Raw genomic sequence first — 72,089 nt, forward strand, 5'->3', positions numbered from 1 at the left:
ATTATCTTCATATAGTGTCACTTGCTTCTTGTCGAATGATAATCCGCATGAGATTTGGATATGTTTGGTAATTGATTTTAGTCACATACATTCACGGCTTGCTTCATGTAGTACAATAATCTCGGCGTGATTTGATGAAATTGTTACGAGTGTTTGTTTCTGTGAACGCCAAGAAATTGAAGTGTCTCCACGAGTAAATACATATCCGGTTTGGAAGCGTGCCTTGTGTGGATCAGATAAAAATACTCAGCATCAGCATAACCAATAATGTTTTGATTTGTATCTTTTGAATACAAAAGTCCCAAGTATGTCGTTCCTCGTAGATAACGTAATATATGTTTAATTTCATTCCAGTGTCTCTTTATTGGATATGATCTAAATCTTGCCAATAGATTTACAACAAAAGATATATCAGGTCTTGTACAATTTGCAAGATACTTAAGGGCACTAATAGCACTTAGATATGGTACTTCTGGACCAAGAATAACTTCATCATCTTTACATGGACGGAATGGATCATTTTCTATGTTTAATGATCTAACAACCATTGGAGTACTTAAAGGATTTGATTTATCCATATTAAAACATTTAAGAACCTTTTCTATATAATTTGACTGGTGAACAAATATTCCACATTCTTTTTATTTAATTTGCAAACTCAGACAATACTTTGTTTTTCCAAGGTCCATCATTTCAAATTTTTCCTTCAAGTACAACACAACTTCTTGAATTTACTTATTCGTTCCAATGATGTTTAAATCATCAACATATACACAATAATTATGCATCCGAAATATGTTTTCTTAATGAAAACGCAAGGGCATATTGAATTATTTGCATATCTCTTTTTCATTAAGTGTTCATTTAGCCAATTATATCACATTCGACCGGATTGCTTTAACCCATATAATGGTCTTCATAATCAATTCCAGGCTTTTGAGAAAAACCTTGTGCAACAAGTCGAGCTTTATATCTTACTATTTCATTTTTCTCATTTCGCTTTCGAATAAAAACCCATTTGTACCCAACATGGTTTACACTTTCAGGTGTAAGGACTATGGGTCAAAAAACGTTACGTTTATTTAGCGAATCCAATTCAACCTGGATGGCGTCTTTCCATTTTATCCAGTCCAGTAAATTTTTACATTCACCAAAAGATTTTGGTTCATGATCTTCATTGTCATTTATGATGTCAAATGCCACATTGTAAGAACATATCTCATCAATTTCTTTTATCTTTTCGGTTCCATATTTTTCTAGTATTAATATAATGGATAGAGATTTTACGATTTTCATTAGTTTGTGGTCTAACAAAAAATTTTCATCATCGTGTATTTCTACCGGAATATCATTATCTATTTTGTGATCATCGTGTTTCTCTATACTTTTTCTTTTTCGAGAATTTTTATCCTTAGAACCGATTGGCCTTCCATGCTTCAAGCGTTTAATGACATCATGAGTGTCTTCAATTTGTTTTTTTGGAATTTCAATTCGAGCAGGGGCATTTACAACATGTATATATAATTCAGTTACCCCTTTTGTATGTGCAAATGCATCTGATATTTGATTTGTTATTATTTGTAAGTGCATAATTTGCTATACATCCTTTTCACATTGTTTAGTTCTTGAATCCAGATATAACAATGATTATGTATAACATGTAATTTTTTTTTCGATATGTTTCTTTTCTCCCCCTAACATTGGGAAGATTTCCTCATTAAAATGACAATAAGCAAAACGTGTTGTAAACACGTCGTCTTTCTGAGATTCAAGATATCGAATTATTGATGGACTATCATAAACAACATAAATTCTGATCTTTCTTTGAGATCCCATTTTTGTTCATTGAGGCGGTGCAATAGGCATGTATATCATACATCCAAAAATTCTTAGATGAGAAATGTCTGGTTCTTTACCAAAGACAAGCTGCAATGGGCATTATTTATAATATGCATTTGGTCTGATGCGAATTAATGCAATAGCATGTAAAATTGCATGTCTCCATATAGAAACATGGAGTTTTGTTTTCATAATTCTTGGTCTAGCAATCAATTGTAGACATTTAATCAATGATTCAGCTAATCCATTTTGTGTATGTACATGAGCAACATGATGGTCAACAGTGATTCCATTGACATGCAATAATCATTGAAAGTTTGGGAAGTAAATTCACTAGCATTATCAAGTCTAATTTTCTTGATTGTATGATCGAGAAATTGATTCCATAATTTTATTATTTGAGCAAGTAATCTTGCAAATGCCACATTCCGAGTTGATAATAAACATACATGTGACCATCTGCTGGAGGCATCGATCAATACCATAAAATATCTAACTGGCCCACATGGTGGATGAATTGGCCCACAAATATCACCCTGAATACGTTCAAAAACATGGGTGATTCAGTTTACATTTTAGCTGGTAATGGTCTTATAATAATTTTTCCAAGAGAACATGCTTTGCATTGAAACTTATTATTTTGAAAGATCTTCTGGTCCTTCAGCGAATGACCATGTGTATATTCTATAATTCATCGTATCATTGTTGAACCAGGATGTCCTAATCGATCATGTCAATTAATCAGTATTGAAGAATTATCAACTACCATGTTTGATTTAATTGGACTTATATGTGTATAATGCAATCCAATATGGAGCATTGGTAGTTTTTCAACTACATATTTCTTTCCTGATTTATATATGATAAGACATATATATTTCTCATTTCTTTCATTTATTGTCTGAGTATCATACCCATGGGAATATATGTCATTAAGATTCAAAAAATTTCTTTTCGATTGTGGTGAATACAAAGCATCATTTATCATAAATTTTGTATCATTAGGTAACAAAAAATGTGTTTTACCAAAATATTTAATCAAGTCTGCAGGACCTGATATTGTATTCTTCATTGTTTTTGTTGTTTTTAGTTCCAATAAATATATTTTATCTAGGAGAATAGTGTGTGTTGTACCACTATCAGGTATACAAACTTTCATGGGATTAGTTCGCTGTTTAGCATTGGTCATATCATTTTTCATGTTTGAACTTCAAAAAAATATGCAATAGAAAAAAATTACTAACAATGTATATGTAATTTATTGAAAAATATAACGCATATCATAATTATACAATAAAACATTAGCATATCAGCACATGAAAAATAAAATCTTTTACATTTCTATTCACCAATATATTGATCATTTTCAGGAAAATCATTCAGAAAATCTGCAACATCAAAATGAGTTGAATCACTCAAACGGTTACTGCATTCAGTGAAATTGGTCTCTTTTTCTTTTTCCTTTATCGATTCTTTATAGAGCTTACAAAGGTGCTCGGGAGCTCGACAAATACGAGAACAATGTCCTGGAGTGCCGCATCTAAAACAAAAACTATTAAATCTTTTGAGTGATTTTCATTAACACTCAAGATTTTTTTCACGTAATGTCGAGCGCAACAAATTCGAGCTTTACTAAATTTGATACGGTGATACTAGAAAAATAAAAATGCATTTTATTAGTTAAATTCTAAATCTATTAATATGGCAATAAAAAGTAACGGATAAATTATAAGTATAAGCATTCTTAAAATAAAGAAAAAATGCGATACAGATATTCTCCGATAAATACAAGACTAGTAAGTATAATAACCAAAATAATTATACAAAATAACCTTGAAAGAACCATCTTCTTCTTCTTCGAAAATTTTGATGAAGACAATTTTGATGGAGGAAGAGTAATTTGGAGTGATTGAATGTATTTGTAAAATCATATTTATATGGTAAAAACTAGTCGTTTATGACCGTTACAAAATCTTAAAAAAAGTAAATGAATATATATGTAAACTTTATGGTAATAATATGATGTATATAATGTTAATCATGTTTAAATAATTATGTATATCACATCACAATATTATAATGATGTGTCAGAGAATCTTTTTTATATAATACTATGACATTATACAAATATATATATATATAATTATTATATAACACAATAAAAATATATAAACAGTTAAATAATCACATCACGTTATTATAATGAGGTGTCATATACTTCTTTTATATAATAACATGATATTATTCAAATATATTTATACAATAAATAAACAGTAATACAATAAAATTATATAAAAAGTGTAATAATATAATCACATCATGTTATTATAATGAGGTGTCATAGTCTCCTTTTATATAATAACATGATATTATATATTAAATATATATACAATAAAAATAAATAAACAATAAAACAAATATTTTTAATTTTGAATATTGTTACATTTTTCTTGTGTTTTGGAGCTTGGAAAAATATGGAGATCCTTCGATTATCGTGCTGATAACGTATTAAAAGTAAAAATTTATGGTAAAAAGTAAAAATTTCAAATTCACAAAATATATTAAACTATACACTTTTATAAAATTTTCTCCACTCAATTGTGCTTTTCTTCACAATTTGAGAGATCTATTTATAGAATTTCTTTGAAAATAATCCAAAAATAAATATATCATTACATACATCATCACACACTAATTTTTAATATTTACAACTCTTATTTTAAACGCTCAATCTTTTATTTCAACAATATAAAGTAATTTTAAACATTGTTATAAAGTTAATTTTAATAATTGGTGTAGAAGTGTGTAGATTAGAATAGGCTCCAAAATCGATCAACTTTCCGGTTGACAGGAGAGGGGCTATATGTTCTTTGAAAGTGACTATTTAATTTGTTTCATGAGGTAAATTTAAGGGCAAATTTGTATTAACTCCCCATTTTCTTTCTCAACTTTCTTCTTACTCCCACTTCCCTTATTTCTTTGTTTAAACTCCTTATTTTTCTAAAATTTTCAAAAACATCCTTAATACTATGATTTTGGTACGTGGTATTGTTATACCTATCGAGCCTGTTCTTAAAGGCATATAGTCCCAAGACATACAGCTACGCAAGGTTTCCAGCCTATATATCATGCTCCAATGATCAATTTTTTTATTTTTATAAAAGGCTCATCATGCTTCCGTATAATAAATTGAACAATTTACCTTTTCGACCAGAATGCCGTCGGGTTTTATCAACCGAATTTTACATACTGCTCCTCACAGTCCAACCACACAATCGCAACTGATGGTTTCTGACGTAGATTCCTTCAGCAGCACTTAGCACAACCTTGTTTCGTTTCCTACCTCGGGGTGTATAGTAAAAGCTCAATTTGAAAATAATACAAGAGAGGGACAAACGCCTTGGTTCTTTTATTCAAACATACAAAATATTATTACATAGTAACCTCCTGTAGAGGAGGAGAAACTTGTTTAGCTATTAATAATAGCTGGACTTACAAAAACACATAAACTTGAAAGAGAAAATATTACAATATTTGAAGAAAAACGAAGAGGTTGAGTGATGCCTTCATCTTCCTTCTGCCTTCTTATTTATAGAAGCCCCTTTGCGGATTTGTTCTCCGGACTTCAAACTCTTGCTATAACTTGATGCCATACAGTTGTGGTTGGCCCTATCTGGTGTAGTGATTGGATGGTCCCTCCACTTTTCTTGATTTGTCTTCTTCTAGATCATTAATCTAGAAATTACTTGTTCTTCAGCTTTTATATCTTGGCAAAAATAATATATATGCGTCTGAATTATATCAGCTGAAATTTTTTTTCCTGTATTTTTTAGAAGTTGGTATAGATCTCTAAGATTTTTCAGCTTCTTTCTTTTTTCCCTGATGCGTCCTTTAGAAACCTTCAGATATGTGAAATACATTTTAGGTTCTAAATTTTTCTTGTACGTTTCTTTTACCCCGTTTTAACTTCTTTTTATAGATGAATTTTAGGGTTTAAAGTTTCTTATCTGTTTATTGGATTTCCTTTATCTTTAAAGATTGGGAATCCAATGGCCTCTTGTCCTTTACCACCGATTATTGGTGGTCCTTGTTTTCCACTCACATGATGGTCTTTCCTTTTGTTAGTGGGATAGTCACATGTCCACTTTATCTTTGTCGGTGAATCTTTGGCTTTCTGTGTCCCCAAGGAAAACGTGCTTGTGGTCCTTCCTCACTTGTACTGGTGTCGGTAAAGTGTTTCCGATCAGATCTCAGCTTGAATCCTTTCCCAAACTCTGGTTCTTTATGGTTTTGACATTCTGGACAGATGTTCTCCAACCATCTTCACACATGTGCCATATTACAGAATTTCCGACGAGTTTCTTTACTCCCCAGCAGCTTGCTATTCCACAGAAGATTTCTTTTCTTTTCGAATAGATCTTCTACAAAACTTGTGATTTTTCCTGTCATAGTATTTAACTCGGAATTATGATAAATTTAAACGAAAACTTGACTTTGTCCATCTTAGTAAGACAGACCCATAAACTCCATGCTCTTCTAGTGGAAATGTCGTCTTCATTTACTGAAGCAACAAGGGGTGTTTCTTCTGACGGAGGATCCTTGATATATTTCTGGACATTTGAATCTGGCCTCCTTAACTTGATAAAATGAAAGGCTTCGTGTGAGACTTTCTCTGCTGGTTCTGGGGCTGTACTAAAGAAGTATAGTTCCAGAATATCTCATCTGGACAAATTATCATTATTCGCCATGTCTCATGAACTGCTTCCTGAATCCAGTTAGGTAGTCTTGAAATTTCTGGGAAGCTTGGTGATGTGGTATAAACAGAGACAAGAGCCCCGAATTCATATCATGTTTTGACTTCCTTTGGATATGAATTCGGTTTCATCCATACCCTCGGATATTTCTCTGAAACATCAACCCTGATAGTAACTGGGTTAATGCCTACTCTTATTTTTAATTTCTCCCAATTTTGTTGATAAACCTGAAATGGAGAAATTGTAACTTCATTAGTATCAACCTTAGTTTCCCTTGTCCGTATTAGGTCTAAGGTTGATCTTTCCCTCTTCAATCCCTGAGGTGAAGGGTTGACTTGAGGACTCGAGATAAGGATCTGGAGTCTCAATTCTTGTTTCAGCCGACTCATCTGGAGATGATCCCGGCTTAACACTTGTGCTAAGGGTATTTGAATCATCTGCTCCAAGTATAGAGTCCTGTACTCGAAAACTCTCCATTTGGGAAAGCAGTGGCTTCTCAATGCCTTAGAGGAGAGGCTTTTGTATTACAGACCATAACTGAGTATATGTCTGTAAACATCCTGTGATTCGATCATAGACAATTTTTTTATCAGCTTGTTGTAGCCTTCCCGCAACTTCTGCGTTTAAGGCCAACTTGTTAAACTCGTTTTGAAGCATTTCAAGGTGTTCTCTCAAATGCTTCTACATCTTGATGATGGCATCGATATCACCGCTCTCCATTTCTTGTTAAAAAATATGCAAGAATATTTTCATGAGATTTAATTATCACAATATCAAAAATATAATTATGACACAGTGCTTGACATCTTAATAATCTGGCCTTCTCGGGTGTAGACTCAATTCTAAAGTAAATTTCTTTTCAAGTAAAAATAATGGCCATTTTTCAAAAGTCCTTTTTACTGCATAGAATTCCTTTTCGTTGATATGTCATCTTATGGCTTCTGCATCCGAGAAAAGTCCACTGCAATATCTGCATGGCTGTTCTCCTTCTAGTCTGACCTTGGTTAAAACTGCCGCCCACTAATGATCACTGACATCCGTATATAATATCAGATCATCTTCATCTTGAGAAATAGCCATTTTCGGAAGATTTTTACAAATCTCCTTTAGTTGACTAAGTCATTGTGTGTGTTCTTCCGTCCATATAAATTTTGCATCTTTTTTCAATAATGGAATGAACACTTTCCTATGTTTTTCTAGGTTTTTCATAAACATCCCTACAAAATTAACAATTACTAGAAAGCTTTGAAGTTGTTTCTTTGCTTTTAACTCGTTTGGAAAATTTCTCACATTTTCAACTATATGGTCTTGCAAAATTATTCCAGACTCATCGATTTCAATTCTGAGAAATTCAATATTTCTTGTGGCAATGACTGATTTCTTCTCTGATAGAACAAGTCCTTCCTTTTTACAAACATCAGAGAAAATCTCTAAATGCTTAATATGTTCTTCCATATTTTTAGATGTTATTAACACATCATCAATATAGACAAACATAAATTTGCAATAATCTTTAAATAGATTATCCATTTTTCTTTGAAATATCTAAAGTGAATTAGCTAGTCTCATTGGTAATACCTCCCAGATATAGTGTCCTTGTGGTGTGGAGAAAGCTGTGAATTTCTTGCTTTCTTCTTCCATCCGAATCTGATAAAAACCAGACTTACAATCAAACTTAGAGAATATATTTGCATTGCTTATGCAACTAATTATATGTTCTCTACTAGGTATGAAGTACCCATCAATGTAATGCCAATGTTCGACGAAGACCGTTGGTATTTGAGGCTGGAGACCGAGTATTCTTGAAGATTTCACCTTTCAGAGGAGTTGTCAGATTTGGCAAGAAAGGGAAGTTGTCTCCACGTTATGTTGGGCCGTATGAAATTCTCGAGAAGATAGGAGATCGTGCCTATCGACTCGCATTACCGCCTTCTCTATCTGGAATACATGCTGTCTTCCATGTATCTATGATGCGGAAGTATATTTCTGATGCTTCACATATTATTCATCCAGATGAGGCCGAGCTTGACGAGACACTGAGTTACTTCGAAAAGCCAATACAAAGTCTCAATCGTAAAGAAAAGCAGCTCAGAACGAAGACTATTCCACTTGTGAAAGTTCAGTGGAGTCGTCATGGCATCGAAGAAGCTACCTGGGAGACTGAACTAGATATGAGGCAAAGATTCCCAGAGTTATTTCGATGATGTGAGTTTCCTATTTAGCTTTTGTTATACATTTCTTTCTGATATGATTTGATTGCCTGTGATTTCGGGGACGAAATCGGATCTTGGGGGGGGAGAAATGTAATGCCCGAGATTTAATCACTATAATCAGACGTTGATTAATTGACAGAATTAAGATTTCAAGAGCCAGAGTAGGAACTTAAGTGGAGAAGCCGGGCGTCGGTGCATTATAAGTTAAGATGTTGGACAGAACATCTGGCGCCCGAGCGGTAGAAAAGAACCGCCCGAGAGCCAGTGCACCATAAGTTTATCACTCGGACAGAACGTCTGGCGCCCGAGCGGTAGAATATTACCGCCCGAGCGCCAGTGGATAACAATAGAAGGCTCGGACAGAAAGTGCCGCGGCCGAGCGGTAAATTTCAACCGCCCGAGCGCCGACAGAAATGTGTGGAGAGTGAGCCACGTATCTTAACCATGCATGCTATATATATAAGGTTATTTCTCAAAAATGAGAATCGAGGAATCGAGAAAAGTTTCAGAAAAAGCTTTTGAAATCCTTACGCCTTTTTATTTCGATCCGTCCGTCTGATTTTAAATCCGACTTCAGTACGTTGTTCCTATCGACGCGGGCTACAACTGGACGTAAGTTTTGTTATGTTTCGATATGTGTTGAAATTATGCTATTGTCAGAATTGAATAAAATTCATATATGATGTTCTTGACATGCTAGACATCATAGAATCGAAGTCAGGTTAAGAAACAGATTGATTACGGATTTGTTATGATTTTTCAGATTATATTGAGTGGTATTGGACAAATTTGGATTATGGTTGGATTATGGATTATATTGGATATTGGTTATGATTTGTAATTGATATCTATTGCTGTCTGAGTTGACGGGGATATTGAGATTGTACCGTTATGCCGTTGATTTTGAATTAAATTCAGATTGATCAGAGTCAGTATTGAATTGAGAATGGAAGGTTGATATTATTATTCTCGATATGTCCTTTTATATTTACAGAGACAATCTTGAGTTCAGAACTTCCGTTTCTTCCGACCAAGACTACAAACGAAAGGTATAAGTCAATATGGTATTGGGAGATCGACACAAGTAGGATATACTTGTGTTTCCCTAAATCACATACTAGTTGTTATTATTTGCATTAATTTGATTTGATATGCTTGTTCTATTGATGTATAGAGAGCATGTGTAGACGAATATTAGATGAGTGTTCTTGTGACAGAAGTACCTGATAGTGGCGGGATCGCCACGGGCACATTGCACGATGTCACAAGATAGTGTATTGGCGATAGTGCCATAGTCTGGGACGGATAGGTCAAGACATTGGAGGTTTGGTTATATCGACGTGGATAGAATCGGAATTTCTTCTATTACTGTTGGTCGATATAGGAATACCAACGTCTGAAAACCGGGATCCCTAGACTAGGATTGAGTCTAGTCTGAATTGTAAAGTTACGAGCATTGTCGACAGTCTGATATTGATTATGTTTCAGATTTTGATACATATTGTTGTTATCTGTTACATGCTTTATATTTGTTTATATGATTGCATGTTTCGTTGATTTATACTGGGATTTATTTTCACCGGAGTTATCCGGCTGTTGTCGTGTTTGTATGTGTGCATGACAACGGGTGGGACAGGTTCAGGGTCGAGGAGATGAAGAGAGAGATCGTGATTAGAGTGGAGACTACGGACTTGATCTGAGATAGGGTTGAACACTTGATATTTAGTAGTTGAACCTTAGTTTGTAAATGATTGTATATAGTACAAGACTTGTACTTTACTTTTATACTGATATGTATAGTAGAGTGATTCCATTACGTCCCGCATTTGATATTATATTTAAAAAAAAAATTTATACCCTGTTTATTATAATTGATTAATTAGTCCCAATGACGATTAAGAACATGATTGGCGTCCGGGTCCCCACAATCAAACTCCAGAAACTTATTAATTTCTTGATAATTAATAACTAGTCTGTGTTTGTTCCTTTTTATTTCACCATGATTTCTTACCAGGAATCCTAGGCTGTTGTATGGTGAAATTCCTGCTTTGATTAAACCAAGGTCCAAATGTTCCTTGATTATAATCTGCATATCCCTTTTATCAATTATATTCATTGGGATAGGCTTGTAACGGACAAATTCATACTCTTTGCCTTCCTTAATTTTAAGGCAAGCTTTGAGTTTATTTTTATCCCACCATGCCAAGGGATCTTCATTGTAATTTTCTTTGATCTTTTTCTTGACATCTTCTAATGATGCCTTAGATTCAAACTCTACTTCATTCTTGTGTAGAGCTATCTTAAGGCATTCTATTTCTTCTTGTTGGAGCTCTTTATCTGCTCCTAGTTGGAGCATTGTTTCTCCAAACAGTCTAGAATCCTTCATTTTTGGGCTCAGAAGTTTTCCTTCATCACCATGCTTGCTGCGAAATTGGATTGGAAATTTTCTATAAAATGCCTTTCTTAGTCTCTGGACTATGATTTTGTGATTACATGGTATTGTAAACACTAATCGTCTAGTCTCATTTTCTTGAGTATAGGACTTAAACATTTGGAGGAAATTATTTCATAACAAAAAGTCAGCTCATGTATCATGAAAATAAATAGTTGGTGTTTTTACCTTATACCAAGGCGTTTGTTCAGCACCGCCGATCATTAGTTCAGTCATCTTAATTCCTTTACATAAGATTAAGATCTTTCGACAGAAATCTCATCCAACAATCTTTGGTAGTTCTTCTTCCAAATTATTTGGAAAAACTCCCCTTTTTGCTATACAGATTCCAGAACCTGAATCAATATAAGCAGCAAAATATTCTGCTTTATAATATTCGTGCAACATTCCTACTTGAATGTATACCGAGAATTGCCTTGTGGTCATTGAATTTTCCACATCCTGTCGTCTGCCATAAACTTCATTCCATACTCTAGACGTTTCCAAGGTTTATGTTCCTCGAGAAACTCTAGTCTAAGAACCAATTTATCTGGTTCTTTTCCCGGGATTCCTGTTATATGAACTTCCGATTCTCCGATATTGATCATTCATTGGTAAGTTCCTATCGTGGGTTGTTCTAAATAGTATATGGTATTACAAAGAAATTGATTCCTTTTTTTTTGTAATATCAAATACTATTTATACTTCCTTCCACCCTTCAGGGCATCTAAGCTTTCATATTGTAAAAATACTTTTGAGCTCTTGTTAGGTTTCTCGAACAGGTGTCTTTCCTCACCTGTAACTTGTAATTCTATCTCCCTGAAAAGATAGTCTTCTTGATTCCAATCTAAGACTTTGATTTCTTTGGAGAATCGGCTTGTCTTGTATTTGGATATTTGTTTCCTGTATTAAAAAAAACTCAACTCTTTCTGGATAAATTGCCTGAGAAACTTTTCAAAATATCTCGGGTATTTCAATAAACTCATTTCTAATAAACAATTCTGAATTATGTGTATTAGATAGAGCATATGAAATCTGATATGTAATAGAATATGGTCTATTACCTTCTTTCATCAGCTTTTTTTCTTTGAAGTTTTGATGTAATGTCAAGGCTCGACTGAAATCTCGATCTGCTAGGTTATAGGCTATTCTAGGATAGATTACTCCTACAATCTTTCCTACGCAAAGATTTCCTGAGATTGTTCCTAGTACTTAATCTTGAAGGTTTTCCATTTATTTATCGCATATAGCAATATCAATGGGTGAATCTATTCCTTCTTTGAAAGTAGATTTTATCATAATCTTGATTGCTCCAATATGAATCCAGGACATGGTCAATTCTACTTATATCTTGAGTTTTTGTAATTCTTCCTTAATTTCGATAGAAAGAATTAATTGCATCTCCATTCTATTTCCTGTAAGTTCCATTGAGATTGCCATTTTCCTTCTAGAAACTTTATAGATTAGATGATGCTTTCTGTTTCTTAGACCAAGACTTCTTAAGAATTTTTTATCTGTCCTGCAGAGAATCTTTGATATCTCTGTAGACTAGGATTTTCTCTCATGATCCTTTGGACCATGTTATGAGATATTGTTGTCTGGCTAAAGAAACCAGACAAGTCCTCATGTGTTTCGTGTCAAAACACCTCATCCTCAGCCAGATTCCGATTCTGTTCCATCAGATTCTCCCTGACTTAAGATTTCTTCTTCATATATACTTTCATCTGAGACAATATCCTCAAATCGGTATACCTGAATAAGATCTTAGTAATAAACTGCTTCTTCAATATTCGGGGTTGGATCGAAGCGTTTAATACCTTTTTTTTCATTTTCTGGACAGTTAGTTGAGATATAACCTCTTGCTCCACATGTCCAGCAATTACAATCCTTGAAACTTTCATTAGCTTGAGTATGAGCTCTTCTGAAAGTTTTCTTCGTAGGTATTCTTCCTGTGCTTCGAGATGTACTCGATGCTTAGGATGATATCCTACTTCTTGATGGTCCACTTTTTTGTCCAAATTTGTAAGATCTGACTTTTTGACTAGACCAAACCGTTCTTGGTTTCCAAGAACTTCTTCTACTTCTTGCATAAGGACGAGTCCTATAACTTTTTCTCTTATGCTTCTGTGGTTTACTTCCAATTATTATTGGAAGATCATTCTCTTTACAACACAAAGGAGTACGTTTGTTAATACCCCTTAAGCGTTTGTAATTCTTTTGTAATGCTGTCAGATGACACCATTCTGTCAATTTTCTTTTAAGGAAAGAAGCTCTTCGTGCCAATGTATCTGGATTTCCAGGTACATATTCCCTTATGAGAATTTCTCTCCAGGGACTTGGCATCTTGGCGAAGAAGAGCTGCATTGCTATATCTTCTTTGACACCTGAATTCCATCTATATTTAGTGAATAACATAATTTATTCATCCACTAAACATATATCATGTAATTCAAAACTATACAGATCTTAAGTATATTTTTTTTCTTCTCTGTATCTTGACTGTTAAAATAGTATACCATTATAAACTGTGCTTTAAAGAGGGTAGCCATTCTTTCGGCTATCTCGCTAAAAGATTCTCTGGCTAGGACTGATTCTTTGGTTTCTACCGAAATCATGTCACAAGCAATTTTCACTGATCCAATAAGACTCATTTCCAGAAGTTTAATGAATCCTTCTCTATTGAGATCAAGTGTTCCTACTGCAATTCTCATAGCAGATGTCCAATCATCTATGAGATCTTCTGTTTTTGAAATCTAATACATCTAGGTTAAGCATAAACCCATAAGGATGTATAGGTTCTAGAACAGATTTCCCATAGGGTGTTTGGTGCAAAAGAATTTGATTCTTCCTTGACCTTGTTCCCATTGGTTGTGTTTCTCCACCAGTGTAAAAGTCTGGTTGGGATTCTCTCATATTTATATTTTGAAATCCCACACTTTCTCTTGGTGGTTCCTGTGAAGATGACCAGGTTATGGTAGGTTGTTCACCCACAGTTGTGTTCATCTTTAGATCTACAACTTTGAGATTTGCAAAAGATTCTGCAAGTTCTTGTAGATCCTCTATACCAATCCTTTCCAACATTGTCATCAGATTAATTTCTTTTCTGAGACTGTTTTGATTAGATTGATTATATTTTCTTCTTTAGTTAAAGGTTTTGGCATCATCTTGGCCTTCCCTCTTTGATGTAATAAGGGTTCAATACCAAAGGATGGTGGTAACCTTCCTTCTGAAATCCTCTTACTAGAACTTGGTTGTTGTTCTAGGTTCTGAATTCTTGTTCGAATATCCTTTAATATTCCAAGAATTTCTTCCTGGTTTTCAAAGATTTTCTCCACATTCTGTGGTACATAATATAGCAGATAGCCATAATTATGTACTGTCTTTTGAATTTCTGTAAGATCTCCGGAGATTTTAGAGGAATCAGACACTATTTTTAGGAACCTGTTATTTTGAATCATAAGTTTACCTTAAGACTCTGATAAGTTCTTTCTTGATATCTAACCTTGGTTAGATCTCCCTGTTGCCAATATTCCAAATTTTTGGAATGGTTCATGTAAAGAATTAATCTCGAACCTGGGTTTGGATTCATGTAATTTGAGAAAATTCTCCTCCTCAAACATTTAATTTCGCTGTAATAATAAATTTATATGATTGAAATAATTTTACCTAGGCTCTGATACCATTTCTCCCAGGAAAATCAATCATTAAATATATAAGGGTATTTTTGTCAACTTTAAACTTTTTAGGAAGTTTGTGCAAAGTTTTTAAGGTGTAGGAAGTTAAGATAAATTTGAGTTTGGGTTCGGGGATTTAAAATCAATTTGCCCTAAATTTAATTTGGTTCATATTATTAAATTAATATATTAATTATTATAATGATTTAATCGATATATAATCCAGTTAAAAAATTATTTTTAAGCATTACTATCATCCTTGAATTCAACTAAAATACATATTTTTGTTTTTCAAGATTGTTTTATTTATTAAAAACTCTTTTAAAAAATGATAAAATTATTTAGACTTGAGAAATCTTTTTGAAAATAAATCCCTCAAATTTTTTCATATTTTGATAATTTTTTACATTTTGATAATATTGAAAGATAGATATATAATCTATAATAAATATTTTAAAAAACCAAGGAACAAAATGTATTAATCTATTTTTATTTTCACAGTATTTATAAAATTCTGTAACAATATAATCAAATTCTTCTTCAGAGAAACTTTTAAAATACCATTCTCTGAAAGAATCCCATTTGGACTGATAAAATTCTGCATTGATCTTTGCTCTAGCAAAAGATCCTTTAGTAAAATCAATTTTTGGTTTACTATCCATTAAATAGTAAAATTCATTTCTGAAATTTTATCAGTTTCTTTAACTTTTTGAAAGTTACATTTATGAACAATATTATTTTGATAATTAAATCTTCTACTATATGATCTTCAGTAGATTCTATCTCTTCACTGATTTGAGAAGTCGAAACTCTAGAAGTTTGTGGAATATCAATCATGTAATCTAGAGGTAAAATAAATGAATGACTAGATCTTGATCTAGCATAAACAGAAGAGGGTAATAATCTTCTTTATTCATTATTGAACTGTATTTGAACATATCCTTCATTATTTTGAATAACTTGCTGTAAATCTCTATGTGTTATAGGATTTTTAGGAACAGCTTGTTCAATTATCTAGTTTTCTGGAAATTCTATTTCTTCCCATTTTATAGATCTGCGAGTTGTAATATTAGATCTATTAAAATTATTTTCTATAAGAATAGTTTCATTTAATTTTTTATCTATTTTTTTACACATAGGATTCAGTGTAAATAATGATTTATAATATATACGATAACAGATACATATTACTTCTGTTCCAGGAGTATAATTATAACCATGAGTTTTAACATTTAATGTTAAATAATCTAATATATTTATATCAGACATAGATAAAAATAAATTGGGATAAACATCAAAATATATTGGACCATGTGCCAGACTAGATAGAATTATTCCCATAAGGGATTGTTTCCAATTTAAATTTCTACATCTCTTAAAGCTGCTATAAAGCTTCTGGTAAACCTTCTAAAGTTAAAGGTCTAAAAGCAATTTGAATTTATAAACCTATATGAATAAATCTATAATTCTTCATATAAGGTGAAATATCTTTATTTTTTAATAATCTAATAACCATCTCTTCATTATGAAGAGGTACCGAAGATTCTGTAGTTTTTACTACCTGTTTAAAATCAATTTTTTCAAAGGTTCCTAACTTATAGATAATTTTAGATTTTATCTTAGGAATAGTCCATTTATTCAATAAATCTAAATTCTCAGGTAAATCATATTCTTCATTTAAACTATTTTGAACAGTTTCTTTCCTACCAAATAAATTCATTAAATAAAAAGTGTCAAATCATAAACCAAATTATTTTCATGGCTCTGATACCATTTGTGGCTTGGAATAAAATTGAATCTAATATGTGTCGTTGTTTTACCAAATTTTTCCTTAGTGTCTTTCACACACATGGAGATTATTGGTTTCCAGCCTATATACCATCTTCAACTCAAATTGAGCTAAGAAAAGGAAACATTTAAATTTCAGAATAATAATGAATATAAGATTCTTATTTGGAAATTTTACAAAACATAAATATACCAAAGAAATTAAACAACAGAGGATTTTACCGAGATACCTTTGAAACATAAATTCATAAAAATCACCCATAAACGCCTCAAACGTCATTTCTCGGCTAAGCAGGCTGAAGGACTACAACATGAATTTATTATTTCTCGGTTACTCGAACCTTGTGTTTACCATTTCCTGGTTCATCTTTTTATCTTATGTTCTAACCAAAGATTCTTATATTACATTAAATTTCAAAAATTTAAATAAATCTTTTATTATTTCAATTTCATTCAAATTTACAAATAAATATAGATCATGTCATAGTAAAGTAATATGATTTAGCACGAATGATTTAGCCTGTCATTCAGGCTAATATATGAAATATAAATATTAAAAACAGAAAATAAAAATAGAAAATAAAAAAACAGTAAACTTACAGAGTTGTAATCAGTAGTGAAGCCTTGATTGAATAAGTGGAAGCTTTTATTAAGAAGGCTTGTTTACAAGAGAGGAATAAAGGGGAGCAAACTCGACTGTGTCCTCCTAAGAACACAAAGCTAACTATATATAGAAGGAAGAGCCGGACATCAAACCCCGGATTCCAACTAAAAATAAAAACAGTACAATGTTTTATTAAAGCAAATAGTAACATGATTACAAAATTCAAAAAGTCTACAGTGATATGCCACCAACTTGAAATATTCCATCGTTTGTAGTGATATGCCACCAACTTATGATATCCCATCAACTTTATTAAATATGAATGCCCTAATCATCTTTAATATTATCTTTTATAGAATTTTTTAAAGTTTCAAAAGTGTCGTTGATATGCGAGAGATTAGGAATATCGTCCTCTGAGTCTTGTGCATCTTGCATTTGCATGAAATGAATGAATTGATTCTCACTTGATTCGGAAGCCTTTGATTTATCCGATTTGTCAGAACATCCAATATTCTTATAAAGATCCTTTTTCATTTCATCAATATATACTTCAATCATTTTTTCTTTGGAATAAATCTCAGAATATTTACGGAAAGCAGAAAAATATAAAAATAAATTAATAATTTGTAGAAAATGCAAAAAGTCAAGACATTATGCTAATCAATGTTGGGCTAAAAACAAAATTAATAATTTAGATATATATGAAAATTTAAAAGAAACGTTATTTAAAATAATAATGGATTCAAATAATAATTCTGATAGTGAGTTTGAAAATTCTTCGGAATCATTTGACTCAGAAGAAATTATAGAAGATATTGAATCAAATACTTCAGATCTAGAAGAATGTAATAACTGTATACAAGGAAAATCTTGTATAAATCACATAGATAATAATGATGATGAGTTTTATAAACTTATGTCTCAATTTGAAGATTTAAATATTAATTTTTTAACTAACAATAATATTTTATAATTCCTTAAAATGATTAAGGATCCAATATTGAGATCTACAATAATTGATCAAATGGAAAATACTGCTTCAACTAGCAGTAATAACATTCTTGTTAAACAAGAACAAGCTTATTCTATGAAAGAAGTAAAAAATCTTTTACAACAAAAATATAGTAAACAAAATCCAGTTATTATACACGATTTAGTTAAAGAAATTGATAATTTTAAAGAACAAGTAAAAATTTTACAATACAATAATAATATTTTAAATTATCGTATTTCAGTTATTGAAAGTAATAATAACAATTCAATTAATAATTCTGAAAGTTTTGATAATATTCAAGATATTACATTTGTTGATCTTAATAAAAAAATTTATCTGTTTTAAGTATGATTATATCTCAAAAATGGTATACTAATATTATTTTATTAATTGATAATTCTTATAAGGAGAATTTTATTGCTATGATAGATAGTAGTGCAGATTTAAATGTAATACAGGAAGGAATAATTCCTACGAAATATTTTCATTAGACTACTCATTCTCTTTCTCATGCATGAGGAGAACCTTTAGAAATAAATTATAAATTACCAAAAGCATATATTTGCAAAGATAAAAACTGTATTCAAATCAGTTTTTTATTAGCAAAAGATATTTCTAGCCAATTAATACTTAGACTTCTTTTTATTTATCAAATTTATCGTTTAACTTATGTAGATGAAACAGGTATTATAGGAACCTATCAAGGTAACCCTATTTCATTTCAGTTTATAACTAAACCTGTTCATAGAATTTTAAACGAATTACAAGAAAAGATTGATAGAAAAAATTTTCAAATTAATTCTTTAAAAGAAGAAGTTAAAATTCTAACCATAGATTATATATTAAACAATCTTAAATTACAGGATAATATTAAATTTATTTTTAATAAATTAAATTTATTTTTAATAAATTTTTATTAAAAATATGTAATGATCTTCCAAATGTTTTTTGAAATAGAAAGAAACATATAATATCTCTTTCATATGAAGAATACTTTAAGAAAATAAATATTCCTACCAATGCTCATCTTTGTCAAATGAATTCTGAATATTTAGAATTATGTAAGAATGAGATTCATTCCTTATTAGATAAAGGTTTAATTAAACCTTCTCAATCTCATTGGTCATGTACTGCTTTTTATGTTAATAAACATTCTGAGCAGGAAAGAGGAGTTCCTAGATTAGTAATCAATTATAAACCTCTTAATAAGGTTTTGAAATGGATTAGGCATCATATTCTTAATAAAAAAAAAGATTTATTAGATAGACTGGTAAATGCTATTATATTTTCAAAATTCGATTTAAAATCAGGATTTTGGCAGATTCAAATTAAAGAATCTGATAGATATAAAACTGCTTTTAATGTTCCAATAGGACATTATGAATGGACAGTTATGCTCTCTGGACTTAAAAATGCTCCTTCAGAATTTCAACAAATTATGAATGATATTTTTTTATAATTACAGCAATTTTATAATTGTTTATATTGATGATATTTTAGTTTTTTCCAATGATATTGAAACACATTTTAAACATTTAGATATGTTTAAAAATATTGTTATACAAAATGGACTTGTAATTTCAAAATCTAAAATGATTTTGTTCCAAACAAATATTAGATTTCTTGTTCATATGATCGAAAAAAAAATAATTCCTATACAAAGAAGTATAGAATTTGGTTCAAAATTTCCTGATGTCATAACTGATAAAACTCAGTTACAAAGATTTTTAGGAAGTTTAAATTATATATCTCCTTATATTAAAAATCTTACAAATGATTCAACTATCTTATATGATAGATTAAAGAAAAATCCTTCACCTTGGTCTGTTAAACATACTGAAGCAGTTAAAAATATTAAGGAAAAATTTAAAAATCTTCATTTTTTAATGCTTGCAAATCTCCAATGGGATAAAATTGTTGAAACTGATGCTTTAGATATAGGTTTTGAAGGTATTTTAAAACAAATAGACCCCAAAACAAAACAAGAATATTTAATTCGATTTTATTCTGGGAAATGGAATAATGCCCAGAAAAATTATTCCATAGTAGCAAAAGAAACTTTAGCTATTGTGAGATGTATTTTAAAATTTCAAGATGATTTATATAATCAAAAGTTTATTATAAAAATTGATTGCAAATCTGCAAAATTTATGTTTTTAAAATATTTTAAACATGATGTTCTAAACAAATTTTGCAATATGGCAAGCTCATTTAGGCCCTTTTTGATTTTGAAATCATTTATAAAAAAATGTGAAGATAATCACTTACTAGATTTTTTAACCTGAGAATAATGTTTCTATTTACAGATATGAATTCTCGAGGTCGTGGAGATTCCTCTTAAAGAGGAAGAGGTGGTAGGGGAAAACCCCCTAATATTATTGCCCAGCATGGTAAACAGAGGCTAATAACCCAGAACATATCTAGTTCATCTGTCAGTAATACTGAGCAAAATGAGTTATACAATGAATTTCAAGAATTCTTGAAACAGAAACAGAGAAGTAATACAGATTCTCAGTCTCAAACATCATATGCTAACATCATTAAAGATGATGAAGGTGATTCCGCTCTTTATATAGAGACAAAACATCGTGAATTAATTCTTCTTATAGAAGAAAAAGATACCCAATGAGAAAAAATTCCATGGACTATCATGGAAAGATACTTAACCAATATATCATATGTATATGGTGCTTATAAGTTAAGAGGATTTTATGAAAATCTTCTATTATCTACAAAAAGTGTTGAAATAAATCATTTTTTTAGTAATACTCAACAGAAAGGAAGTTATAACTTCTCCAATTTCATTATCAAAAAGATTATATCTATTGAAGAATGAAATATATCTCCATTGGTTGAAAAAGAATTTTATTCCCAAAGTCATCAAATGAATTTCAAATTTAACTTTTGGGATTATGTTGAGAGTTTTAATAAAACTCTATTTTATGAAAATGAGAAAAGAAAGCATACATGATTTTTAAAAATCTGTGAAAATGTTTTCCATTCTCCAATTCCTAATTGGTTTTTAATATGGTGGAAAATATTTGGTCCATCAACAAAAATTTTGCCCGAGGTTTTCATAAAACCAATGAATACTTGGTAAAATGTTTCCCCAAGTATTACAAAATCTTTTTCAGAACATTGGATTGATGGCAAGACTTTATGTCTATTCTTTATGGAAGTTGGAATTCCATGGATCTGGAAATGGCAACCAGAATTCGGTTATACCGATGAAGGCATCCCTTGCATATGGAGGGTCAGTTTCACAAAATTTTGGGAAAAACTATTAAGAGATGATCCAGATATTGGTAAACCTTATGGCTATGAAACTCTTCAAAAGATGGAGGAGAAAATTTCTTTATATCAGAAAGATTTTCATAATCAACAAGAAAAAGAGAAAGATTCTATGAGTCCATTCAAGATACTAACTCAGAAATATTCTGAGATTTATTCAAAAAAAAATGATTGAAGTATATATTGATGAAATGAAGAAGGATCTTTATAAGAATATTGGATGTTTTGACTCCAAATCGGATAAATCAAAGTCTTTCGAATCAAGTGAGAATCAATTCATTCATCTCATGTAAATGCAAGATGCACAAGACTCAGAGGACGATATTCATAATCTCTCGCATATCAACGACATTTTTGAAACTTTAAAAAATTGTATAAAAGTTCATCTTTAATAAAGTTGATGGGACATCATAAGATGGTGGCATATCACTACAAACGATGAAATATTTCAAGTTGGTGGCATATCATTGTATACTTTTTGAATTTTGTAACCATGTTACTATTTGCTTTAATAAAGCATTGTACTGTTTTTATTTTTAGTTGGAATCCGGGGTTTGATGTCTGGCTCTTCTTTCTATATATAGTTAACTTTGTGTTCTTAGGAAGACACAGTCGAGTTTACTCCCCTTTATTCCGCTCTTGTAAACAATCCTTCTTAATAAAATCTTTCACTTATTCAATCAAGATTTTTTTACTGATTACAACTCTATAAATTTACTGTTTTTTATTTTTAATTTAATTTGATAATTGGATTGTTGACCATTTATATGTGTCCCTTCAGCATGAAAAGATAGGGAAAAAAACCAAAACACAACATACTTGTCCCTCTTACGCCACCATGTCAACATCGACGGAGCCCGCCACTCATCACCACCCTTTCTCCACCAACGCCTCCGCCGGGACTAATCGCCGCTCGTACAGGTGCTACAACTGCAGCCACTCATTCCACATATCCCCCGCTGGTGCGACAAACTCTCTTTCTCCATCATCCTTCCGCTGCCCTCGGTGCCATCACCGCCACCTCCTCCCACACCACACGATCTCTCCATCGCCGCCGATTGCACCACCCCCGCCACCTACACCTCCTCCACTGCGTCCTCCGATGAATTCGAATCACACGCCTGGCTCAAACGTCTCACCTTACTACACCTCTGATGACTCAGACTCCGATTATGATTATGATTCCGATAGTTCGCTTCTCTCCTTTACCTCCTCGAATTTTTACACTTCTACACCGGCTTTGAGATCCTTCGTCAATTCCCTTCCGATGAAAGTATTCCTCCCAAATACAACTCCGTCCCTTCAATCTTGCTCAATTTGTTTGGAAGATTTCGAGATCAATCCGAATACCGATACACCAGTTAATGAATTACCTTGCGAGCATTACTTTCACAAGGATTGCATATCAGAGTGGCTTAAGCGTCATTATACTTGCCCGTTGTGCCGGTTCAAATTACCTATTGAACCCCACCAGGAAGAGCACCCAACCCAATTGGTAGAAGATCGTGACGCTGTTTTTCCTCTGGATTTTGCTCCACGAGGGGAACGAATGCAGAGCAGGGCTACGGGGATACGGAGATTTGGTGCAAGTGCTGCAGCAAACTCTGATAGACTGATTTTGAGTTTGAATGTTGGGATAAGAAATGGTTCAGTTTTTGATGTTATGCAGGATGAGGAAGGGGACACTTTGATGGTGGATGCTTGACGGTATATTTATTTCGCTATTAGGTATGTTTTCAGCATTTTTTCTTCATGATATTGACGATCTTTGTTGTTTTGCTTCATCCATTCAGTACATTTAGTGTATTCTCGGAGTCTCGAAACTTAATGGTAAGTGCTAGAAGTTCTTTGATCATGGCATCCCTTGCTAATTGAGAATGTATTTGCTGTACATGTAGATTTGAATGCTTAGTGTTGCTTTTGTGAAACATGCTTTTGTGATTGTTGAAACCTTAGTGGCAACTAATCGGAGCACGGTATCATCAATTTTTGTGCTTAAAGCTGGACATATTGTGTTCAGATTTTGATTCTGCTGGTTCTATTGGTGTTCTATTCTAAAATTTCTAATTATAATCTGGTCCATTGCATCTTGACTCGGTATCTCCGTACTTGCATTTTTATTTTTCTGGATTCGCCTTGTTTTTATCAGCTCTCTCGCTTACTGGTTCTTTATTATATCACACTTAGTGGTTCCCTCCCCTGGTATCCTGTAAGAATCTTCTCAGATGCCTTAAAAAGTGTCAACAACCGTTTTCTTGGCATCATCAGTGGCCTGGCATGATCACTTGCTGAATGCCTCCAGTCTCTTGGCTACCATATCATGTGAATGGTAGCACAAACACTTTTTAATGGCATTTTTGGTTATCAATATCTCTGATTTGTATGTCTGATTTCACGACCTTCATGAAACTTTCCTCGTTTATGAACCAAAGCGTACTTTTAGTTGACATTGATGAAACTGACGGTACTCTGGTTGTTAGATATGCAGGTTGATTTATAAGTTATTCTTCCACCAATCATCAAGTCTCTTTGTCCTAGAACCATACAAAACTGGACCATGTGGATGAAACTGTTCTTCATTGTGATTCAGTGCAAAGCATGTACATTATTCTACAAGAGTTTTTTGCAGCCAGTTCTGTTTTGTTGATGAGAAATTTGAAAGAATGAAGACTTCTGCAGAACTGGTTATTTTCTTCTATTTGTCAAGTGTAAAGGTTGAAAGGTTTCTTATGATGGAGTTTTGTGGAAAAAGAGAGTAAATAAACCAAATATGTTTGAAAAAGTTAAGGGTCGGACCTGATTGAGGGCTCAAGGACCTGCTGTTGGCAACTGAAGTTTTTTTTGTCGCGCTGAGTTCTTTTTCTTTCTTCTCTTTTATAGTAAAAAAGATACCTGTTTTGTGGCCAAATTTGCATTTTTTTTACTGTTGATTAGCCATGATGTACACTATTTTATAGTTATGAAGTTTCGCTTCAACATTCTGCAACTGGATAGTTTTTAGATTCCTGCTATACATATAAATGTGTAATACAAGCAAAAAATGGTGAGAGTATGGATTGTTTATGAAATGTGAGGGGTAATCACAAACTCGATTTCTCTGCGTACAAAACGTCTGGAATGTACGTTTATATAAAATATGAGGTTTGAACCGGTGGATTCGAAAATTACCCAGTATAAATTCATCAAAACAATCAAATGAATTTGAAATCTGTAGTTTCTAAAACCATTCAATCTAAGTGCACATATAAGGTTGTGTTTAGATAAGAGAATTTGATTTGAGTAAGAATTTCAAAGATAGAATTTGAAATGAAAATTATTTTGAGCTTATTTAAAAAATAATCATAAATCCATATGATTTAATAATTAAAGATTTTGAAATTTACTGCACCTAAATTCATTCAAACAGTTAAATGAACCATAACTTCAAATCTTTACGTCAACTTAGAAATTTATGTAGTGGGATGAAATGAACCCAACACTCTCAACTTGGGGAATTTGTGGGTTTATGTTTTTTTGGATGGTTCAATATTTAAAAGGAGATCGGTCAAAAAACAGAATTATTTTTAAAAGCTTTGGATCGATGCTATATTTCAATAATATTCGGTTGTGATTTGAGTGAAGCTTATAAACTGAAATTAATGCTATATTTCAATTTATTTGGAAAATTTTTATGTTGATTGTAGAGGAACGAAAATTCATGATTTTGTTGATATATCTTTGTATTCAAGCAGCTCAAATCAATTCGATAAATAAGCTTATGAGTTACATTTGGGCATACAGCTGGTTTATAAAAATGGATTCAGATAAAGCTGATTAAAATCTGAACTAAGGATGACAATGAGTTAGATTCAGGTAGGATTATATATCTGCCATCCCCATATTCGTCCGGTGTTAAATTTTCATCATCTCTCCAAACTTGTTGGAGTATCGAAAATATCTTATTATCACCTACGATTGCATTGATACTAATACTTGTTATACACTCAAATATGTATAACAAATATCGATATTAATGACTCAAGTGTTTTTTCGGATGAAAATCAGTATAAAATATTAAATTGTGGTACTAATATATGATATTTCAGTATCAACTCTTTCAGATCTGATACTATTATATGATATTTGAGAAGTCAAACAAGTATAGCAATTGTTGATGTTAATATAATTGTTCCAATTTTATCTCAAAATTTTATCTTGTGTATCATTTCTAAAACAATTTGAACTCAAATATCATATATTAATTTCAGATTTTCAATGTTTTGTACTGAGTTTCATTCGAAAAAATAAAAAATACATGTGGGCCTAAGAAGTGCACAAACAATTTTTGTGTGAATCAGGGATTGCAACTTTTTTTTTTTGTCTGACACAGACTCAACACAAATACAACTATACTGATGGGGATTTAAAAGCAAGTCTTCCTCAGCGCAACACCATTATCCTACAAAAATAACATAAGGTCTATACTAATAATTTTTCTTCATTACNATAATTGAGCATTCAGGTTGATTATGTTAAGATGTTGTTAGACCCGTCTCTATCCTCAAACAAAAAATCTTCATACTCAGATTACCCATTTATTTAATTGGCTCTGAAATCTTTTTATATTTGAATCGAATATCGAATTCTCCAACGAATTTGAAGAAAATCGTCGTCCGAACCACATTGTACAATGGACAAACGTAAGTGAAAGAAGGCTCATTTTGGTGAAACATAATTACATAAAGGAAGAGTAGGTCTCATGTGAGACCGTCTCACGGATCTTAATCTGTGAGACGGGTCAACCCTACCCATATTCACAATAAAAAATAATACTCTTAGCATAAAATATAATACATTTTCATGGATGACCCAAATAAGAGATCCGTCTCACAAGTACGACCCGTGAGACTGTCTCACACAAGTTTTTGCCACAAAAGAAAATGAGGAATCGAATGTACAGGTATACTACAAATAAAAAAAAACCAAAAACTATCACCGCAATGGGGATGTAGCTCAGATGGTAGAGCGCTCGCTTAGCATGCGAGAGGTACGGGGATCGATACCCCGCATCTCCACTATTTTCATTTTCTGATTTCTGATTCTTTTCCCGATAAATTGGGAAACATTTTTTTTAAAAAAAAAATAATCTTTTTTCCCCCATAACCTTTCCCAGCTCCCGAGCCCGAATTGAAATTCTGAATAACCCAGAAAAGAATCGTCCGAGCTTTTAGATTTGAATATGGAAGACACTTACGAACAGTAGAGTCCCCAGCGATTACAATCAACAAATACGAGCATGAACTGCCGTTTGTAGTTTTTAATTTCGCTCGATCGTTTTTCATCCTGAAAAATCATGGTTTCAAACTTTCATACCATACTTTTTAGTGGTTGTTTTTAATGAAATCCCGAAATGAATAATCATTCAACCTTTATACGTAATGAAACACCACACTGCACCCATAGCCGTACCTCTTATGAGGTCAATCAAGCGGTTGCCTCAGGGCCCGGACCAATAAGGGGCCCAAATATACCCAATGAAAAGGCATAATTTGTTGTTGATTGAAAATTTTGATAGTTATTCATCTTTAATCACTTGTAGATACAACAAAAGAAAATTTAAAATACCTCATAAATATCGGTCTGAAGCTAAAAAAAAAAAATGAAACAAAGAGAAATGTCATTAATTCAAAGTCAAGTTGGAGATATTAATAAATATTTTAGTAGAACTAACACAACCAAAAGAGATGAATTATTTAATAATTTGTTGATTGAAGAACAAAAAAATCACAATGAATATGAAGAAGTGACTGAGGCTGAAAATTTGAATGAATTGACTGAAGAATTCAATTTGGATTATTTATATGGCAATGATGAAGTCAATTTGGGTGAATCGAACGAAAACTTAGAAGATGACTCTCAACATGAAGATTCTAGAACAAAGAGTGATGCTGAGACCTTGACACTATATGATCTTGAGAGTTTTGAGTTCTTACTTGGAATGATAATCTGGTATAACTTGTTACATGCAATAAATGTTATGAGTAAATTTATTCAATCTGAAAAAATGGATATTGATGTTGCGATCGATCTTTTACAAGGACTTATTCAATTTCTTGACGAGTTTAGAGAGTAGGGGTTTGTTAGTGCCATGGATGAAGCTACACAAATGGCAAGTAAAATAGGGATCGAACCATCATTCGAAGAAAAACAATTTGATGAAACTGACAGTGATAATGTGACACAATCAGGTGAAAAGTCTTTTAGAGTTGAATATTTTCTCTTTATAATTGATCGGCCTCGATATTCTCTTAAAGTTCGGTTTGAAAATTTTAAACAATGTCAAAGTTTTTGGGATTTTTATTGAATTTGAACAAGTCAAAGAGTGAGCATTTAAATAGCTTGATGAAGTCTTGTATGTAGTTTTAACAATTTCTGAGTCACAATGAACATTCAAACATTAATGGTGAGGAGTTGTGTTCGGAGATGATGGTCATAAGATGTTATATAACAAATGAAAAAAGAGCAATTGATATATATGATACAATGTTTGACGAAACCGCATGGTTTACACAGATTTGATAAATATTTTCGTCTCTAAAACAGCTAGACGAGTAGTATTTATGTATTTATTTTAAATATTTGTTAAGTTGTTATTGATGTAATATATTGGTTTTGGTATATTTATGTATTTATTAGTATATTTGTTATTTGCAAATCGAATTTTATATTTATTGCTGCAACAAGAGGGTCCGTTTTTCAATTTTCGTTTCAGGCCACATGTTTGTTTTGGTCTTGAGGTCTATTTTTCTAAATATTTGTGTTGTACAGGTCTATTTTTGCAAAGCATCCTCGTTTTTTAGGGTCATTTGCATGTAGTTCTTGTTTGTCTATCAGTTATGCTCACACAGCATCTTGTTTTATGAATGAAAATCAGCCTCTCCAATGATTGGTATTCTCATGAGTTCAGACCCATTTAGTTGCAAAGAGAATCCTCCTATCTGAGATAAAAATGGATTCACTCTAAACAGCTGTGCAGTGAGCTTCCTCTTGGTGGTCAGTGTGCCTATGTTCTTGATAGCTAAAGAATATATATGATTTGTTATGCTGTCTGTTGAATAAGGCTACTGGTGATCGATCTATTTAAATTGCTGATTCATTGGCTCACTTTTATCTTGTAATCTTTGATACGGGGCATGAGGTGAAAGAGAGATATTGGGATCAAACAGATGCTTTATCATGGGAGGCATATATCGGTGTGTTATATGCCGGCGATATGGTGAATACATATTTGATGAAACCGATTATGATATTTGCGGCCTTGGGTGTAAGGCGACTCTTCTTGGCCAGCTGGAAAAATCACGGCCTTTAATTCTCCTTCGGTTTAGATAATTAAAGTAAATTTTGTGATTAATGGTAAACAAAACTAATTCAAGCACACAACGCTTTAAAATCAACAGGACGATGAATCTAAAAGTGTGATTTCACTTGATCCACAATGTATCGAATTATCATCAACTTTTATATTTATAAATTTAACCTGTTTACTACCCATAATTCTTGAATATTCCTATACTACCTTTCCCAAATAATATGTAGGAATTAACTATCTAACATCGATCTCAATATCCTTATTAAAACGTAGACATTAAATAATTTCAATAGAACTACAATTCATTTAATGGGTTCAGTGGAGTTATATGCATTCTAAACTCTATAAATACCAACGACATATTTCCTTCTGGTCCTATTCAAAATCCTCTCTCCTGAGTGATAGATCTCAAATAAGTATAACAATCTAATTAGTGGTCAAGTAATTGAGAGCAATAAAATTCAGAAAATATGAATAAAACATGAAGAACTTCGCAGATAACAATCAACAATTCATAAATAAAGATTCGATCAACCTACGTCGTCCTCTAGATTAAAGAAATTAGTTCATAATGGAAAAATGATAAAATGAATTCATGTTTTTCTACATTGTCAAAATAACTAAGGGATTGTAGTTAGAGCAGAAAAGAACACTCGAATATAAATATGCGACTCTGTCCTCGGATGATGCGATCTTCGTATTCGAGTTTCTTCCGTCCCTGTTATTATGTGTGTTCTTGTCTTTCTTTTCCTCCTTATGTCTCCTCCCTCTGGATTCTAGGGTTTCCATCCTTTTATACACACATGTGCACTGAAGTTGTGTTTCTGCATGCCTCATGCGCGTGAGTGCACGAGAACCGACGCCACTGCGTGTTAGAACATCGTGTTCTCGCACCCAAGACGCAGCGGAAGTTTAAAAATTTTGTTCTTGGGCGTCGTGTGTTAAAAAACCATTTATAGGACGTTTAGAATTATACATTTGCGTTATTAACGCTTGGACTCCAAACTATTCTCGTGTTTAAGTGGAGATGGCATTTCTTGTAAATTCCTACGAACGGCTCTTCAAATTTGATCGCCTAATTAGGTCTACGGTCAGTAACTTTGCTCCTCGCTTGGATTGCACTAGAAATCACAAACGATTTGTGCGTTGAGATTGTAGCCTCCGAATTTCCAAAATCCGGAGATGATGCAGCGACGCGGCAATGGAAGACTCTTGATGGCCGAAATTGATTTTCCCCAAAGAAATTTGTTGGTCGAGAATTCCATGATTTATAATAATGGATTTGTGCTACTTGATTATTAACCAATAAATAACAATTAATTATTGATTTTAATCAACAATTAAACAAATCACATTTGCTTTTGTGACCAAAATTTTCCAACAATCAAAAGGGGATGGCCGTGGGTTTCAATTGCTATATGGAAGGAATTTTTGTGAATTTTATGGAAAAAAACTCTCTATTGAATTATATCCTCCTATGTTATATTTATAGAGTGAGACTCCTAATCTAATTAGGAGTTCTTCTCCCATAAGGACTTTAATAATTTCATTATATTTAAACTCTCATATAATTAAATAATTAATATATAATGTATTTATTAACCTTTAATAATATATGATATACTAACATCATATACACATATTTTATATCACCATATAAAATATATACATGTATATGTATGTCAAATTAAATAACTATTATTTAATTTATAAACTAACTCCATGGTTAATTTAATTCTAGACTCCTCTAGAATATTTTTTAGAATTTGTGCATGTTAGTAGTCACCACTAATAGCACAACTTATTTAATTAGTAAATTCCAAATTCACTAAATAAATGATTCTGAATTCATTATAACCTCGATCACCGATCCGATCTGAGACTTGGAAAAACGATGTGAAAGTCAAAAGAAGAGGTCATAAAGATTCATGGGATGGTGCGAGGTTTAATGTTAGGACGTCTGCAGATTCACAAGTTTCTGAGAAAACTGAGGTGACACAGGAATATGAGATAGTTGAGGTGGGAGATAACAGCCCATATAAAGATATTTACTTGAATAAAGTTTATGGGTACGAGGAAAATGAGAGTAGGAATTCTGCTAGACATGAGGAAAGGGAGAGATACAGGCAACGTCCTGGGAAGAATATGGTAGAGGACAAGAAAAATAGGACCAACTCTTTCAAACATCCTCTGTCCATACCCAAGCGAGGAAACACCGACACAACCAATTGGAAACTTATGAACCAGCCCCCTGAGAGCTCCACTAAGAAAAAGTTCGACGAAATTAAGAGCATGAAACAACCTAACCTTGAAGAGACACTTGATACTCTGGCTCTTGATGAAGCCGCTGTTAAAGCCATTATTTCTATCTTGAGTGGGTACATCAAACGTTTTCTTAAGGACGAAGATTTCAGGACATCCCTTTGTCACAATAGTTTTGCTTCCCTCAATTTCATTGGATTAGAAGAAGGCCTGAATACTGAAAGTAAAGTCATAGAAGATCTTGAACAAGCTATAGAAAGAGTGGAAAGAGTAGCGGAGGACAGTGCAAGTGTAAAAGAACTGAAAAAAGCTTCATTACCGCTGAGTGTTTTAACTGGATTAAATTCAAATGAATTGAAAGATGATTTTACGTCTGGAATCCCAAATTTGAAATTGTCAGCTTGTGCTCATCTATATCTCAGTGTGATATATGTGATACAAAAGGAGGACAAGATTACAGCAAAACATATTCTTAGAGTGTTCTGTGATTCTTCTTTCCAGGCACGAGTAGCTTTGTTACCTGATTTATGGGACCATGTTTTTCTACCAAATCTCTTACATTTGAAGCTCTGGTATGATAAAGAAGCTCGTTCTGTAGCAGATTCACCTGTTTTAACAAATATCAATCTTCTTGATAAAGTCTATAACAAAATATTGGATTCGGGAACGCATCAATTTGCCAAGTACTACAAAGATTGGCTAACTGAGGGGCTTGAAGCACCTTCACTCCCTGTTATAAAAATTCCTTCTTTCTCTGTTCAACTGATGCCAAAGGGAGGCTTGCATGGCCACACAAATAGTCCTGCTAGTTATGTCTCGCCTCAGCCAATGGTCAGTAAAAAAACTCTATGATGAAGTACGTGCACATAAAACGGGGTTTCAACTGGAAATTTATGAAGAGGAGAACTTTGAAATAAGTGCTAGAAGCTCAAATAGTCCTGCCCCAGAAGACAAGCAACTGATATTATATGATTCATTAACCATCACAAATAATACTTTGAACCAGACGGGGAATCTCTCCCTGTATGTGTTCCAATGTTTATTAATTTATCACATAAGGCATTAATAAGGATTGATACTCATTTGTATTATAATAGGCCTTAATTTCCCTCAAATCTTGAAGATTCATTGTGTTTGTTATGTAAATTAATGAAGCTGCCCCGAGACTTTGCTACTTCTGATATGACACAGCAACTTCTCATGAATTTCTAACTTTTTACAGGGTGATCTATGTGTAACCAATGAAACACACTCAGAAATTTCATTAGGAGTTACAAAGCGTGATGAAAGATACATAAATTCTCAGGATTATCAAAAAAAATATTCACACCCTACAGCCTTGGTGATACTCTGTCCACTGCTAACACAAATATACGTACTATGAGTTCCTTCCGCTAATTTTTATATTTTACTTGATGCAGCAAATTGAATTTGAGAGTAATGTTCAAGGTTAGTGATTATAGATTCAATTTACATGGGTTCCTCGCGTAACCATTTCTTATCTAATAATGCAGAACAAGCGGAGAATCATGAAAAGTTTAGAGATAAACTTGCTCTTTCAAGCATCCCCAGCGATTTTGTATGCCCCTTGACTGGCCTTATTTTTGAAGATCCAGTGACCCTTGAGACAGGTCAAAGTTTCGAATGGGAAGCTATCATTGACTTGTTCAATAAAGGATCCACTACTTGTCCAGTTACCAGAAAAACACTACAATTTCAAGCTGTACCGCCTACCAATCTTATCTTGAAGCGTGTTATTGACAATTGGAAGAGTGACCACTTTCAGCATATCTTGTCTATAGTCTCTCAAGTAGCTGCAAATTCTGCAGAAAATTCATTTATATTAAATGATGATACGATCATATGTATCTTGGAGCAACTTCTTGTTGTTTTAAGTGGAAAGGAGAGAGTAGAGAAGACAAAAAGAGTTTTATCTCTCGGGGGCTTGCAATTTCTCCTTAAAAGGTTTCATAGTGGAAACGCTAAGGAGAAGACGTTTATCTTACCATTATTGTTGTGTTGCATTGAAGCTGATGAAGTGTGCAGGAATTATCTTTCAAAAAACATGAGCAAGTCAAGTCTGCTAGATCTACTTCACGGTGAGCAGTTGAAGACAGTAACAGATGCAGTTTTACTGCTGACTGAACTTATTTGTTTGAACAGGTACTTTCAGTCCTCAAAACGAAAATATTATGGATTCAATGGCATTAAACTTAATCTATCGAAGCTATGCTTATGAAAAATGATATTGTATATTAGGAGGATAGATTCTCAACTTTTTTAAGAAGGCGTAAACGACGAACAATTAGCAAATGCGATGGATGATTTGCTAATACATCTCAGGACGTGCACACTGGAAGAGACACCTGTCATTGCTGCTCTGCTTCTACATTTGAATCTTCTGGTGAGTGTTGTAATGGATCCTATCTTAACGATGAATTTGTTTTAAACTGTAGTGAGTTTGATTTCGAAGTATTCGTCTTAGAAATGTCTCAAGTAAGACTATGATAAGATATTGGTTTTGGTCTTGCAGTCGCAACCACAAATGAGTAACGTGTATAGACAGGAAGCCGTCGATGGGCTTACGGTTGCTCTGGGACAAAGCTTAACTGATGAAAAAGTCCAGAAGAAGTGTTCCAGAGCTCTGTTAGTCCTTGGAGGCTGCTTCTCTTCATCTGGGAAACTCATGACAGAGGATCGGATACTTAAGGTTGCTGGATTTCTCAATGGTCCTGACTGGGATATTGCTGATGATGAATCTTATATCATTTGATGGAAGAGTTGATTCTCAGATCGAAGACAGCGAAGAAGAAAAGGCGAGGGAGAAGTGGCTAGTGAATTTATCAGCTTCACTGCTTGAGGATGGGAATAAGCCATTCTTGGACACTGTATCCATCCAAGTGTTTGAATTTAGGGAACTCGGATTTGGTCCGAGTGTGTTTGGTAACAATGGCCTGGTTGAGTTCTTCACTTGGTTCGTTGCCAGATACAGAATTTCAACTCTATGCTTTCTCAGCTCTCATCTCTAAACTCAAAATGTATGAAACATGGGGAGCTGGTCGAGCACAAGATTCTTGCTTCATTATGCCTGCTAAATTTCAGTAAATTTCCAGGTCCGCCATTTTCTTGTAGATTCCCATGTTCGATATTCGATACTTTGTTTTCGTCTATTATGATTCAGTATTGGATCCCGAGTTATCTTCTTTTGTGGCTGCAGAATGCAGGATACTGCTGATGAAGATTGCGGAGGAGATTTACAGTTGTGTAGAAAACCTGGAAGAGATCACATGGACGGCGAAGGAACTGTGTAACATAATTTCCGGGAACAGGAAGTAGTAGTTCTTGACTTGTGTACCGTTTTGGGTCGTGCTTCTTTACAAAAGATTCAATTTTATGGAAATTTTTAGCCGCCTCAATTAGTTCTTTTAGCATACCCCCCTATTGTAATGAGTCAACATCAATGTCTCAATTTTAGTAATGAATCAACATTTATGTTCCAAAAGAATCAACGACCATTATTGAATTTAAGGTTGAAACAAGTACAATATAGCACATTCTTGAATGGATTTATGCCAAAACTCTACCCTATCTAACTCGGTGTTTCTTTATAAAAGTTAAATTTACGGGTAGATTTGGATTAAATTTTCAGGAACGCCTTGGGATGAATCAACATAAATGTCACAAAAAACTCAACCATTAATAACTTTTAAGGTTCCAACAAGTACAAACAAGCTTATCTTGAACTAATAACTCATTGCTTAGGAGAGAACGCACCAACTAAAGGACGTTTTTTATCTGAGGAAACTAAAGCAAGACTTCCTCCCTCTCCATTGTAAACACTAAAGACTCGACTCTTAGAACACAGATACATAATACCAAACACACAGAGACGCCGCTTTCAAAACTTGTTTTTGTACCAGAAGACGCCCTTGTCCTTGCTATTCTCGTCTGGCTCGACATATACACATTCCGTTGCCTCCCTCCACATAGCCTTGTAAAAGGAGGTTCCGTCGAACTGATAATACTGTTTCAAGATCGGCTTTATGGCTTTTGTGGCCTCCATTGCGTGGTAATGTGGCATAGTCGAGAACAAGTGGTGAGCCACGTGCGTGTCCGTGATGTTGTGGAAAACTTTATTCAGCACACCATAGTCTCTATCAACAGTCGCCAATGCACCCCTCAGCCAGTCCCACTCAGAAGAATCGTAATGAGGCAAGGCCGGATGAGTGTGCTGCAAAAACGTGATCAAGACTAGGAATCCATTGACGATTAGCAAAGGCAACCCATAAACACATATCAACCAAGTTAGCCCTTTCGCCAATGCTACACGATAAAGCACATATGCGGCAGCAAGAACTCCAGCATCGGATAAGTAGATTTGAAGTCGCTCTCTATCGTTGTATATCGGCCCATAGGGATCGTAGTGGCATGCAAAACGACTGTAAGGCCTGCCAGACACATTGAAAACCAAGTACAAAGGCCAACCGAGGGTGAGGGTGATAAGGAGAGTCGCAACCCGGCCTGGTGGATTGTTCAAATATTTAGAGTACCATCCCAATTTCGACTTGGGCTTGGGTACGAAGACCTCATCACGTTCCATGGATCCCGTGTTCGAATGGTGGCGACGATGACTGTATTTCCAAGAGAAATAAGGGACCATAAGAGCCGAGTGGAGAACCAATCCAACAGTGTCATCGACCCACTGGTAATCACTGAAAGCATGGTGGCCACACTCATGAGCGATCACCCAAACTCCAGTAGTAACACACCCTTGAACGATCCAATAAACAGACCACGCAACGTAGCGCACAGATGGTGGGAGGAGGTGGAAGTATGAGGTGGCAATGTAGTAGAAGAGACACACGAAGAAGAGATCGAAAACGACATAGGAAAACGAGCGGACGAGGGATCTTTGGAAGCAGTGGGGTGGGATGGCCTTCTTCAAGTCACCAAGAGTGAAAGGAGGCTTCGAGTAAGGCATTCTTTGGAGGGTGTTGCTCTTCTTTTCTTCATTTTTGCCTGCTGGAACAGACATGCGGCCACCGGCTCCCATTTTTTTGCACCACCCCTACTTGCTTCAAAGCACCTGCACAGACATATATTAATGTATTTACACAGAAAAATTTACTTTTTTTTTCATTTTTAAAAGGTAATTCTATCATGCAAGTACCTTCCCGTGACTAGTGGATGCTCTAAAATATTTTTTTTGGCAAGCTGTACTTTTAAATATCTTCACTATTTTATTGGCTTTAATTTATGTGGCCATAAAAAAAAATCACATTAACGATGTGTCGATCTTCACAATTTAAAAATCCATTTCAAGAAAGGTTTGAAGCACATGCAACCCCTGAAAGTTGAGGCAATCCATCAGGAAAATGCATACTTTACACTAATCGATGGCACCCCATCTCAAAAATACACCAAAACTACAAATTTTTTAAAGGAAAATCATCATTTTCATATCAGATTTCCCCAAGGATTTAGCACGCAGACAAAAATTAAGCTAACTAACAATCACCATACAAACACAAGAATCCAGAGCACTGCGCCAACGCCACAAAACTGTGACCCCAAAAACAAAATTAATTCTTTAGAAAGATTACAGAACATATTCCACAGATCTATCGATTATAAACTAATGCAGACATTCACAGGGAAAAAAAAAACAAGAACATGAAAACGCAAAATGTAGATAGAGAAAAACAGAGAATACCTGAAAGATTAATTGAAAGCACTTCCGGGGGAGAAGCGCTTTCCTTTTCTGCCCAAATTTCACTGAAAAAACAGGCGCTACTTTTCTGCTGAAATAGATGATAAACAAGAACAAAACGTGGAGAAGTGGTTTCCAACAAGAAAGAGGTGTCTTAAATAAACAACTGTCGTGGGCCTCATAAATATCCCTCCTTTCATGCATGCCTCAACGTAACCGCATCTAATCGGGGAGAGATTGACGTGTCGATAGTTCATTGGTTCAGGGACACGCCACCACCGTTGAGTGTTTGGGGCGTGTTTGGAATTGCTGACGAATGTGGGGACTAAAAGTAAAACGAGTTGGCTTTTTGATTGTATCCCCTTTTTTATTTCTTGGCCTAACTTTAATTTTCAATATTTTTAATAAATGTATATTTTACGTATATATAATTCATTTATTTTATAATAAAAATCATAATACAATAATTAATTAGATTTTTAAGTTTATATGCATAATGAGAAATCATTGTTAATGAAATTAAATAATGCATGATTTATTTTGTTTATACAAATCAAAATGTCGATATTAGTCAATTTAAGGTCACATTTGGTTAGAAAGATGTGATTATTGAATATAATTAATAAATGAATGATAAAATAATAGAAATAAGTAAATATAATACATAATGACGAAATAATATTATGTTTGTTATGATTTGCGTGGATATGGTAAATTAACGAACATTATATGTTAAGTCGAAAATATTATTAGAATGTCTTCGAACATATTTAATAATTAAGGTACAAAAAAGTAAATAGGTCACTCAAAAACTTCTCGCATTATCTGGTTTTATCTCATTATCCTAACCATCATCTTAACATGAAAATCAAAAATTTATAATTAAATTCAAATTTACAAAATAATTTTTGACTATAAATAAATTTTATATTCAATGCACATGTCTATTTCTTAAAAATATAACCAAATCACTATTTTATCCTTAATTTCATTGTAATCACCTCTTTTTAAATCAAGTATTAGCTAGATGTAATTTTTTTTTTTATTTTTGGCTACATGGAGCTGGAAAAAACTATGCTTGATCGAGCTTGAACTCTATTTTTAAACTTTTAACGAGGCAAGCTCCATTTTCACTATTTCTACGTATAATTTCCAAATATTTTATTAATTAAAATATTAAAAACACTTAAAATAAATTATCATAAATAATAGACAGTGCAGGTGGACGGTTGTATGCGTCAAGTTTGATAACGTACGATAATAAACAAAAATTAGGTATGACGGTGGAATGACGGAAAAGGGCTTGCATGTGGCTGAAAGAGGTAAAAAGATTTGGCCGGAGCACCGAGTGAACAAGTGGGGGGCGAAAAGGACAAATGGCAAAGATGTTTCCGCACGTGACTATGGACCTCACACCTCGAATTTCGTGAACCGCGGGGATTTTATTTTATTTTACTGTTTTAAAACATCACGAAATTTTTGCCGACTTGGATTGAATACAATTAATTATATGTTTGTGGTTGGAAATCTACGCCATCTTTAAAAAGTGCTCATAAAATTAATAAACATATATTTTTCAATTTAATTAAATTAATTTTTTAGATAACTTTATAGAACAACTTACAAATTTTTTTTTAAAAAAAAAATAAAAGAAACCAAGATCCAATAAAAATAAAAAACATTTATGTCAAAATCAAAATTTTTATCTATAAAAAAATATGGCAAAAACTTGTGTGATACGGTCTCACGGGTCGTATTTTGTGAGACAAATATCTTATTTGGGTTATCATGAAAAAGTATTACTTTTTATGGTAAGAGTATTTATTACTTTTTATTGTGAATATAGGTATAATTGACTCGTCTCACATATAAAAATTCGTGAGACCATCTCACAATAGATCTATTCAAAAAATATTATACTATGCGGGACATCTCACTGCAGAGTGCATAACTTGAAACTATTTTTGTGGGATAATATTACAAAGCCAATAAATTGGGCCGAATTTCATTAAGTTGAGTGGGATGTGATTGGATTAGATAACTATTAAACTAGTTTTACAAAATATGGAATAATGACTATGAAAAAATAATATGTGATCAATTTTATGATTGAAATTATGATTAATTAACTAGCTATGATTTTTTCATATACTTGTAATAAAATAATATCATTTTTTGTTTGTATTTATAAAATTGAGATTAATTTGTTATTGAAGAATTTAAATTATTATTAATTCACATGTAATTTATTTTAGTTCACAAAATTATTGGATATTAACATTATTAATTTTCTTAAAAATAAAAATTAATAAATTGAGTATTAAAATTTATATATATATATATATTGCTATCATATTTATAATATAAATAAACCCAACAGAGCGCAAAGATTCAAACGATTCTCAATAGATTTCCACGTTTTTTTTGGTTTCTTAAGAGTGTGGTTAGATGATAATATAGACTAAATTAAATACGCACTTTACCTTAAAAAGATGCCCCGCCCCGCCAGAATTAAAGGTTAAAACACAACCGTGTAGAAATAACTACTTCGAAAGGGGAAAAAAATACTACAAAGTAGCATAATATTACAATTTCTGTAATTTCCAAACAAATAATTTTTGATCAAAATGGGTGTATCATTCAAAAAGAGAAATTAAAGTTTACCCTTTCCCCTCCTCTTCCTCTTCTTCGACTTTTTATCACCTACCTTAGTCTCCTCCACAGACATCTCCACCAGCTGCTTCTGTTTCTTGCTCCTCCGTTTCGGGGTAGCTGCCTTCAGGGGACTGTCCTCTTCCTCTGCATCGTCCCTAATCGGACTATCTTCATCAGAACTGAGAATAAAATCCTCTACGATATCTTCATCCATGGCTGCGTCGTCGTTCAATGGTTCATCATTCTTCCTCTTAACATGTTTCTGACGCTTATTCCTAGCAACCAAATAATTCGATTTAGACAAGCACTGCACAATGGAAGCTGACAAGCAGTTTGGCTAAGCTAATATCAGCAGATCAGTTCAATCTCTAGCACATATAAGCCAGGCTCCAATAATCGTTTACACATGAATTTACTTGTACTTTCCTTAAACTAATCATATGAAGACATGCAGAACAATTTTGCCATGTACAACAAAAAACTTGATCTCAAGTATTAGATCTCGACCAGTGAGATATTTAGTCGAGTTCCACTAAAATCATACAACCCATTATACCCCCGACATAGAGAGAAAAGGAGAGTACTTGGACTGGGGCTCAGGTGGCAAAAGATCAGTGCCTTCTTCATCATCAGAATCATCTTCTCCATCATCCTCTGCTATCCCGTTTCCAAATTTTGAAGAACGGTTTCCAATAAGCACGCTAGATAAAAGACGGCATTTTGTAAAAATCTAGAGAGTTCCAAATTCAGTACGATTATATCAACTAAATGACACATTTTACCTACCTGGATTCCTTCAAGGAGTCATTTCTTTCCTTTGCTCTCTGGCGTAGAGTGGCAACATACTGAGACAGGGGGCTAGTCCCCGAGTTCTTCTCATCCTAGCGTACAGGGGAAAAAAATCAATCAGTATACAATATACGAAACAGTCAAATAGATTCTATTAATATATCAAATATGCAGAGTGGTAAATAGTTGAGAAGAGGACAAAACTGCCATAGATTTCCTGACCTCAAGGAAAGATTCAACCGCAATTTCATTTGGCGATAATGATGATGATGTCCGCTTCTTGTTTATAAAATCACAGTTCGCCTCAACCTACGGCATTGAGTAACAGATTAATAGAGTCAACATAAAAACACTGCATCGAAGACGAAATGCTCTGTCAAGCTTTTCAAGAAATCTTATTTTTTCGACATAATGCAGACTTAAAATTAGCAAACACAATCACAATGATCATATCATAAACCTGACGAATGAGGTGCCTCATTTCCCGACGAAATCTCTCAACCTTCGTGGATTTACAAAAGCTGCGTAACCGAATGCTAGGAATAAAAGAAAACTCCAAAAAAGCAATAGAGTAACTCCACTGAGCAAGATGTTCGGTGAGCTCCTCAACCACAGAAAAAACACAAGCCTCCTGAAAAGCTCGTGTAGATAGGGTGGCTTTGCTTACCTGTTAACGGACCATTTTAAATTAATGTTAAAGGAAATAAGACACCTGGAAGCATGGGTGAAACCCTATCGATGATACCTTCAGAATAGAAGAAAAATCAATGGCTTTGCCCACTCCTCCTGTAGGTGGCCTACGCAATTCTTTGATTTCTAACATGTCCAACAAAAGCAGAGAAACGGGGATGAAAGTACTGGTTGAGGCACTGATTCGGTTGAGCATTCTCACACAACGCAATCTGAGGGGGAAATAACAAGCAGATGGAAGTAAACGAGCAGCCCCCGTAATAATCTGAGTCAATGGATAAGCAAGGGGGATCAAATCAGCTTCCGAGCTATATGCACAAATGACACCAGTCCATAGCTCCAGGCAATTAATAAACTTCCACTGATAAACCTTTCTGAATGCGTCCTGTGATGGGAAAGTATAAATTGTATGAAAATGAAGAGTTGAAATTATATTATTAACCTAAATGTAGGCAACGTGATCCCAATGAAACATAAACAAACTCAGATTAATAGTAACAATTATCAGCAGAAGAATATGCAAGACCACACCTTCTTAGTCGTTTTACCAGAAGGTGCTTCTTTCCCCTTCTCTTTTTTGGAACGAGAAGGTGCATCCTTCCCCTTCTTTTTATTAGTGTTCTTTTTGGTGGAACCAGAAAGAGCTTCCTTCAAAATCATTGCTAATTGCCGGATGTAAGCAAAGGCGTGTTGGTAAGCAGATGAAATGTCCACCCGAAGAAGTTCAATAAAACAATTGCCGAGAAATTGAATGTGCTGCAATTTTGCTGGATTGACATTATGGCAATTCAAGACATAGGATTTGTACATTCCTCTGATGCACTCATCTAGGTAGTCAGAACCAAGTCGTATGCAAGAGTCTCTTAAGAATAAAAAGGAAACAACTGGCAGAGGACCGCTTTCTGTACCCCAGAAATGAAGAGCGACCTGAAAATGTTACAGTTTCTGCCTAAAATATGATATTACTGTGCTCAGGAAAAACTATTAAATCAATTCATTAGAGCTAAATCTCTGCCATCAACTCTAATTGAAATGACAAAATATCTGGCATCTCACATCAGCCCCAATTGTGCTAGCAGTTAAATAAAAATTCTACTGAAATCCATGACTAAATGCTGCATTGCAGAACACACAGACAATCACCCAAATTAATGAACCTCTGTCTGATTTTTCCGAGATAATACAGAGTATCAGATCATACAGAAAGAACACAAGCACAAGTTTATGTGTTTCACTGTGATGGCCCCAGACACAGCCGTAAGGAAGTAGGAATGTAGGAGCAACTAGTTGACGACAATGAGGTTTAAACCGATTGAAATCGGTTTCTAATCTCTTTCTGATACCTTCTCTTTTACAATTACCTTATGATCATCATTTTGCGCACTTTTCTGGTACATTATGGTATTTATACACATTTTTTAAAAAAAAAAAAACTGTAACTATGAAGCACTCTATCATCGAAGACTGAGAAGTATGTATTGACAAACAAACAGGTGGAAAAGCGTACCTTAATATACTTCCTCGAGAGAGCAGGAAAAGCGGCCAAAAATAAAGAGGAGTATCTAAGACGCTTTAGCATGAATGCTATCATTTCATTGTCAGTCATTTGATTCAAAACATGCAGAGAATTCCCAAGATATGACTTCACCAAATGATTGTAGTTCTTCCAGCGTTTTGTATTCATCAAATCCACAACCATCTCCTTTTTCCCACCAGAAGATGGTAATTTCAACAGCTCCCGAAGGATTCCATCCATTTCATTTAAAACAAAAAGCATTACTTTATTAAAAACAGCACTAGACATCATACTAAAGTTTATTGTTGGGTCATCACCACCATCATCACCATAATGGCAAGCAGAACGAAAAGCTCTCAAAAGCGAGCGAACTGCCCCTAGCTTTGGTCCATCATGAACTGCATCACACCAAGAATCAACCATTGCACTAGTTATCACCTTTTTAGAAGGCTCTTCTTTCTTCTCAAGTTTATCATCCTCATGTTCAACATGATCAACGGCTGTTTCTTCTTCCTCTGCATCAGTTTGGGCATCATCCTAAAATAAGGGGACAAGTTGTAGTGATCTGTAGAATAAAACATTTAATTACAAACTATAGGCACACAAAATTGGCTGACTCACATCAATGTCCTTATCATCAAATTCCAAGAGATCCTTGTCATGTTCTTTCAAGAATTCATAGAAGTCTGGGTCCTGCAGATATGCACCACAGAAAATATAACACCCTAATCATCAAAACATATAAGTCGTCGAATATTATAAACTAGCGACCGAAATGTTAAACCATGGGAGAGTTGCTTTACAATAGTATCCTAGAAGAGACTATAAATATGACATAAAAGATCTAAAATGTTCCGTAAATTCAAGGTAAAAGACAGAACATTGAATCGTTACTCTTGGATGGCTAGCTAGAAAACTAGCGAGTGTGAGAAATTCTAAAATTTGAACTTTTGATAGTTTGCAGGAAGATACTGCTGCTCGTCGCTTCTATTCTGATTCAAACATCTAAGGTTATGGTCAATCGAATTCGGTAGTAAAGAAGTGAACGGAAACCAAAAACTGAAAAAAGGAAAAATTAAGAAAATCAACAAGGGGAAAATACCGTTTCGGGAAGCTTCCGTAGCGTCCCAACATGTTCTTCAGCTTCTTTCTTCCCCATCACCTCCTGATTCCTCAATCCACTGACTTCTTTCAGTTTATTGGATGCGCAGCCCAAATATGATTAACAATGCAGTTAAATAAAGAAAATGACAATTCTCGAGCCAAATCTTTTTCCAGTATTTGGTAAGACGAGATTTTTAAACGAAGAACAGCGGGTCGCGTTTCTGAATCGCAATATGAAAGGTGGAAAAAAATTAAGACCTGTATGGATGCGGCGGAGGACGAGCGGCGGCGGCGGACAGATGAGTTGGAGAGGTAGCCGTTCTGGGTTTTAAGTGGTCGAGGGTTTTGCAGAATGAGCGAGCTGTGTGAAAAGGAAAGAGTTTAGAATTAGAACCCAATTGGTTAAAGAAACTTATGAGTTTAAATTATTATTTTTTAAATAATCTCTTTTCCTAAAAAAATAAAATAAAAAAAATAGTGTTTGATTATAAATTCATTTAAAAAAAAATTTTTTTTTATAGATTTTTTGGTTTTCACTTTTAATTCTTTTTAAAATTTAAAACAAATCAAACATTTATTCGATCGTTAAAACTGATTTTGTTCATTTTAATAAAAAAACATTTTTAAAAAAATTAGATTTTTGTTTGATTAAAGAAGCTCATGATCAGTTAAAAGCATTTTTTTAATATAAAAAAGCATTTATTTCTTGAAAATATAGTGTTTGGTTACATTTTTTTTTAAAGTTGTAATTTATGGCTTTTTTATTTTTACTTTTAATTCTTTTAAAAAATTAAAATAAAAACACTTTTTTAATATTTATCCAAACGAGAAAACAATTTCTATTATTTTTTTAAATCACTTAAAAAAGCTGGATTTATTTAAGTATTTTATTAAGCTACAACTTCCGTATCCAAACTCACTTATTTAAATATTTTTTAAGCTACAACTTTTATATATTTGAAAATTAATCCTCTGCATATAAAATTAGCTATAAATTGTGATGTGTTATTCTCGCTCCAAAATTGATTATGAATGTAATATATTTATATTTTTAAAATATTTTAATATAAAAATATTTAATATTGAATAACAAAAACCTCAACACATTATATAATATATATTGAGTAAGTCTCTTGTGAGACGGTCACATGAATTTTTATTTGTGAGACATGTCAACTCTACCGATATTCACAATAAAAAGTAATACTCTTAGCATAAAAAGTAATATTTTTTCATGGATGACCCAAATAAGATATTTGACCCACAAAATTGGTCCGTGAGACCGTCTCACAAGAGTTTTTGTGTTATATATTTGACCCAAATCGCCATAGATTGTTTGAGATTACATAATCAAAATATTGATTGCAATAATAAAAATTAGTTCATTTATGAAATTAAAGTTTTTATTCTTTCAATTTTCTCTATCATGTTTTGATATGATTTACCATGGAAAAACGATTATAGCATCCAAAATTGTGAGATTATTGATAAAGTATATAAAAGAATAAAATCAGAGATTTCAAAATATTTGACGAAATTTCTCATAAAGTACAAGTCCATCACGAGATGTAATTTTCTCTTTCGATTCTTTTGTTTTATAATTCTTCCGTTCTTGAATGATTTTGTGAGATTATTGAATAATTATTTGTTTTTATAATATTTCCGTTCTTGGCCTCCATTATGTTTTGGTGATAAAAGAATGTACATTTTTCAGTTCGTCAGTGTAGTTACTTTATGTTAAGTTGCCGCATGATTTTGTCGTTCTATCCTGAAAAACAGTTGTTCGTCTTGATCCTCAAATCACATGCGGGGAGGACAAATTTTTTTAAAGAAAATGTACTTCGAACAGGCCTCGGTTTACTTTACGTTTATTTTCTCATGACATTGTTAATTGGTTTCTTTTCAGATTTCTATATCTTTTACAAGTTTACCGTACTTTATTTCTCTTTCGAGATTTACGACATTTTCTTACAGTTATGAGTTTGAATCTTACTGATTGAATTGTTTAATGTTTACACCTTTACACAGCTTGTGGTTTTTGTTTGCAGAAAGATAGAAGCTTTCGAGTTGAAACTAGGCTTTCTTTTTCTTGAATTTTTTTTGAGATTTAGATATGTTAGATGCAATACCTGAATCTGGGAAAACACTATGAACTTCAAGCCAAATTAAAAAAATTTAGTTACGATTTGTGGGATCGGGGGTTCATTGGATGCTAATGTGAGTAGGGTGTTCAGACTTCATTCAAGAACTCAATTAGGATAAGACAAAAACTTGTGTGAGACGGTCTCACGGGTCGTATTTGTGAGACGGATATCTTATTTGGGTCATCCATGAAAAAATATTACTTTTTATGCTAATAGTATTACTTTTTATTGTGAATATGGGTAGGGTTGACCCGTCTTACAGATTAAGATCCGTGAGACGGTCTCTCATGAGACTCACTCATTAGATAAAATAAAACTTTAATGACAAGGAATAGTTTTTAAAAGAGTTCCCTACTTTTTTTTGTCTGGAAGGACTGCTTGCGAGTTGCGATTACACAATGACCGCCAGAAATGGGGATTAAGCCAATTAGACCGAAGGGAAGGGAAGGCTTCGAATGCATAAGCAAGAGCTAGAAAGACGCCGTAACCCTATATTTCTCCTGCAACAAAAACAAAGAAGCACGTGAGATGTGTACTCTTCATTCTCAAATTTCGAAGCATTGTCAAATTTCATTTCCACAGGATCGGGCAAACTTGGGTTAGGCTACACGTGAGGTTTACTCATAATTTAATCGATATAAATGTAAAATATAAACGAATCTTGATTCTTAATAGTTAATTGTGCTTTAAAATCAAACGTGATCATCATTGGTACTATATATTTCAGAGTGAACGCATATATCGGATCAAATTAGGTGGCTGCGATCAAGAAGAAGAAATATTTCAGCCGAGACTCGCAACGCATCCCGCTTCCATTCGATATACGCAAACGATAATGGCGCAGCAGCCACCGCACGTTGCGATCGTTGGGGCTGGCATCTTTGTGAGAAATACTTACATTCCCAGATTAGCGGAAATCTCCAACCTCGTCGTACTCCGAGCCATTTGGAGTCGCAGCGAGGCAGGCAACTCTGTTTTATCCTCTTTTCTGTTTTATTTTCAATGTTGATCTGTTCTCTTATAGTTTCTTATCTGGGTCTCTGGGAATTCATTTCGTTAGTTCGTTCTCTTTTTAGTGGATTTATTAGGATCGGCATGTTTGACAAATGAAGTTGTGGGATACAGTTTTTATTTTCTTTGACAATTGATTTGTTGAAAATCCATGTGTTTTACAATATTTGGTGATTTCATTCTTGGAAGTAAACATTGATCATAACACAACAATAATGAAAGGACCCCTCTACAAACAAGAATGTCTTTAATCGGTACACAAATACCACTGTATCATAAGCTAGATCATGAATTGACTTTAAAGACAAAACCCAACTGTTGGACGATAATTGCTAATCGAATTTCGCTAGGATTTGTTAGTTGTTGGGTGCCACTTCTTCGAATAACAAAGATGATATATCTGGATTCTGAGCAGCATATGAATAGATAATCTTGATTAGTTCGATTCATTTGTAAATCCAGAAAAATTACTTAGAAGTTTGAGGAAAAACTTGCGATTTTATTGGTGAAAAATGTCTTCCTCGTACGAAAGTGGCTAAACTTGAATTTGGTCGATCCATTTTGAACATTCTAGCATTATCTTTCCATCTCTTTCCTTGCTTTGAAAAGCCGATTACACGATCTTCAATGGCTTTTTATCCCCATATAGTCGAACATAAAAATGCATGTGTGATCCTCGGTCAGTTTGTTCGTTTATCTTTTCACATGATAACTTATAAATCGGGTTCATTGAGATAACTTGCTTTACCAGTAATTTAGCATTTTGGGGACCAAATTAAGTTCCAAAAAGCAGTGAATTTTATAATTTTAGAGCTGTAGAAAATTTAATAACGACAACTGTGAGTGCCTGTTCAACTAGCCTTTTAATTAAAACAGGAAGGCCATGATTTTGAAAACTTTAAAATAGTCTGGTAAATAGTGTATTTATCATCTTGTATGTCAAAAACTGGAAGTGATGACTGTTAAGAGCAATAGCGAACATTTTTAGATGTTTATGGGGACAATTTTCACTTTCAATGATGAAAGACAAATTTTAAAGTTGGTGAGAAAAATGTAAATGTTAGTTATTGTGGTCATTAAGAGCAAATAAATTCAATAGGGAACATGTGTGTATGCAGGAGTCAGCCCGAGGTGCTGTTGAAATTGCTAAAAAGTTTTTCCCAAATGTGGAATGTAAATGGGGAGATACAGGTCTTAGTGAGATCATTGATGATGCCTCAATCATTGGTGTGGCTGTAGTCCTTGCTGGGCAAACTCAGGTATCTCTCTCTTGCTCATAATAGATTGGCATCTGATGTGGCATATTTCTTCAACTTTCTTTATTTACTTTTGTACTGGGAGGATCATACATGTCATGATTTGTAGGTCATAGCTAAGATGAAGCGGCCTAGGGATGGTTGCATGGTCTCATGTAAATTCACTTATTGTGTTAGGCACCACCCTGGATTTTTTATTTAGGAATTCGTGAAATTGTTCATGAACAACCACTGATTTAAAATCTAATTCGAAGTTTTCTCTTGTTAGTGATCTAAAAATCATTTTTGTCCTTTCCTATGGCCCAACATGACGGAAGTAGCTATAGCGTTCACCTTAACTCTCCACCCCCGCATGCTCTTGATATTCTCAAGTTCCTAAAACTCCAGCCGTAGTGCTCGTTGTTCCTCCCAGATGATGAATGCATATACAAAGGTTGTTATCGTATTAAAAAACAGCGGTTTAAGTAGTAAGTACTTATCTATGGGCACATACTAATTTATGTGATATACATTTTATTTTAACAAACTAATATGAGTAGCGTGATACAAGCATTCAAACATGATAAGTACGTAGCAGTCGAACATTAACTAGTTTATTACATTCCCAAATTATTTAAATATCGTGAACGACTGACATACATGCAAAAACATGAAAGACTCTATCCTCAATGTTCCTTCTCCTGGCCTAGATCATCGCCGCCCTCTTGATGATCTCATGATTCCACCTGCAAGCCCAACCCACCGAAGTGAGCCGATCTGTACATACAACAACGTTAACAAGACATGCAATACTAATATAACTATAAATCGTAAAATGTATGAATGCGTGAGATGCATGAGGTACACTTGTATAATAGGTACATGTCAAACTGCTCAAGGGCAAAAGGTGCCCTCAGATAGTTGATTTGACACCTTTCAAACTCCATGAGAATAGAAACACCAAACTTCCCTGATTTAGGACAACGTCATAGTAGCAAGCAGAAAGACCCAAACTCGTGTAACAAGTATATAAGAAGGGTATCTCATTTGTCAAAGATTGAAGATTGTACAAGATCATCAAACTAAACTCGTGAACATCAGGAGCTGACCTCTAAACGATTCAAACGAGAGATAAAGCAATCTAAAGCTTTACCATTTCAGCGAACCTTGTAATTCGATATAAAGAAACACAAATGGATTGATTCATTCAGTGTATTGCACAGTTTCACCTATCACTAAAATGTACTTTCTAATGCATTGTATATGCCCAGAATATTGTACGGATTGATGAATTTAGTGCATTGCACTTATCCATGGTCCAACGCATACTATAAACCCTGAAAATTGTATGGATTGATGCATTTAGTGTATTGCACTTATCACTTAAATGTATTGTCTAATGCATTGTTTATGCCTCAAATATTGTATGGATTGTGATGCATTTAGTGCATTATACTTGATTACTAAATGTATCGCCTATCATATGGATTGATTAATTTAGTGCATCACACTAACTCTAAATGTGTGGTTGGATGTATATTATTCGCCTAGAGTATTGTATGGATTGATTCATTTATTTTTATTGCACTTGTCACTAAAATGTATAGTCTAATGCATTGTATATGCCACGGATATTGTATGGCTTGATTGATTTAGTGTATTGCACTTATCATTGAATGTGTGTCCAATGCGTACTATACGCCCATTTAGTGCATTGTACTTGTTACAAAATGTTAGGTCCAATGTATTGTGTATGCCTCGAATATTAAAAGCTAGCCCATGAAGCAAATGAGGTATAACCATATAAAATATAGTTATATAATTGAAAATGGTAAATCAAATTATGAATAATTGTTTTGCTCATGTAGTAGAAATTCTACTCGTAAAACAAGAAGGTCCAGATGTTTTGACAAAAGAAGATAGTTGCAACAAGTTATGTAAATTTGACCCATCAAAATGTTGTAATAGAAAATAAAACTCCTTAAAAGTTTGAATAAGTACAAATTGTGAAAGATTTATAGAAGATCCAAATGGATGTAAGTTACTGTACGATTGTTCCTAAATTTACTATTTCTCACTGATTTTTAATAGAATGTCAAATTGCATTATAAATTTGACATTAGAATAATCAATATTGCAGCATATTATTTTTTTTTTTTTATCGATGTTTGATCTATGTTTTAAGAGCTATTATGTTTGTTTTACTTCTTATACGTATATAAATTTATTTATGCAGTCGTCATCAAGTTTAATTTCTTAATTTGATATGAGATAATCATGGTATACAAGTTTTTAGGAAAATAAATTGCAACTAGAAAAGGAACTACATTAGCGCACAATTGTTTATGAGGTGATTAATTGTGAAATTAACTTTAATTGGGGGAACTTAGTATTATTTTGCTGATAATTAATTTAATTCAAATGTTTTTGTCCCGCTTCTGGAAATCATTCCCTTCGCGCTCCAATTCCAAAATTTTGCGCCAGAGCACGCCTTCACCTGTCAAATTTCTTCGGAATTCCTCCTCTCACGCTAGGGCCGCAAAATTTTCAGCCAGGGCATGTCTATTCTGCTCGAGAATTTTAGCTTTTGTCCTCGTCCCGCTGGGGTGCAGAAAATCACCACTATGGCTGATCCTTGGCCACATTTTTCTTAGTGTTCACGCCATAGTGGTTTAATTTACCGATGCACAATGTCCTATACCGTTTCTGGAAATCAACCCTTCGAGCTTCAATTCTGCCGTTTCTTCTACGATTAGTCTAAACCAAGTGCCTTCCTATTATATGTCTTTATTCAGGGTGCCAGGTACAGTGGCCGAAAAGATGGAGAAAATGATGCGTGATTTTCTATGGGATGGTATGGATGGGGATAAGCATTGTCACGGTGTTGGATGGGAGCAGGTTTGTAAACCAAAGGATAGGGAAGGGTTGGGTTTGGGGAATATCAGATTCAGAAATAGAGCACTGTTAGGAAAGTGGTGGTGGAGAGAGACAAAGGAAAAGGAAACATTGTGGAAAAAAGTTATAATGAGCATCTATGGTCTTCAGGAAAATGGGTGGGATTTGGGTTTAGCCAGCAGGAAAGAGACATTCAGAAGCCCTTGGAAATTCATTTCTCGCTCTTTCCCGGCCTTTCATCCTTTGTGTTGTTCGGTGTTGAGAGGGGGTAATTTTATTCGGTTTTGGGAGGATGTTTGGGTTGGAGAGGGTCCTTCTTTCTCTTTTCGGTTTCTTTCTTTGTTTAGGGTTTGTACCGAAGTTAATAAACCTATTAGTAACTTTTTAGAGACTGTCACTGTCGGAGTCATGGTTACTTACCGATGGGATGTGCGTTTTAGGAGAAATCTTAACGACGTAGAGATAGGGGAATTTGCTTCTCTTGTGGGTATTTTAGATACAGTGAGGTTACAGGTGGGTTCAGAGGATTTTAGGGTTTGGTTGGGGGATTCTACGGGGCTTATTCTCAGTCAAATCTTTTTACGAGTCTTTCTTTCCAGTTCATATTTTTCCTTCTTTCACTTATCACGATCATATATGGAAAGTGCCTATCCCCCTGAAGATTCAGATATTCTCTTGGATGGTGGCTTTGGGAAAACTTCCAACATCTGATTCGGTGCAAAGAAGATGGCCAAATTGTGCGTTAAGTCCGAACTGGTGTACGTTGTGTCACGACCAAGATGAGACTCAGGATTATTTGTTGATACATTGCTCTTTTTCCAGAGGGTTATGGTCTATGGTCATGAAAGAACTAGGATGTTTATGGGTGCTTCCACAACGTGCACGAGATATGTTCATTATTGAGCCGGGTATGGGGTTAAAAGTTAAGAGATTCTGGTATGTGATCGTTCACTACACGTTGTGGACTATCTGGCTAGAAAGAAATAACAGAATCTTCAATGATGAGTCCACCGGTATAAATGAAGTTTGGGAGATCAACAAATTCATAGTTGCGGGTACAATCACAAAGATGAAAGACTTCAATCATTTGTCGATATCAGATGTTGTTAGGGATTTGAAGTTTTTATTGTCTTGATGACGGTGTATTAGTGTACTCTAATTTGCGGATTACTCATCCGCTTCTTTTGTATCAAGATTACATTAATATATAAATTTAAAGTTTCCTATCAAAAAAAAATAAATAATGCGCACATGGTTTAAATGCAAATCGACGTAAAACATGATAATCGTATGCAACCTATGGACTAGAATGACCTATTTTAGTGTGTAAAATTAACATCTATTAACTAGTAATAACTCAATGTCACATAAATATTTGAATTAAATTATCAGCAAACTAATATAAAGTTCTCTCAATTAAAGTTAATTTACAGTTTAAATACCTCATAAACAATTGTGTCATGTTGCAGTTTTTTTTCTAGTTGCAAAATGTTTTTCCTAAGAATTTGTATATCATTATTTTCCCGCATCAAAATAATAAATTAAACTTTATAATGACTGCATAAATAAATTCATATATGTATAAAAAGTACATAATAGTTAAAACATACGAACAAACATCGATGCAAAGAAAAAACTAATATTTGGCAATATCAATTATTCTAATGTAATTTGACATTATGTTTTAGGAATAAAAACCTTTACAATTTTTATTTAGTCAAACTTTTTATGGAGTTTTATTTTCTCTTGCAACATTTTGATAGGTCACATTTACATAACATGTTGCAACTACCTTTTATGTCAAAAAATATGCACCTAACACCTTATTGTTTTACAAGTAGAATTTCTAGTACATGAGCAAAACGCTTGCTCATCATCAAATCTCTTTTTTAGTAAGTACTAGGTACCCATTCACGAGCAATCTAATTTTATCCTCTTCATTGTTAGATGACCCGCAAGATCTAGACCCACATATCACTGACTTACCCCTTCTAATTACACGTGCGACTGTTGACCCTTGACTTTGCTCCTATGAGTATTAGCAAAACATAGTTAAAGGGTGATCTTGGGTGGTTAAGTGAATAAATAAGCACCAGTGAGTTGAAAAACTTGTAGAGAGAGAAAGTATAACACTTGTCTAAGTAAATAATGAATTGCCCGATTGTTGAGTGGGTTCCAAATGAAGTCATGCATCTATATACACAAGTTCGCTATACTATCTAGATCATTTTAGTGTCCAAAATATTTCATGCCACTCTACACACTATAGAGTATTCTAGATTTTTCTACAAATTTACATTTTACAAAATACTAGAAAGTTATAGAATAGACCAGGTCATCCAAGTCTCCACATTTTGGTAGATTGTCCCGTAAGCTTCCAGACCCAACTTTTTCCATAATATTTTTGGTCATTTCATATGAACCTAAAATGTTCAAGTCTTGTCCTCAATGTTATAAGTCATTCCGCACGAACTAAAACCTACAAGTCCTTCATCCTTCTCAACTTCTCTAGAACATTCTTTTGCCTGCAAAGGGATGTTAAGAGTATTCAAGCAGGTGTTAGATGTCACCAAGCCTTTGTGACAGGTTCCTTTGCCAAAATCCTCGCTTGTTGCGTGTCGAAACTGTCAGACAGTGACACGCCGCTTGAAAATTCCTCCAACGGTCTTTGCAATTTTAATTTATATAAAATGTTCTAATTAATTGCATTACAAGTAGTTTGTGCAATGACTATCAATATTTAATGTAATTGAAGCAAGAGAAAAATAAACAATAGATCAATCATGAAGTATCATGTATATTAATTTCTCAATGAATATAGATGTAAAAACAAACTATTCAATAATTTTACATTCTATCAATAGTCATAGAAAAATGATAAACTTCGGAATGAATCATCTAGTAATTATACACTAAAATTGAAATTAGAAATTTAAAATATCAGAAATTTAATAAATACCATGTTTGATAAGTTAATAACTGAAGCAATATGAAACTAAAAATATTTTCGATGAAATAACTATATTTTATATTGGTTAAACCTCATTTGCTTTATGGTCTAACTTATAATATTCTGAGCATTTACAATATATTGGACTATACATCTTGTAATAAGTGCAATGTACTAAATGCATCAATCCATACAATATTTTGGGATTTTGGTATGCATTGAACCACATATTTAGTGATAAGTGCAATACACTAAATGCATCAAGCCATACAAAATATTCAGGGCACATACAATGCATTAAACTATACATTTTAGTGACAAATGCAATACAGTAAGTGCATCAATCAATCCACACATTTAGAGCTAAATGTGATGCACTAAATTAAAAAATTTATAAAACATTCAGGCCGTATAGAATATTTAGACCATATGTTTAGTAAGAAGTGTAATGCATTAAATGCATCAATCCGTACAATATTCAGGGCATATAGAATGCATTATAGACAATACATTTTAGTGATAAGTGCAATACACTAAATGCGTCAATCCTTCAATATTCAGGGTATATTTTTTAAGCCTTCACACCTTTTCTTTATTCAATGCTAGCGATAATTGGTTTGTCATGTGTGCATAATATATTACATTTTAATTTTAATTTCATTTGAAATATTTTTTTTTGTAAAATATAATAATATTGGTATAACTTTTCTTTATCTAAATTTTTGTTGGTGTAAATTAGGAAAAACAGGGTTAGTAGAATTTAGGAGAAATGGGGTTATAATTGTAATTTCAATTTGGCCTTATCAAACTACCTATACTGACAAACAAATTGACAACTACCCCTATGATGATTGTCGATCTGGGAGCTTGATCTTATGAAACTTTAAAGAGTGCTTCTTTAAAGAGCAACCTATTCTGATTCCACTTGTTAGGATCGATTAGGCAGTTTAAAGGGGTCAAAATTAACTACTGATCTGCTTTTGCAACTATTTTGTGCAAAGGTGGTTTTGCAACTGTTAGATCTCAAATCAGTGTTCTTGAAAGTTTAAGCATCGAGAGATTAGGTTGAATTCGATTTTGAAATCAAGCGGAAGACATTCAATCGTACCCCTCTGATGTACTGATCTGATTTGAAAGAGATTGTTCGAAATAAATATTTCAGATTAGTGCGTTCTGATTAAAATGGGTACGTAATAATCAGATTAGTTAAAGGGTTGAAATGAAACACCTGTACAAATTCGGATGAGTTTGCAGATGCAGTATAAAATATGCAAGTACTTAATAACGTAAGTAAAAGACACGACATTTGTTTATTGTATAGAAGAGGAGGTTGGACGTTTTTTCCAAAATTAAATAGCATGTGAAGTTGTAAATGTAGCCATTGAATAGTTGTGCAATTTTCTCCCTGTTGTTAGCAATAAAGACTGCTGAATACTGTTGTATGTTTTCAATAATTAACTATCTAACAACTGGATAGGAAAATCTCAAATCAGGCCAATGAATACTTTGGCTGCCAAACTAAAAAAAAAAAATCATCTCCTTCATGCAAACATTTACTACGCTAAGATCTTATGTTTCATTTTAAAAAAAATCTCATGTTTCTCTTATTTGTCTGGGTACAGTGAAGCTCTCATGTCACTATCTAAGCGTAGATGCTATTTTAATCTTGACGGTTCTGTGTAATCACAATGTCACTTGGGAATCATTCTATGCAGGTGGATATGTCTCTGAGGTTGCTGAAGGGTGGAAAGCATGTCCTGCAAGGTGACTGACTACCAATTGTTTTCTATATTGAAAATTACGTACATTTGTCACATGGTAAACTAACAATATTACATTTTATGCATATCATGGGCTTTGCATATTCTGGTTCTAAAGAGAAACCGGCTGCAGCTTGTAAGTGAGATGCTCTTCTCTTTTATGTGAAAGTTTGAAGGTTTAGGAACCTAATCATTTTTTTTCGTGGGACTGATATTTATCCATCTGTTTAACATTTTAAATTGTATACAATTTTTCCCTCTATAAATTTCATTATTTCCAAATGTTGTCAAAGGAGAGAACATTGAAAACTATAATGTTCTCAGCAATTGGAATTTGGAAATCTTATCCATCAGGTTGTTATTCAACCCCATTTAAGTCAATCTGGAAGCTAATTTTCTTCCTTGGATTATTCAAGAGGCTCACAAGCAAAGTTGCTAAAAATATAATGTTCTCAGCAATTGTCTTTTTGAATACTTTATCAATAGTGAACCCACTTCATTGTAGAGGTTATTTTTATGTTTATATGTTTTTGATGAAAATGCATTGAAAACATAAATAGTACCAACAAGGATGTTTACTCTAATTTCTCTCAGATGTTCTGACTTCTGATTATGCTGTAAATCAAAAGGATAGATTAACCTCAATACTACTTTTGGGCTAATCGATTGATCCATTCCATTTATGGATGCATTTATGAACTAACAGAATTTTCGTATCCCCCTGCATAACAAAAGCGGCACAGTGCATTTAAAATATTAGTTATTATGTTGCACTTAAAATGTTGAATTCATGTGCAACAACCTTTATTTTCATCTTCCAGTGGGATCTTATACCTTCAGGTTTTGGTTTAAATTCCTCATCTGAATTTGCTCTTTGTGCTGTTCCCTTGTGTTTAAATTCTAGAACTGCAATTTACAAGGTTGCTTCTGGTAACTTTCTTTGAATCTTTGTGACACACCTCTCTTTCTTTTTGTGTTTCTGTATCTATGGGACTGTTAGTTATAAATGATGTTATTCAGAAACTACTCTCGCTCTCCACCCCACCACCACCCCCCCCTCCCCCCCCCCCCCCCCCCCCCCCCCTTCCCCCCCCCCCCCCCCCCCCCCCCCCCCCCCCCCCCGATTATGTTTCTGTATCTGTGGTAATGTTAGTTATAAATGATGTTCTTCAGAAACTACTCTCTCTCTCCCCCCTTCCCCCCTGTGGTTGTGTTTCTGTATCTGTATCTGCTGGAGTGCTAGTTATAAATGATATTTGAAACTATTGTTGGAGTACTGATTACGGTTTGCGTATTCAGCTGTTAGTGAGCTTGAAACAGCAATTTCCTGCTACAACTCTTTCACTGTTGCGCCAATCTGGGCAATTGCTGAAAACTATCGTTTTGAACCTGCCTTTGTTGAGGTACATCTTGTACCTGTAGTATGTACTCACTTGATATGATTGTTGTGGTTGCTTAGTAAAACTGAGCGTGGATTTCACAGGGCAGAAAACTTCTTACTGAAGTTGGAGACATAATAAACGTCCACACCATTATTGAAGGTTCAATGAATATCTCAAATCCATATTTTTCAAGTTCTTGGAGACGCGGCTTTAATGTGAGTGACTTCATGTTTTAATTCCTAGAGCGTTTATCTGGTAGATGACTCTTACTGTTGATAAGTATTTACCTGCACGCAAGGCAACAACGTAAACTGATTTCTTTCAAGTTCATTTCTATCTTTTTTATGTAAACATGAAAAAGTATTCAGTGCCTTGTCTGTGCTGATAAAGTCTATATGGAAGGAATTATTTTCCTACACTTTGTTTTAGGTCTCAAAATAATGCGAATTCTATTTCTCATCTGTTGTGGACAACTTTTTGCATATTCTTGAGTCATTTTTCTTTGTTCTGTAATCTATCAGCCAAATCTGTATATTTTACTGATCTGTGTTTCGTGTTCTGCAGGGGGGTTTCATTCTAGATATGGGTGTTCATTTCATTGCTGGATTAAGAATGGTTAGTTACCTTTTAGATGAATCTGAATATAATTCTGTGATATCGATTTATTGGAATCTACTTCAGCGGTGCGGCCTATCAATCTTAACATTTTTCAGATTTAATTCATTGAATGACCATATCTATTGCTAATAATGTTCATACTGCATCTATCTGGTTTTGATGATCTTTGTCTTCTATACGAGAAGCTTGTCGGGTGTGAGATAACTTCGGTGTCAGCTCTTACGTCTCATATTGATGGGACTTTGCCTCCCCCAGATCATATCTCCTCAATGATGTAAGATTTTGATAATGAAACTATTTGTAAGAAATTTTATATTATTGGGCATTTGAAATATTATATATGCATTCTTCTATTTGCATATCCCCTTTAGTCAGCTGGAGAATGGGAGTTCTGGTGTATTTGTGCTGGTGGTGTCATCTAAATCTCCTAAGGTATGAATTACACAGACAGAATGTCTAAATTTATTTTGTCTCCATTTGTACCATATACATGAGAGTGTTCATTTGAGGCTGTAAGCCGGCTGTAACACTTTCAACATTTGCATTGTTCACTTGTATTTAGGTGCTCTGGCGAGTTGTGGGCTTGAAGGGAACTATACAAGTTGAGCGCGGAGACATAGATGGGAAGCATGGCTACGCAGTTAATAATTATTATTTCTGTAATCTCCTCTTATCATTTCTCGAGTCTAAGAACTTCAGTTTTTTTTGGGTTATATTATTATCATAGGTCACGCTATTTACCGGAGATGGCGGAAACAAAAGCTGGTTTTACCCGTTCAGTGGTGTGACTGATGAGCTTAAAACATTTTTGGCAGATACTTCACTTGCGACCCTGAACGTATTGATCCCATAACAATCTTGAATTGACAAATCAAAGGTCTTTTATGGCTCGATTGCCTCATTTCTGTTGTTTTCTATTGTCCTTGTTGGCAGAAAGATCAAAGTTATCAAGTTGAGCAGCGTCTTTCTTTTCTCGAAGGTGCCCGAGATGTTGCTGTTTTGGAGGCAATGCTCGAATCTGGGAAGAGACAAGGGGCTGCTGTCCAAGTGAGAAAGTTTTAGCTTAGCATCTCCTCTTCAGGTTCAATTACACTTGTTTGCAAGACGTACTCAAAACAAGCTATTAACAAGATCTGTAAGAATTCGTCTCGAGAGTATTTCATGGCAGATACTTCCCTACAATCATTACTGTTAAAATTATCTAATATTCATGTTCCGACCACCTTCACACTCGAGTTATATTCTGCAATTTAAGTTGTATCTTTAAATAAAATTTATAAGCATTCCATTTCTCCTTTTTTCCCTCTGCCTTCCATTTTCACTGTTTAGCTTATTTCTTGATGAAATTATACAATTCTTGACGTGTTGTACGATCCCTGTTTTGCCTACTCCATGGACAGAGGGTTTCCTTGGTTTTTTTTTTTTTAAATAGATTTTGGTACTCCACTCGTTTCTGGAAGCAACTGGGATAATCATAGTACTATGCCAAAGAAGGGTGGTTAAAAGGGCTGGAGAAGGTATAGGGAAGTGCCTTTATTTCATGAGAGACAATCACTGCACCCTCTGAAACTGACAGGAACTCAAGAAAAAACGATGCTCACGTGTAAATGCATACACGGGCTGACTCGCGAAAGGAGTGGTTTAAAGCAGTACAATGATGGAAAAAACACTAGTATCTTTTACGAACAAAATCGGATCTTCCGGTGTTACCTTGTCTATTGTAAGGGTGTATACGAATCAAGCTTGACGATAAAAATTGAGCTCTAGCTCGTCAAGCTCAAGATATACAAGCTCGAGCTCAAACATATATAAAGATCGTGTTACGAGCTGATTCATGATCTCTGATTGTTCTTTTTATAGAACACATATATAAGCTCATATCATAAATTTGATTAGTGGGCTTCAGCTTATGAATCCTAACTCGGGAGCTCGTGAATAGCGGCTCGAGCTAGTATTGAGCCGTCTTCTCAGGCTTTTGAGCCATTGTGGTTTATCTTACACCTTACTCTAGTGAATTGGAGTGTGTGTTAGCCCAAAATATAATTATATTACTTAAAATTTTACTACAACATATATATTTTTCCTAAAATGTGACTTCGACCAATCCCATAACATATAAATTTTAATTTCAATCTCACTATCATGAATTTCTGAGTCCGCTACATATAAATTTATTCTATTTTAATGGCCAACGATACCTAACACTACTTCTTTCTCATCAATTTTATGAACTGTCAATGGAAAGTGATATTCAGAAATTAGAGATGGGATTAACATTCCTTGGGCTAACAATTATTAAGGGATCAATACAACACTCTATTGATCGATATGAGTAGTTGGTTTTGGACCCATGATAGCTCAACCCATGCAAATAATGGCTACAAAACATGAACCATTTGGAAAATTCTGGCTGCAATTATAGTATTAGACGATGTTACCTAAATTGTCGGAATATAAGAAAGTGCAGATTGGAAGTATAAATGACAACCCTAATCTCATTAATTATTAGACGTATAAACTGTTGCAATATATCAAATGACAAATTATTGAAAAATTTCGTAAAAAACCAGTGAACAATATGTCTAAGAAATATAGTAGACTAAAGCATAAAACGAAGAAAACCGAGGCCTGTACAAGTACAGTGTCCTTAAAACATATTCGTCCCCTCCTGTTGTGCTTCGAGGATCGACTTGGACGTCTGTTTACCAGGATACAACGGAACAATCAGCAGTAACCTAGCACGAGGCACCATTACGACGAACTGAAAATTACTTGAACTATATCACGAGGCAGAGCAGGTGGCAGAGTAGATGAGCAGCAGCCGAAGCAAAGAAGAGAGTTGAACGAAAAAAGGAGAGTGCTGTGTGTTCTTGAAGGACTTGAGGCTGCCTCTATATATAGGCACTGGGGTTCCATATGGATAGTCACCTGATTGGCCATTCGAAAGGCCAAAGGTTGGTTAGCTGGAGCACCAACCGTCAATCTAGCTGGAGAGTCAGGCAGATGGAAGGTAATCCAAAACTGAATTTTCGAAAATAAAAATAGCAAAAGCAAGGTGAACCTTGGTGGGAAATTTTGCTTTGATCGGTCCGACATTCGACGCACCCATGTCGCACTCGTACGCTTGCACACAAGTCAAGACTTTTTCCAGTGCAAATCGGGCCGAAGATTTGCGCTCCCCTTGCGCCGGCGTGCGCGAGAGAGAGCCTCTTGACCAATCTTTCTTACACCTTCATAAAATGTAACTCAATATAAGCTCACCAATTCTATGATTATTTTCCTATGTGGGACATTTCTCACTTACCTACTTATCAAGGCCTTGCTTGTCCAATATTCCATTCAAAATGAACAAGTCCAATAGACCTAAGGCTCTAAGTCCAACAATCCCTTCATGAATGGAAATTGAAAGATATTCGACGATTTTCGTGATAAAGTTCAACAGTTGAATCTTGCATAGGATATGTAGGTATTACCCTTTGAACCTTCCCTTGTGAAAGCATAATAATTCACTAATTGACAGTAGACGTGATGTCTTTGAATTGTACAACCGTTTGTGTGAATTAAGATATACTTCACACATGACTCTTCATGATACTATTCCGTTCTCATGATTGTATTCTTTTTGGCCATGAACACATTCCTGGTTCTGCAAGAGGGTCTAGAATTTAACCTTGCAATTCCTTTGAAGTGGCCCCACTTTTCTCTCATATAGGTGATTCTATATTGCTTCTCATCAGAATCATTAAAAGCCGTTTAATCCCTTGGTTAGCGGATCCACTATATCATCCTTTGAATATACATAGTCAACAGAGATAACTCCAGTTGAGAGTATTTGTCTAATGGTATTGTGTCTACGACGTATATGTGTAGACTCACCATTATACATATTATTTTGCGCCCTTCCGATCGCAGATTGGCTATAACAATGTATACATATAGCCGGCACATGTTTTGCCCATCCTGGAATATCTTCTAAGAATTGACGCAGCCATTCAGCCTCTTCAGCACATTTTTCGAAAGCTATAAACTCAGATTCCATCGTGGGTCTGGCTATTATAGTTTGTTTAGAATATTTCCACGCAATTGCCACATCTCTTAAAGTGAATACAAATCAACTTTTAGATTTTGAGTCTTTCATATCAGATATCCAGTTTGCATAACTGTATCTTTCAATAACAGCATGATATCTGGTATAGTGTAGTATATGATTACGAGTGTACCTTAAGTATCTTAGCAATCTGATAATTTCTTTTCAGTGTTCAACTCATGGATTATTCGTGAATCTATTCAATTTTCTTACTGCATATGTTATGTTTGGTCTTTTACAACTCATTAAGTACATCAGACTTCCAATGACTCGAGATTATTCTAATTGAGACATACTCTCACCTCGATTCTTTGATAGATGTTGACTGGTATCTATTGAGGTTATAGCCAATGCAGAGTCATTCTTATTGAATTTCCCATGGATTTTGTCCACATAATGTGACTGACTTAGAACTAGCCCTTCTGATGTTTTATGAATTTTAATTCCAAGGTTCACATCAGCTAAGCCCAAATCTTTCATGTCAAATCTTGAGTTCAATAACTTTTTGGTGGATTTAATCATCTTATCATTACTACTAATGATAAGTATGTCATCTACGTAAAAACATAAAATGACATATCCATTTTCAATGTTCTTTATGTATACACATTTGTCACATTACTGAATTTAAATTCACTTTCTATCATGGATTTATCAAATTTTTCGTGCCATTACTTTGGTGCTTGTTTTAAGCCATATAGAGGCTTCACCAGTTTACAAACCTTATTTTCTTCCTCAGTCTCAGAAAATCTCTCAGTTTGTTCCATGTAAATTTCCTCTTCTAAATCTTCATTTAGAAAAGCTGTCTTTACGTCCATTTGGTGTACTTCAAGATTTCACAAGGCGACAATCTCAAGTATCACATGAATAGAGGTTATTCTCGATACAGGAGAATATGTGTCAAAGTAATCAAGCCCTTCATGTTGATGGTAACCTTTGATTACCAATATGACTTTATACTTATTTATGGTTTCATTTGATTTCATTTTCCATTCGAAAATCCATTTACAACCTAGTGGTTTGCTTCTCGGAAGAAGATTCACTAATTCCCATGTATGGTTTTATAAAATGGATTCCATATCGGAATTGATACCCTCTTTCCATATAGGCCCTCAGATGAACTCACTGCTTCCTTGAAGCTTTGAGGTTCACTTTCCATCATGAAAGTGATGAAATCCGGACCAAAGGATTTCTCAGTCCTAGCTCTCTTGCTACGTTTATATTCAATATCTTGGTTAAGCTCTTGTTCTTTTTCAATTGTCTCGTATAATCTTTTGGATGAACTTGGTTCTTCTTTACATTTGCATGGAAACATGTGTTCAAAGAACAAAACATTTCTTGATTCCATTATCGTATTCTTGTGAATATCAGATATTTGAGATTCGTGTACAACAAAACGATAAGCGCTATTGTTTTGAGCATATCCAATGAAAATGCAATCAACAGTTTTTGGTCATATCTTTACTTTCTTTTGAGTGGGTACTGCTACCTTGGTAAGACACCCCCATACTCGCAAGTATTGGTAGCAAGGACTTCTACCTTTCCATAACTCGTATGAAATTTTATCTTGCTTCCTTCAGGGCACCTTATTTAAAAAGTAATTTTCTGTTAGAATAGCTTCCCCCCCTCCCCCCACATGTTTTGTGGTAAACCAGAACTCAATAACAACACATTCATCATTTTTTTCAAGGTGCGATTCTTTCTCTCTACAATGCCATTTTGCTGAGGAGAATAAGGTGCAATTCTTTCATGTTTGATACCATGTTGAGCACAAAACTCAGCGAATGGTGATTCGTTTTCACCTGCACGATCACTTCTTAGCACATTAATTTTCTTGTTAAGTTGATTTTCAACTTCACTCTTGTAGTGGAAAAATTTCTCAATTGCTTCATCTTTACTTTTAAGAAAATAGACATAACAAAATTTTGTAATATCGTCAACAAAAGTAATAAAATATTTATTTCCACCACGTGTTTGCACACTTTTTAAATCACATACATCACTGTTTGTACACCATTAGTCTTTGCACACCTTTTAAATACTTGGTGGTGGACATTTATTTTCTTAACCAGTGAACGATATGGCTAAGAAAATAAATACTCTGTTTGTAAACCATTAGTCTTTTGACCGAGACAACGTGGATGCTTTACGTACTACCATGCACTCTGATCTGTTTATCAACTCCATTGTGGGTCATCAGGTGACGAGGTTGAGTGTAGTTTTGAAATATGTAAGAGTTAATGTATTGTGGTCGTGGATTCATAGCTCACATATGGATGCAGATATCCTATGTGATTTGATGAGTTATTATTGCAAGGAATCTCTGACCACAGTAAAACATGTGCATTTTGGAAAATCGTTTTCTCAGTTGCTCATACCATGTCACTATTATTACTCAAAGTTACATCACATTGTTGTCGAATTCATTTTCAACTATCAGCATACCAATGGTTGCAGATTCGACCGATATATATGAATTGAAAGGACTGTACTGTACATTAACCATAACTTAAAGTTTTTGCAGGCACTATCAGTGATATCCATGGGAGGCGACGTTGCTAGACGCTTTTACCATGATCTGAAGGGTGTAATAAGACTCGAGTTCTGAAGTTCTTGATCAAATGGTTGATGAAAATAACGAGTCGAATTAGGGTAAACTCGAATAGGAACAAATGTTGTTCTGAATGATATGAAGTTGTGAACCCACATCTTGTTGAATACCTGAAGCATTGAAGGTCACACAAATATTAGATTATGTGTTCCCGTTGAAATAGTCAAATTCATGGAGTTGAATTTGTCGACTGTAATTTGATGGAGATCTAACATAATACTTATAAATGAGTTTATAAATTGATTTCATGTAATGGAAGTTCTGGAATTTAGCTTAACTGTTAATTAATTGTGCAGAGTGGAACTGCCCGTTTTAATGAAAGAATTCATGAAACTAGCTGCAAAAAATGGATCAGTGAAAAAATTAGTCATTCAGAATTCTCATTTTTCATTATTTGAACGAGATTTGTACCCTCGATACATCGACGTTGTCTGATAATTGATCGTGGTTATAATGAGTTCACAATTATTTATTTAGTAAATTTAAATATACTAATTAAATAATAAATTAGTAGTGATGACTACTAAGCGCAAAATTTTCACGAAACATTCTAGAACAGTCTAAAATAGATTAATTAATTAATAATTAATCGTGTAATTATATAAAAGATATTTAATTTAAGGAATAAATAAATTGTTAGGATCGGTTAGGAGAGTCAAAGTGTTTAGAAGGAGGGGAGTTGAACAAACACTTGGAGATTTTTTTTCTCTTTTAAAATATGAATCAGTTTGGTGATAAACTGAACTCAAGAATATTGTTGTCAATATCAATCGGTTAACTATTTTAAAGTGCAGAAATAAACCAACTGACAGATTGACACTCAAACAATAAATAAGGTATTGAACACGAAGATTTTTATTAATGTTCAGAGACTTCAAAAACTCCTACGTCACCCCTTCTATCACAAGGATATGTTTTCGCTAAAAGGCTTTGATTGATTGCAACAACTGTAATAACCCACTTCAATTTGGACTTAAACACTGTCAAAATGAAACTCTTAGTTTCTACTAACTTATCAGTATTTCAAACTGATGTTCTTACTCAGTATTGTAGCACAATTGATCTAAAAAGATCAAATATATCAATGTAGCATGCTAATGTTTATGCTCAAACAATATCCTGAATGTTATGAATATGACTGTGAAGTGTGAGCTTTTTTGTCTGTGCAAATATTGCAACTGATATTGGATGAGTAACTGCATTTTTCAATTGTTCTCTCTTTTGAAAATTCTCGAATCAGTCTTCTTACTGAACTCCTCAACTATTTATAGGCTTTGCTCCAACGGTAACATTGAATGCATTAATTAATACATATCCGTTGATTCGTCCTTTTTGAATGTGTCAACATTCTTCTGACAATAGTACGATGTTGCATTCTATTGTGCGCTCCTTCTATCAGTAGTACGGCGTTGCAGCCTGCTTAGTATGATTTGTCAATTTAAACATGTCAAACTGATCAGGAGTTAAACTATTCGACTGATCAGTTGAACTGACTTGAAGTGTCCTGTTCAGTTCCAAATAATAATCCATTCAGTTGACTTACTAATTCAGTTATCTTTGTTCAGTTCCATTAATCTTCAGTTTGGATAATCTTCAGTTCAGATAATTTCAGTTGTATGGTTTCAGTTTAGCTTATCAGTTTTGCAAACTACGATACTTTATTTGTCAAACTCCGAAACCTTTAACCTTAACAATTTTTTCTTTTTTGGTGTTTGACAAAACTTAGACTTCAAGAGCTGATGTAGCTGAAAGTAGATAAAGTAACCTTTTATTGAAATGTATAGATCCGTAAAAAATAACAATTGAGATCAATGGAACTGCTAAACTGATATAGGACTGCACATCATTTTTTTGCTTTCTTATCAGCTGGTCATTGATTAGTTGGGTGTTCAGGTCTTTTCTTCGATGAAGTACCTTGCCCTTGCTGTTGTTCCTCTTCCCCCTTTTTGTCAACAGCCTCATTTTTCAATGGCAGTAAACAATGCGGCTCTGTCTTGTGTGACCCTCTTGACGTTGTTCAACATGTGGCCTTTAATGTAATCAAATCTCAGGATGTGCATCAGTTGAGTGGATTTGACTTCCGAGACGGTAGACATTAGACTGTGCAAACTAGACTGAATTTCTTCCATCATAATGTCAGTTGCAAGTGGTATTTCAGAAGATAAGGCTTCAGTTATTACTGGTGCTTTGCCTTAGGCTTGGGATCCAGTCTCAGTTTGTTCTTCCAATTCAGCAATAACTTCTTCAACTGCATCCTGTTGCTGATTAAAAACTGAAGGATGATGCAGAGGAGCAGTTGAAGTAGATGGTGCTTCAGTTGCAGTTTCTTCAATGATTACTGCTTCTTGTTGCAACTGAGCTGCTTCAGATCGATGTTCAATTATAACAACCTACTGAACTTCTTCTTCAATGCTTTTAATCAAAGCCTCCAAGGCTTTTTGTTATGAGGAGCTTGGTTCTGCATCCTGCTCAGCTGGTTGGACAAGTTCAAAAGTCAGCTGAATATCAGTGGCAACAGATCTGACCATTTCGTCAACATTGGCCAGCGATAACTCGGCATCTGTGTAAAGAGTTTGTCCAGCTGGTGAAGATCTTGGAGGTGCACAAGAAGTGGATAGCTGAATGTCCTCAGGAACAAGATTAGTCACTTGCTTGTGACCTTGTTCAAGAAATGTCTCCTTGACTTGTTCGGACTGAGCTGCTGCTTGCTGATCCTGCTCAGCTGATTTTGGACTGTTGCTGGTCTCAACTTGTACAAATAACTGTTGATCCATCTCCCAGAGTTTTACTTTCATTTGAAGGGAGATAAGATCTTAATCTAGTTACTGAAAAACTGATCTGTTAGCATCAAGGGCGGAGCCAGGATTCATAATTACCTGCGGCTGGCTCCATCCTGTGTTAGACAGTAATATGTTCAGTTAAAATCAGACCGAATTTTCTAAAATAGAATTAACCGAACTTTTTTCGACAAAGTGAACCGACCGAACTTTGCTACGGAAATCTTACAAACCAAATAAAAAAAAGCGATTACTTCGGTCAGTAACACAATTAACCGAAATTTTTGACTTTTTTTTTTAAAATTATCATTTTTTAAATAAAAAATTACAATATAAAAATTGGATTAAATAAATTTAAATTTTATTTATTAAAAAAGTAATTTTATTTATAGTACTATTTTCTAATAAATTTTATTAGAAATTGTAATATTTATATCTTTATAAACTTTATTAGAAATTTTAATAATATTAATTTTATTTTTAAAAGTTTAGTTTATTAGATTAACCGAAATTTTATATTAAAAACTGAAATCGAACCGAACTAACCTATATTTAAAAAATTTAAATCGAACTTCTGAATAAACCGAATGTAGGACCAAACGTTTGACGCTTTACCAAAAGCTATAGCTGGTGGTAATGATGAAACTCAAATTATTTAAGTCGCACAGTAGCTCAAAAATCACGGTTCGATCGCTCTACCTAGTAGGGACAATTATTGCACCTCAACACTGAACTGAACTTTCAAATTAATTCATTTCGATCTATTATTTTGGTTGAAACCGATATTTTGTTCACTCATAAATTGTAATTGATGTCTTCTCATTATTTGTTGATATATGCTATTTTGGTTTAAAAATAACTTGACAGTTTTTATTTTCTTCATTATTTGAGTTACTTAACTAGAAAAACCAAAATTTTACAACAAAGAATTATTTTCAAATTTCATACTTATTCAATTTTTGGTTATTATAAATAGAAAAATCACAAAAAAGCCCAGTAATAATTGCATATCAATAATCATCAAACATTTCAACCAATTGATTATTATTCCAAAATTTGCAACAATAGATTTTTAGTGTGAAAATTCAAACTCCAAAATTCATATATATCATAAGACAATATTATTGCAATTCGAATCATCACAACTAAATATTCAATATAATTTTAGAGTCGTTGAATTTTTAACTCAAAATTGCATAATTTTAAAACATACAATAATAAATCAACCAATATATAGTAATGAATTATGATTTGTGGGAGTTGTTTTATTTTTAATTTTTAAAATGAGACTAAAAAAATAAAAAAAATATAAATTTTGTTCTATTTTTAATGTGGACCGAAAAAAATTAAAATTTAAAAATACTAATTCTTTTTTTAAAAAAAGGTGGGGCTGGAGCCCACCCTAGCCCAAGCGTGGCTCCGCCCCTAGTCAGCATATGCAGTTGGACAAGTTGGATCATAGTTCATTTTTAGTCGACATTCACTTCAGTTAGCTTCTTCATCCTCATGATGTCAAATAAATAAGCTATTTTCTCTAGAGCTTGAGCGATTGTGATGGCTTTCACTGCTTACTGCAAACTCCAAGGCAATATATGTATGTAGAACTGATTTCTTGTTCAGGCGCTTCACAAAGAATACAGTTCTGAATCGAACCCATTCATCAAAATGCTCCAACTCTAGTTCAGCAAACTCGTTAATGTCACTCCAAATGAGATCAATTTGAGTCTGAATTGAATTGGTTGGCCTGGGCTCTTCAATCAACTTGCCCTTACCTTTGGGATCAGTCAGAGCGTGAAAAATATTTAGCTCTGAAGCAGTTGCATCCACTCTTTCACGAATTACTATGCTCTTGGGTCGCGAGATTGGAAGGACAATAGGATGGATCACTGAAGTGTGAAGTGCGCGAAGACCAACTAGCCTTAAAACTTCACCAGATTCAGTGATGATATTCAGAGGATGATCAGCTGGCTTCTTCAGTTGAGGTTCTTAAACTGATTGTGTGACTGGAATTGACTGGATTGAAGTGGTAACAATGGGTGCCTCAGCTTCAGTAGACACCAGTCTGATCTCTGGAATGGCTCCTGAAATAACAATTGGTTTGGTCTTCTGAGACCTCGATTTCTTCATAACTTTTGGAGAAGGTGTTCTATCCAAATCACTGTCTTTGACAACCAGTTTCTTTTTGGTTGTCAGTTGGCGAGCCACAACTTTGGCTTTAGCAGTCTTCACAGATTTTGGAGTGGCTATCATCCCGATCTCCTTTTTGATTTTCACAAGTTTGGCTGGAGAGATGTCCAGTTTTGTTCTTGTTGGCTGAACATTCTTGGCATTGAACACCTTGAATTTGGAAATTTTCTCAGCTGAATAACTGAGAATACCTGAGCTCTCCATCGAACAGCTTAGCTGCAGAGCGAATCCATTTGACTGCTTCGACGATTGAACCATATTCTTCAAGATATTGAAGATGATTGCTGACCAGTTCATACTTGTGCCCTTCATGATCGCAGCCAGTACTTGAAATTTATCCAACGTAACAGCAACAAACGAACTTGCCTTGGATAGAATTCCTTGGGCAACAATGTCAGCTAGCAACTGAATATTTGGTTTCAGTTCTTTCTTGGGGTCGGAGACTTTGATTTTTTTGCCATCAACTGAAAGCATAGTCTGCATTTCTTTGATATCAGCTATAGTGACTTCAGAGAAGTGGGACATACCCTCAGCTGGTAGTTGGAAAAGATTGCTGAAGAACTCTTCATCTATAATCAGCGATTGGTTGTTGATGATTATAGTGATTTTCCCATCATCGGAGACTGTGCTGCTTGCGTAGAGTTCTTTAATCTCTTTTGGATAAATAACTTGAGTTGCAATTCCCAAGAATTAATTCAGACATGTAGCTTCTATCTTCAAAAATACGCTTCGAACAGATTCATCCGAAACAGATAGAACAAAGTCAAAATCAATTGTCATAGCATTAAGAAGAAAGGCTGGGGTTTGGCTTGTCATTTGTGTGTGGATTTTTTCTGCAAAATAGATTGCTCCGAGTGTTTGAGTATTTAAAAAATGAATAAAGTAAACTGAGGAAATGATGCATGAATATATGTGTTTGTGACTGTTCAAATTTTTGGACACGTGTCAGTCCAAGGTCAAATTGTACAAATAGCATTTACTTCAACTGTAAATTTAGAATGTAAATCGATTGAACTATTTGTAATCGAATTTCTATTAATATTCATTGAATGGTATAATTAATGAAGTAATCTTAAAAATCACAAAACTTTTTATGGAATCTTAACTGAATCAATAATCAGTTAAGGTATATGATAAGACAGTTTAATCGAGAACTCATTGATCAGTTAGTAACCGAGTCAGTTCAGGACTAACTGATAATTGTCTTATAAGTTAACTAATCACAATTCAATGTCCCCCCTAAATTAAGCAATAGGATAAATCAATAAGCCCTAAAATATTTCTAAAGTAAGAAAACTTAGTCTCTGGTAGTGGCTTTGTGAATATATCCGCTGCTTCTTGTTCAATTAAGATGTATTCCATTCTGATGTCCTTCTTGAGAGCATGATATCTGATAAAGTGATGTCTGACGTCAATATGCTTTGTCCTGGAGTGAAGAACTGGATTATATGTAATCACAATTGTGCTAGTGTTGTCACGAAAAATTGGTGAATCCTCAGCGGTAACACCATAGTCTCTTAGTTGTTGCTGAATCTAGAGCAGTTTAGCGCAACAGCTTTCAGCAGCTAGATATTTTTCTTCGGTTGTGGAAGTTGCGATGGATGTTTGCTTCTTGCTTAACCAGAAAATCAGTCTCTCCCAGAAACTGACATGATCCAATAGTACTTTTTCGATCAAGTTTACATCCTGCATAACCTGCATCTGAATAGCTAACTAGATTGAAAGATGAATCTTTAGCATACCATAAGCCCACATTTTGTGCGCATTTAAGATATTTTAATATTCGTTTGGCAGCTGAAAAATGCTATTGTTTAGGATTTGCTTGAAATTTATCACAAATGCAGACATCAAACATAATATTAGGACGAAAAGCAGTTAGATATAGTAAAAAACCTATTAAACCTCTGTAAAGTGTCATCTCAACTGATATTCTCCCTTCATCTTTATCTAATTTAATTGATGAACTCATAGAAGTATTTGCAGCCGAACATGTTTCCATGCCAAACTTCTTAAGCACCTTTTTCGTATATTTAGTTTCACTGATAAATGTATCAGTTTCCATTTGCTTCACTTGCAACAAAGAAAGAACGTTAGTTCACCCATCATACTCATCTCAAATTTATCCAGAATTAATTTAGCAAATTTCTCGCATAATATGGGGTTAGTTGACCCAAAAATAATATCATCAACATAAATTTGTACAAGTAAAGTATGATATTTTTTGTAAATTTGAACAGAGTTTTATCAATTGTTCCAATAGTGAAATCATGATCAGTTAAAATTTTTTTATAATGTTTAATACCAGGCTCGGGGAGCTTGTTTGAGACCATATAATGCTTTGTTGAGATGATAAATGTGATAAGGAAATAAATGATTTACAAAACCTGGTGGTTGTTCAACGTAGACTTCTTCTTCTAACCGAACATTGAGGAATGTGCTTTTGACATCCATATGATATACTTTGAATTTCATGAAAGATGCGTAGGCTAGGAATATTCTTATTGCTTTCAGTCGAGCAAATGGTGCATAAGTTTCGTCATGATCGATTCTTTCCTCTTGTCTGTACCCTTGTGCAACCAACCTGGTTTTGTTGCGCACAACTGAACTATCTTCGTTCAGTTTGTTTTTGTATGCCCATTTTGTACCTATAATCGACTTTGAAAGTGGTCTTGGAAAAAAAATTCAGACATTGTTATGGGTAAACTGATTCAGCTCTTCTTGCATATCATTTATCCAGCTTAGATCAGTTAGAGCTTCATCAGTTGTTTTA

At 33.9% G+C, this 72,089-nt stretch overlaps 5 protein-coding genes and 1 non-coding gene across 16 annotated transcripts; 4 read left to right on the forward strand and 2 right to left on the reverse strand.

The window, feature by feature from the left end:
* Positions 1-22,358: 22,358 nt before the first annotated feature.
* Positions 22,359-24,566, forward strand: LOC140973458 (uncharacterized). Of its 4 annotated transcripts, none has more exons than XM_073436255.1 (2): positions 22,359-23,316; positions 24,077-24,566. In XM_073436255.1, exon 1 carries the CDS (start codon positions 22,427-22,429, stop codon positions 23,291-23,293), a length of 867 nt encoding a protein of 288 aa, XP_073292356.1. In that variant the 5' UTR covers positions 22,359-22,426; the 3' UTR covers positions 23,294-23,316; positions 24,077-24,566. The 4 variants fall into 4 exon arrangements, with proteins under 4 accessions (XP_073292356.1, XP_073292357.1, XP_073292359.1 ...); XM_073436256.1 differs by having other exon boundaries at positions 22,359-23,295; positions 24,069-24,566; XM_073436258.1 differs by having other exon boundaries at positions 22,359-23,295.
* Positions 24,567-26,569: 2,003 nt separating this feature from the next.
* TRNAA-AGC (transfer RNA alanine (anticodon AGC)) lies at positions 26,570-26,642 on the forward strand. The gene has a single exon. It is a non-coding gene; the product is annotated as a tRNA-Ala (tRNA).
* A 4,174-nt stretch (positions 26,643-30,816) lies between these two features.
* On the forward strand, positions 30,817-35,359 carry LOC140973460 (uncharacterized). The gene is made up of 4 exons (XM_073436260.1): positions 30,817-32,029; positions 32,713-33,602; positions 33,732-34,311; positions 34,416-35,359. The coding sequence occupies exons 1-2, from the start codon at positions 31,082-31,084 to the stop codon at positions 32,788-32,790; spliced, it is 1,026 nt and encodes a 341-aa protein (XP_073292361.1). The 5' UTR covers positions 30,817-31,081; the 3' UTR covers positions 32,791-33,602; positions 33,732-34,311; positions 34,416-35,359.
* LOC140973459 (delta(12)-acyl-lipid-desaturase-like) lies at positions 34,875-37,082 on the reverse strand. Its single transcript, XM_073436259.1, has 2 exons — positions 36,912-37,082; positions 34,875-36,284 (listed from the first exon to the last, which is right to left on the reverse strand). Exon 2 carries the CDS (start codon positions 36,249-36,251, stop codon positions 35,097-35,099), a length of 1,155 nt encoding a protein of 384 aa, XP_073292360.1. The 5' UTR covers positions 36,252-36,284; positions 36,912-37,082; the 3' UTR covers positions 34,875-35,096.
* Positions 37,083-39,442: 2,360 nt separating this feature from the next.
* Positions 39,443-44,047, reverse strand: LOC140973461 (nucleolar complex-associated protein 2). Of its 5 annotated transcripts, none has more exons than XM_073436262.1 (11): positions 43,921-44,047; positions 43,661-43,743; positions 43,180-43,251; positions 42,550-43,095; positions 41,574-41,969; positions 41,098-41,427; positions 40,813-41,019; positions 40,575-40,661; positions 40,350-40,444; positions 40,148-40,264; positions 39,443-39,838 (listed from the first exon to the last, which is right to left on the reverse strand). In XM_073436262.1, exons 2-11 carry the CDS (start codon positions 43,715-43,717, stop codon positions 39,562-39,564), a joined length of 2,184 nt encoding a protein of 727 aa, XP_073292363.1. In that variant the 5' UTR covers positions 43,718-43,743; positions 43,921-44,047; the 3' UTR covers positions 39,443-39,561. The 5 variants fall into 5 exon arrangements, with proteins under 5 accessions (XP_073292363.1, XP_073292362.1, XP_073292366.1 ...); XM_073436261.1 differs by having other exon boundaries at positions 43,661-43,746; positions 43,921-44,038; XM_073436265.1 differs by having other exon boundaries at positions 43,661-43,730; positions 43,921-44,032.
* A 2,162-nt stretch (positions 44,048-46,209) lies between these two features.
* On the forward strand, positions 46,210-58,958 carry LOC140973462 (dehydrogenase FPY6-like). 4 transcript variants are annotated; one of them, XM_073436266.1, is made up of 13 exons: positions 46,210-46,416; positions 46,534-46,767; positions 47,936-48,076; positions 55,613-55,661; positions 55,776-55,793; positions 56,957-57,060; positions 57,141-57,254; positions 57,604-57,654; positions 57,843-57,931; positions 58,029-58,089; positions 58,220-58,297; positions 58,385-58,495; positions 58,591-58,958. In XM_073436266.1, exons 2-13 carry the CDS (start codon positions 46,642-46,644, stop codon positions 58,717-58,719), a joined length of 1,071 nt encoding a protein of 356 aa, XP_073292367.1. In that variant the 5' UTR covers positions 46,210-46,416; positions 46,534-46,641; the 3' UTR covers positions 58,720-58,958. The 4 variants fall into 4 exon arrangements, with proteins under 4 accessions (XP_073292367.1, XP_073292368.1, XP_073292369.1 ...); XM_073436267.1 differs by having other exon boundaries at positions 46,217-46,449; XM_073436268.1 differs by having other exon boundaries at positions 46,238-46,421.
* Positions 58,959-72,089: the final 13,131 nt, after the last annotated feature.

This window comes from Primulina huaijiensis, chromosome 3, assembly GCF_012295235.1.
Source record: "Primulina huaijiensis isolate GDHJ02 chromosome 3, ASM1229523v2, whole genome shotgun sequence".
Lineage (NCBI taxonomy): Eukaryota > Viridiplantae > Streptophyta > Magnoliopsida > Lamiales > Gesneriaceae > Primulina > Primulina huaijiensis.

What these genes read in the sequence shown, in the direction of transcription:
- LOC140973459 (XM_073436259.1), bottom strand. Translation starts at nt 36,251, where the DNA reads ATGGGAGCCGGTGGCCGCATGTCTGTTCCAGCAGGCAAAAATGAAGAA.
- LOC140973461 (XM_073436262.1), bottom strand. Translation starts at nt 43,717, where the DNA reads ATGGGGAAGAAAGAAGCTGAAGAACATGTTGGGACGCTACGGAAGCTT. An exon ending in TCTCGAGGAAGTATATTAAG is followed by an intron (nt 41,970 to 42,549) that starts GTACGCTTTTCC and finishes TAACATTTTCAG; the next exon opens with GTCGCTCTTCATTTCTGGGG. An exon ending in GACTCCTTGAAGGAATCCAG is followed by an intron (nt 40,265 to 40,349) that starts GTAGGTAAAATG and finishes TCTTTTATCTAG; the next exon opens with CGTGCTTATTGGAAACCGTT.
- LOC140973462 (XM_073436266.1), top strand. Translation starts at nt 46,642, where the DNA reads ATGGCGCAGCAGCCACCGCACGTTGCGATCGTTGGGGCTGGCATCTTT. An exon ending in CTTGGAGACGCGGCTTTAAT is followed by an intron (nt 57,255 to 57,603) that starts GTGAGTGACTTC and finishes CGTGTTCTGCAG; the next exon opens with GGGGGTTTCATTCTAGATAT. An exon ending in CTTCACTTGCGACCCTGAAC is followed by an intron (nt 58,496 to 58,590) that starts GTATTGATCCCA and finishes CCTTGTTGGCAG; the next exon opens with AAAGATCAAAGTTATCAAGT.
- LOC140973460 (XM_073436260.1), top strand. Translation starts at nt 31,082, where the DNA reads ATGGTAGAGGACAAGAAAAATAGGACCAACTCTTTCAAACATCCTCTG. An exon ending in ATGTCTCGCCTCAGCCAATG is followed by an intron (nt 32,030 to 32,712) that starts GTCAGTAAAAAA and finishes CTAATAATGCAG; the next exon opens with AACAAGCGGAGAATCATGAA.
- LOC140973458 (XM_073436255.1), top strand. Translation starts at nt 22,427, where the DNA reads ATGTCAACATCGACGGAGCCCGCCACTCATCACCACCCTTTCTCCACC.